Source organism: Arachis stenosperma, chromosome 6 (assembly GCF_014773155.1).
Source record: "Arachis stenosperma cultivar V10309 chromosome 6, arast.V10309.gnm1.PFL2, whole genome shotgun sequence".
Lineage (NCBI taxonomy): Eukaryota > Viridiplantae > Streptophyta > Magnoliopsida > Fabales > Fabaceae > Arachis > Arachis stenosperma.
Genome location: NC_080382.1, coordinates 91,968,518 through 92,040,606, shown reverse-complemented (window position 1 = coordinate 92,040,606; position 72,089 = coordinate 91,968,518). Strand labels below are relative to the sequence as shown.

Here is a 72,089-nt window from a genome sequence, read left to right as displayed (position 1 = left end):
AAGCAGCGATGAAGTGGTTCGATAGCCTCCCCCCGAGGTCGGTTACTAGTTTTGAAGACCTCTCAAGGAAGTTTTTGATGAGGTTCTCTATCCAGAAAGACAAAGTGAAACATGCACCGAGCCTCCTGGGAATAAAACAGGAGGTCGGAGAATCCTTACGAGCCTATGTGGAAAGGTTCAATAAAGCATGTTTAGAGATTCAAGACCTGCCCACAGAGGCAGTCATAATAGGGTTAGTCAATGGACTCAGAGAAGGTCCCTTATCACAATCCATATCTAAAAGACACCCCGTTTCTCTAAGTGATGTACAGGAAAGAGCTGAAAAGTACATCAATATGGAGGAAAACGCTAAGTTGAGAGACCTGAGTTGGCGACCTGGGCTCCCTCCCTCAACAAAAGAGAGGGAAAGGGAAACCAAGAAAAAGGAAGAACTCGGTCTCGAGAGACCAAGAAAATACCACTCTTATACTCCCTTGAAAGTTTCTATAATGGATGTATACAGAGAGGTTTGTAACACTGCCCACCGACCCATTAAAAATAAAAAGGGGGAGCCGCAGCGATTACTGTGAGTACCATAAAATATATGGTCACTCCACAAACGACTGTTACGACCTTAGAAAATGTGGCTAGAAATCGGCTTGATAGAAGGTCGGCGGTTGGGAAGAGAAAGCGAGATGATATGGATAAAAGAGACCCACCGCCGCAGACTCCGGAGAGACATATCCATATGATCTCAGGAGGGTTCGCGGGAGGAGGACTCACCAAATCCTCTCGCAAAAGACATCTCAAAAGAGTCTACCAGGTCGGAGAGGAGTCATCCGACCTCCCTACCATTTCATTCACAAAAGAAGATGGGCAAGGAATAATTCCTGGACACGATGATCCAGTAGTAATAACTATGATCCTGGCAAATGCCCATCTCCACAGAACCCTAGTAGACCAAGGAAGCTCAGCGGACATCCTTTTTAAGCCCGCTTTTGACAAGCTAGGGTTGGATGAGAAAGAATTAAGAGCCTACCCCGACACCCTATACGGATTATGGGACAGCCCAATAAAACCACTGGGATTTTTGCCCCTCCACACCACTTTTGGAAAAAGGGGAAAATCAAAGACTCTGAGTATAGACTTCATAGTCATTGATGTGGGGTCAGCATACAACGCTTTAATCGGCAGAGCTACCTTTAATCGACTTGGAGCCGTGGTATCCACTCCCCACCTTTGCATGAAATTCCCAACCTCAGCAGAGAATAGCAACGGTAAGAGGAGATCAAAAGTTGGCAAGAAAATGCTATAATGAAAGCCTAAATCTGAGGGGAAAGGGCAGAGAAGTCCACACAATAGAGCTGGGCGGTGCAAGGGCCAGAGAAGAGCTGCGACCACAACCGGGAGAAAAAACCGAGGAGATACAGGTCGGTAAAGAGGAAGGGAAAAATACTCATATAGGAGCCAACCTAGGGGAAACTCTAAAACAAGGATTGACTAAGCTCCTAAGAGATAACTCCGACCTCTTCGCCTGGAAGGCCTCTGACATGCCTGGGATAGACCCCGAGCTCATGTCCCACAAACTCTCGGTTTATCCGGGATCCCGACCTGTACAGCAAAGAAGACGCAAGCTCGGCCCAGAACGAGCCCTAATAGTAGAAGAACAAGTACAGGCGCTCCTGGAAGCTGGCTTCATCAGAGAAGTCAAGTACCCAACATGGCTAGCCAATGTAGTGCTAGTTAAAAAACAAAATGGCAAATGGAGAATGTGTGTCGACTATACCGACTTAAATAAGGCATGTCCCAAGGACCCTTATCCACTGCCAAGTATTGATACCCTAGTGGACTCCAGCTCGGGGTATCAATACTTATCATTTATGGATGCCTACTCGGGATATAATCAAATCCCAATGTATGAGCCAGACCAGGAGAAGACATAATTCATCACACCCAGAGCTAATTTCTGCTACGTGGTCATGCCATTCGGATTGAAGAATGCAGGAGCCACATATCAAAGGTTGATGAATAAAGTGTTTTCCTCTCACCTTGGGAGTCTAATGGAAGTATACATCGACGACATGCTGGTAAAGACCAAGAAAGAAGTCGACCTCTTGTTAGACCTCTCACAAGTCTTTGACACCATAAGACTGCACGGGATGAGACTAAATCCCACAAAGTGCGCCTTCTCGGTGGAGGCAGGGAAATTTCTAGGATTTATGCTAACACAAAGAGGGATCGAAGCCAATCCCGATAAGTGTAGAGCCATCCTAGAAATGAAAAGCCCGACTTGTTTGAGAGAAGTCCAGCAGCTGAATGGCCGACTTGCAGCCCTCTCCAGATTTTTGGCAGGATCGGCACTAAAATCCCTTCCACTGTTCTCCTTATTGAGAAAGGGATGACAGTTTGAATGGACTCCTGAATGCGAGGAGGCGTTCTAGGAGTTCAAAAAGTTTTTAAGCCAACCTCCTATTCTGACCCGACCAGTATCTGGAAAAGACCTCGTCCTGTACTTATCCGTAGCGGACAAGGCTGTCTCATCAGCCCTGATAAGAGAAGATGAGGTTGGACAACATCCAGTTTATTTCATCAGTAAAGTTCTACAAGGCCCTGAGCTAAGATACCACAAACTAGAGAAGTTTGCCTACTCCTTAGTAATAGCCTCACGAAGGCTACGACCTTACTTTCAGGCTCACACAATAAGAGTCCGTACGAACCAACCCATGAAGCAAATCCTCCAAAAGACGGATGTTGCAGGGAGAATGGTTCAATGGGCAATAGAGCTCTCCGAGTTCGACTTAAGATATGAAACTCGGACGGCGATCAAAGCCCAATGCCTCGCCGACTTCGTTGCAGAATACGCAGGGGATCAGGAGGAAAAACCAACTATATGGGAACTCTATGTAGACGGATCCTCCAACAAAACAGGAAGCGACGAGGTTTCCCTAAAATTTGAATTTCCAGCTTCAAATAATCAGGCAGAGTATGAAGCCTTGATTGCTGGATTAAAGCTGGCAGAAGAAGTCGGTGCTACAAAGGTGATGATATACAGCAACTCACAAGTGGTGACCTCCCAGATAAGCGGAGAGTATCAGGCAAAGGACCCAAATATGAAGAGGTACTTGGAGAAAACTTTGGAGCACCTTGGGCGCTTTGCAGAAACCGAGGTTAAACACATAACTCGGGATCTAAACAGCAGAGCGGACACCCTATCCAAGTTAGCAAGTACCAAACCGGGAGGGAACAACAGAAGCCTGATCCAAGAAACCCTCCAGGAACCCTCAGTAGTAAAAATAGAAGACAAACAAGAAGTACTTGAGGTAGTCGGTTTAAACCTCGGATGGATGAACCCCTTGGTCGAATACATGAAATTCGACATCCTCCCTAAAGAGGAGAAAGAGGCTAAAAAGATCCGAAGGGAAGCACAACACTATACCTTGGTGAGAAATATTCTCTACAGAAGGGGAATATCAACACCCATTATTAAAGTGTGTACCGACCTCAAGAACTGCCGAGGTATTAGAGGAAGTACATAGTGGGATCTGCGGAAACCATCTCGGAGCAAGGTCACTAGCCAGGAAAGTAATCCGAGCTGGATTCTACTGGCCGACCTTGCAGAAAGATGCCACAGAATTTGTGAAAAAATGTCAACCATGTCAGATGCATGCAAATTTCCACGTGGCTCCACCAGAAGAGCTCATCAGTATCACTTCTCCATGGCCCTTTGCAAAATGGGGAATGGATTTGTTAGGTCCTTTTCCCCAAGCGCCAGGACAAGTCAAATATCTGATCGTGGGAATAGATTACTTCACAAAGTGGATAGAAGCAGAACCATTGGCCACCATCACCGCTCAAAGAAGTCGGAGGTTCCTCTACAAAAATATCATCACAAGATATGGGATACCTTATTCCATTACTACAGATAATGGAACCCAATTCACCGATTCTACCTTCAGAAGGTTAATAGCCAGTATGAAAATCAAACACCAGTTCACCTAGGTGGAGCACCCGCAAGCCATGGGCAAGCCGAGGCAGCCAACAAAGTCATACTGGCAGGGCTAAAGAAAAGATTACAAGAAGCAAAAGGAGCCTGGGCTGAAGAGCTCCCCCAAGTGCTTTGGGCTTACAGGACAACGCCCCAATCCGCCACTGGAGAAACGCCCTTCCGACTATTCTATGGCGTAGAAGCAATGATACCAATAGAAATCAATGAACAAAGCCCAAGGATAATTCTCCATGACGAGATCGGAAACATACAAGGGCACAAAGAGGAGCTCGACTTGCTCCCCGAAATCCGAGAAGATGCCCAGATAAGAGAAGCAGCATTGAAGCAAAGGTTGACTACAAGATACAACAAAAAAGTCATTCGAAGAACATTTGCCCCGAATGACTTGGTCTTAATCAGAAACGACATTGGAGTCAGCAAATCAGGGGAAGGAAAACTCACTGCTAATTGGAAGGGACCTTACAAAGTCAAGGAAGTCTTAGGAAAAGGTTATTACAAAGTGACCGACCTGAACGGCACTGAGTTCCCAAGGTCGTGGCATGCTTGTAATATGAAAAGGTACTACAGTTAAAAAGCGAACTCTACTCTCTGATGTACTCTTTTCCCAACTTCATGATTTTTTCCCAAAATCAAAGGGTTTTTTCTGGAGAAGAGTTTTTAACGAGGCATCATAGTAGAGGCTAAGGGAAAAAAGGGCTAAGGGAAAAAAGGCTATTAAAAACCCTTAGTAGCAAGAAGGTACCTCCCCAATCAATAAAGATCTTTTTTCATTTACAATATCTCTTATAAACTCCTTTCTATTTTCTAAGTCTTTCTACGAAACGCGCCGACTTAAGCTCGACAAAACGTGAAAATCCTATGAACCGACCTAGATGGTCGTCAGGATAAAACGACGAGGTACAAGTCGGTGTAATGAGGTTATAAAAGTTGATCGTAAAAAACTCGGAAACATCCCGACTCATAAGACGAAAGGAAAAAATCGAGTAGAAAAGAAAACGAATCGCAAAAATAACCTAAGTCATAAGAACTCAATAAAACAAAGTTGAGTATAAGGAATAACAAAAAAGAGATTGAAAAAACCTAGGAAAAAGTTTAAAGACTGTCAAAAAATCCTTAAACAAAAGGGCTCAGAAAAACAGACAAGCCAAAGGGAAAGGTTTTCAGAAAAAGATCAAGGGGACTTCGAAAAATCAAAATCAGAAAAGCATACACGCATAAGGTAACTTAAACCCTTATCCAAAAAAGGGTATTTATTTTGTTAATTTAAAACCCTTATTAAAAAGGGTACTTTTTAAATATTTTGTTTACGGCCTTAAAAGGCCAAAAGAAATTGTCCAAACACCACCAACAAACAACATATAAAGAGTTTAAAAAAGGGGGGACTCACAGGCCGAGCCCCCATATAGCCATAAAAAAGTTATTTCTGCAGAGAAGTAGACGAATCACCACCACCAGAGTCAGGAAGAGCGCCACCAGGATCAGGAAGAGAGGCAACCATGGGAGATGAAGAGGAAGTCGGAGGAACAACAGAAGAACTCGAAGCGTCCTTGGAACGAGGAGGGGACTCAATAATCCTCTGCCCCCGAGTCTTCAATTCTGACTCGGAAACGATTACGGGGGCAGGAGGATCCACAATAGCACCATCAATGACGACTTTGTCTGGATCTAAAGGAGAAAGATCCAAGTCAGGAGCAATAACTCCGACCTGCTCCTTGAAAATCCTCCAAGCCTCCTCGGCACCATCAGCGACAGAGTCCTCCAACTCGGCATACGCATTTCGAAGAGTTCAGCAACTCCTTCTTCACAGACACAAGATCTTGAAATAAACTCTGATAACTCTCCTGTGCTGCTTTCCTCAAACCCGCCTCCATATTGCATTGGGCTTGCAGCTTACTCTCCTTCTCCCGAAGGCTATCCCTCTCCGCCCTCAGCTTGGCGACCTCCTCCTTCAACTCCCTCTCATGCTCTTGATAAGAAAGAAGCCTTCCCTCCAGCTCCTCAACCTTCGAGGTTAACCCCAAAGAGCTGAGAGGAGTCTTCTCAAAAATATCCAAGAGCTTGCCACAAACACCCGCCGCCCTAAAACTCTCCTCAGCCAGAGTGGTAAGGTGGTTCCGAACAGAGACATCATCCATACTTATATGAGGATAAATGTTCTTTCGGACGAATGCAAGAGCATCCGCCTTAACCCCACCATCAAAAGAAGAGCCAGACTCTAAAGTCTTGCGCTTCTTTTTCTCTGGCTCAGAAAGAAGTCGGGCGGAGGGGAGCGGCCGAGACAAAGCTGAAGAAGAAATTACAATGGGCTGAGAAGGAGTCCCCATAGTCTGAGGAGGAGGAGGAGGAGGAGGAGGAGGAGGAGGAGAGATGATCGCCCTGGTACCACCAGTCCTAGCCCGGGATCTCGCCTTAGCCTCCTGAACTCTTTGGTAAGATTCCTGAGCATTCTTCCTTGCCATATGTGCAAAAGAAACAATTAGCAAAAATTACAAGTCGGCAAACCTCAAGTCGGCAGATACAAGTCGAAAATAAGAAATGTATATACATATATAAAAAACTACCTAGTTGCGACCGAACAAAAGTCGGCGATCCCTGGAGGAATTTCCTAGTATCCAAGTATGGGGCCCTCCCCCACACTTCTCGGAAAAACCCCACAATGGCCGCCTCCACCTCATCCAGGTCGTCCAGACCGTACTTCTCACAGGGGGAGGCCTCCAACCAATAGAGGGGAAAGCGAGGGAAAGAATTCTCATCCAAGAAAAAGGGGTGGTGACCCTCTACAGCTTGCACTTTGAAAAAATAATTTTTGAAGTCGTGGAAGGATTCGTCAAAAAGGGTGAAAATTCTCCGACCTTGTATGGCTCGGAAAGACACCCATTGCTGCTTGTTATTTAGCCTACTGAAGGGCTTAGTCATGTGGAAAAGATAAAAGAAAATCCTCAAAGAGGTTGGAAAGTCCAAAGTGTGACTTATAAATTGGTAAATTTTCAGAAAACCCCAAGAATTGGGGTGAAGCTGGGTAGGGGCAACTCGACAGTGGCGTAAAACAGCTATTTCAAATTCAGAAAACGGAAGAAAAACACCCAAACGGGTGATCATACATTCATACATAAAGAAAAAATGAGGGGCCGCCTCATTGGCCCTCCCAAAACAAACCCGGTCTTTTGGACCCGGGACTACCAACTCATACTTTGGCTCGTCCTCCTCAGAAGTACAAATTCTGTGGTGAGTACGAAGATGGGTGATAAACTCGGCATCAACCAGGGGTTCCTCCCCTAGGACCGTGACATCAACCCATTGAGAAAGAACATCTACGGAAGCCATTTCTTTTTCTTATAAAGGGTGACAAAAATCTACAAAAGAAAAAGAAAAGGAAAATAAAAAACACGGTCTCTAAAGGGAGGGGACCAAAGTCTACAAACCAACCTATCTATCTACAAAATAAAAGCATGCAAACACAAAGCATGTTACGAAAGAAGAAAAGCTAACCTTTATCCAAAAATGAAGGTTGGAAGAAGCAGAAGTCTCCGAAACACAAGAATGCAGCACGAACGAAGAAAGAAGAAATTTGAAAAATTGCAGAAACGAAAAAATGAAAAAGAGCGAAAGTATTCATAAACGTGCTAAGGGACATAATGGTAAAAGCGGGGCAGTCATTAATGAGAATGCACCGTTATCAAGACCTACGCACATCCCTAACGGACACGACGCTTGATTAGACGTAACTGTCAGAACCAAAAGGACACGGAAAGTCACGTCAGTTTCAGACCATCACGTCGGTCCTCCAACAAGTCGGCTACGACCCGAGCAGAATACTCGAACCCAAATCTTGAAAAAATTGGGCTCGAGTAGGGGCACTCTTCGTACCCTGGCCCAATAATAAAGGCCCAAGATCAAGCAAAAGACCTAATCCAAAGGGTTGGACCTCACCAGTACCAATCTTCATCCTATGAAGTCGGTACTCACCACGACCTATTCTGAAGAAGTCGGGCACGAGATTTGCTGGCGGATAAACACCCATTCAAATGAGTAACTGCCCCTAGAATCTCTCTAACCACTTCCACGAGCCATATCTTAACCTCCCTAAGATAATGGGACGGTTAACACCCTAAAAATATGGCACTACTCCAACGGTGGTTATTGGTTCACCACTATAAATACACTGGCACCCCTCAGGTATCTCTAAGTCCAATACTCTCTAGACCTGCTCACACTCTTGCTAACTTAGGCATCGGAGTGTCTTTGCAGGTACCACCCCCATCTCCTTGCACAAACAAGTCGGACGGAGCCTCCCGAGTTGCAGATCCATTCGAAATCCTCCTCCTTCACACATTTGGGCCAACCAACTCCATCCAACCCATCAATCTCCGGTTACCCATCGTAACAGTATCCAATCGGATTTAATCGGTTTGAATTGATTTTGGCCCACTTACAAAAAACATCTTATCTAATCTAACTCGAACTCATTAATTAAATTTTTATTGGTTCGATTCTTATTCTCTCCTAAACTCGAACCAATCCAACCAGGGAACACCCCTAACTCTTTGGGTGTTTAAATTTCTTAGTGAGCTTTCCATTTCTTCACCTATTCCTCCAATCATATTTTATGACAATCTAAGTGCTGTCATATTAGCTGCTAATTCAGTATTTCATAATAGAAATAAGCATTTTGAAATAGAACTCCATTTTGTCCAAGATCATGTATCCAAGAGACAACTCTTTGTAATTCATATACCATTGGATTCTCAATTTGCAAATGTCTTAACAAAAGCCTTGTCTGTAACGCCTTTCAAAAAGTTTAAGGTCAAACTTAGAGTGGTTGTTTGTGATGCTATGTTTGAGAGGGATGTAGAGAGTAATAGAGAAATTGTTATAACAAAAGTATAACTGAGTGTTAGTTAAGGCAGTTATGGTTTAGGTAGTAAAAGTAGTTAAGTTTCTTGTGTTCATTAGTGCAGGAGTAGAGAAAGATTTCATAACTCAAAACACAGCTTTACATTGTTTTCTAAATTCTTTATATATTTTTGGTAATTAGCCGGGGCCTAAGCCAAAAAAAAAAGGAAATCACATCTCAACAGCTGATTTAGCATCATATCTCCTCAGATGTTCTATATCAGAAGGGCATACATGTAAAAAGATGAACCCTTTTTTATTTCTAATTCCATCCTTAGCTAATTTATCCGCACATTGATTAGCTTCCCTATATGTATGGTGGAATCCGAACTCCCACGGTCTATTCTTGTACTCTGCAATTTGCTCCAATAATGCGTTTATGGACTGAGCTCCTGTGAATCTGTTAATGGCATTCTGGGAGTCTGCTTCAACAACCAATCTTCTTATGCCCTTCTCTGCATAATTCTGCTTCTTCAACCATTTCTTCATACCCCTAAGCCCAGTCCAATATAGTCAAATCCAACCTCTGTTTTGAACTATATGTCCTAGGACTTTGACGGTATCTCTGAGTAAGGCCAGATCAAAATGGGAAGAACGGCCGAAGACAAGAAAAACTCTAAAGGGTATCTAAATATTGAGAACTTTTAAATTACAAAAACAGTATAAATTCAAGACTTTGGTTGAATCAGTAGAGTCATGCAAAATATACTGCCATAGAGAGAAAACCAACTTCTGAATGGTATAGCTATTTAGGTAGTGTTCATACCCTGGGTCGAGCTGTCCGACCCGGAATGTTCTACTGATAAATCGATCGACCTCTTCAGGTCAGGACAATCCGACCTCTTCTCAGAGAATTCGGCCCAATCACCAGGAAGAGCCCAAAAAGGGCTCAACAGAGGAACACAACCCAAATCCTAAGGCAGTCTAAGCCTATAGAGATAAGGGCGGTTCCCTTGAAGATAAGATGACCTCACTCGAATATAAGATAAGATAAGATAAGATAACTATAGAAAGGTCACTCCACACCATTATAAATACACTGGAGCACCCAAGTATAACTCATACTCTGATTCTACAAAAAACCTGTTTAATACCCTTGCTAACTTAAACATCGGAGTCCCTTGCAGGTACCACCACCCTCCGATAACCAAGGATCAGCAGCATTGGCAGTCCAACAAGTCGGACGCGGCAGCTCCGACCATCTCCTACACGCCGGATGCATCATCTCCGACCGGCACAGAAGATCTCGACTGTGATCGACCTACAGTTTCAGGTAACCCTCGGAACAGGTAGCGTTTCCACAAAATCTTATATAAAAAAAAAAACAACTGCTATAAAAGGTATAGATTCAATCATATAAGGAAAAGAACTCTTAAGATAACCAATCTTCAGTGCCAAACAGAAAAAGGCTAACCAATCTTTCACCAGCTCATTCTTGTATGTAGCTGTTATCACTTATCAGCAATGAGCTACTTGAAGATATGCATATAGCCATTTAGGTTTGTTAACGCCAAATTACCATTCATGACCATTACTTCACCTAACAGAAATTTACCTAAAGAAATTACTCATATAGACAATTTGAGTTTAGCTGTGTCTATAGACATAGCTTCTGATAAATCATACACCACGAAAACGAGTTTATAATTATTAAATAACTATTGGATTCTTCCTGAAGTTGCTATGCCTTCTAGAAAACATGCTACAAAATTAATCATACATGTCACTAATAATCAACATACATGATTTAAAGCAACAAATAGTAACTATGTTGATCTAGGATAGCCAATGACATCAAATGTAGTAATTTACTTCCCTTGTAAGAGTGACTTAACAATAGTGTCGCTCATACCGTCAGCATGAGGGAACAAGTGACCGGCACCTTGAAGCTCATGATAGTGAATCCATGGAAGGTTTTGTGCTATGTAACGTTGCACTTGAACAGGCACTATCAAATCGTCATCTCCTTGCCAAATATGGACTGAACCTTCATTAGTTGGAAATGGATTTTGCAAATCCAAAGGACTGAATTCCCACTTCCCAAATGCAACATTTAAGTCACGGTGGACGCTTTCATGTTCTCCTAGCTGTCTTACCTGTGCCTGTTTAAGACCCAAAATAAAAACATTTAATATGGCAGGAGCTGGGAAACTAATTATTTCTTTAGAGGCTGGAAGGCATAAAGTATTCACGTCAAATAATCGAACAGAAAAAGAATATCAAGTTAAAAACAACTACAAGGCAAGCTCAATTAAAATGAGTTTAACCAGAAAGTAGATGGTACTCAAATCCACTACATCTCAAACAAAAACGTGTCTGACTATAAGTATATACTAGTTTACTAGTAGACGAGACATACAAGAATGCTTAATTAGCTTCTTATATGTGATAAGTTGCTTTTGCATTTGTCAAATAAATGTAAAACCAACTACAAAATGACAAACTAGCCAAGCATGATACAGTTCAACAATGTGTAAAATATAATTCTCTGTGATTCAACAAGAATATAACATCTAAATTTGCAGTCATCACACGTATAATTTCAATAGAACCTTTAAAATTTCAAATTTCAATATTACCAACAGAACCATACGAAGTAGAAAAACAAAGGATAAAAATATCAGGAGACATCAGGTAGTTTACTTATTTATTCATTTTGGTGCAACTGAATTTATTAAAGAGGCAAAATTGAAAAAATAAGAAAACAATTAGCTCCTACAATATCCATCTCCCAATGTGATTTTCTAGGAAACATCTGGCAGCTTGCCCTATGACAGGAAAGAGAATCCATAATATACAAGTGAGCAACAGTGACAAAAGATTGCCTTTAATCCGAATAACAATTTTCTAATACTATTTAAATAAGTTGCTTAAGTAATTTGAAAGAAGATAAGAAGAGTCTTGCCCCACTAGGTGAGGTCAGCTATATGGATCTAACAACGCACTTGTGCCTGTCATGAATGATGTTTGAACCCAATCCATTTAAAAGTAAATAACCAAATAAAAAAGAAAAACAAGAGAATTAAGATCTGTCATGAGCAGTGCACCAACGCCCAAGAGCAGAAACAAAACATGTTCTCCCGACAAAATATAAAATATTTATAACATTAAGTGCTTCTCTTGAAATCTATTCATTCTGCTAACAAAGTGACACTCCATGCTCCTCATGAATGCAGGCTATCTGTTGCTTGCATATACCACATTGATTACAAAAGTGCACTAAAATCTTGGTCTGGATGCTCACTATGGTTTAACTGAGAAATAAATAAATAAACAAAATAGCTCCTGATAGAGCCTAATGACATTGATTTTTCCACATTGCACACTGATATAGTAAGATAAGACTTAGTTGTAATGGTTGTTGAATTTTGTGCATGAGATATCTTTGAAAGGCCATTGGTAAACTACATACACACTGTTGTTTTTGTCAGCTTCTAAAGTTATGACTGGAGTTGTTTCTACCAGTCTTACAAAAGAATGGGGAAAACCGGTAAAGAGATTAACAGTAATCAGAAACTTAAGCACGTTTATTAATAATTTCCTAAGTCTATACTATTATTGTTACTTCTGATCCTATGCACCACAATCACCAAGAAACATTTAGTTCAATCTGAATTAGTTTAACAGAAAATATGAATTGTCAGTTATTCGACTTTCACTCAATCGCATGCAGGGGAAGAAAAATAATGATTCTTTCAATCACCTATAGACCAGATACATACCACATGGTTGTTTCTATCAGCCCTCTTAGGCATCAGTTCTTTGTCTTGAACGGAGAGAAGATCTGTACTTTGAAGAATTAAACTTGATGCTGGAAACCATCTTTGACTGTTCCACCAGTAAGTTAGCCATGGTATATAGTGAGCAACACGAGTTGTCCATTGGTCTTGTAGCTTTTGTTGGTAAAAGACTTCACTACTTAAGTTTGCAGGAAGACCCGACCACCAGTAGTTAACAGCTGGGGCTATGAGCACTGCACCAGCCAGTCTGCCAATTAAAAAATTTTATTACCGTAAGGATAATCCAGTAAAGAACAAGTATACTCCGTCTCCACTGAAGCAAATATTTTGCCAGGATTACTTGGGAAATACAAAAGAAAGAGGGTAAGTACAAAGTCAAATGCCAATATCATTAACAGGATGGTATTCTTGAGCTCACCTAAACTGAAGTATTCACCAGATTATAATAATTTTCTCATCCAGTCCCTTAATTTTGCATTGCTTTAGTTTATCAGTTTATGCTAGTAGGTGGTTAATTTTTGGATCAGTGACTGGCTAGTATAAACTTGGGCAACAAAGTATTGATTAGTCCTATATACATGATATTATCCTCCTCTGCAATAGAATAATAATGTGTGCATCTATAAGAAACAATGTCCATCAAGATATGAATGCAAGCTTGCCAAAAACGGGGAAGTTTTCTTTTCTTTAACAGAAATTACATGTAACCTGAAAAAATCACAAGTCCTACCTGTCAGGGATATACTTAAGGCAATTCCAAACAATCTGCCCACCCAAGGAGTAACCAATTATGTAGAATTTAGGCCCTAATCCCAATTTAGCAGCAAATTCTTCAATATCTAGGGCCAGGCTCCTTCCTGTTTGATTTGGATCAGGATCACTTTCCCCATAACCAGGTCTATCAAAAGACACAATGTAGATCCCCAAGTCCTCAACAACATCCTGCAGAAATGCCAATTCAAATAGTACAAAGTGTGAAGATATCAGATAATACCATGATATATTGAAAGAAATTAGATAAAAAAATGTAGCTTAGTAAATAGTTACTGGTGATAAGGTTTTGGCAATATAGGCATCATGCCTGCAAGAATCAAAACCATGGACAAAGATGATTTTATTCTTTGCAGCATCTTTTGGAACACCGTGTTCTTTGTATGCTAAATTCCTTCCATCCCTTAGTTTGATTCTTGGCGCTGTTATAGGCGGTGCACCAGGAGTGCCACATATCTTGGGAGGAGGAGGTTGAATAGCCTGATAGGCCCCAAAAAGAAACCCAATGAACAACACTATAATCGCTGTTCCAAGAAGTCCTGAGAGAATGCAAAGCTAAATTAAAACAGTAAATACAGAAAGTAACATTTCAAAGAGAGATAACAAGTATATCAATATTCAATACTCTTCATTGTTATTATCCTATTCCACAATATATGCAAGGCATGATGTACAAATACTTCGTTTCTATTCAAATATCTGTACCATAGGCGTATCTGCATCATATACTATTAAATTAAACTTCCTAATTGTGACTATAGTTTTGATAAAATGGCCGTATTTACATATTCTTATTTGTGCAAAAGGGAAGGCAAGACTAGCTAGCTTTAATTTTCTTACAAGAAACTAGTATAACTTGGAAAACAACAATGATAAAGCCATGAAGAGATTCTATTAGTTCCTACTAAACAAAACAATTAGATCAAAACTAAGGGTGAATTTTCAGTATTATGAAATCAATATGTGTCTCTTGAATCTCAAATTCAATTATGCCAGTAATCCAAAGAGTTGACTTACTATACAATGAAAGAGTGCAGAAATAGAAGGAAAGAGGCAGAGGTACCAGAGGGGAGGTTGGAGGAGTTAGTTTTCTTGTTCCTGCGAGTGTGAGCACGCGCTGACGCTGCGGAAATCCTTTTGCTGGTTCCGATTGCCATTTTCCTTCTCAGTTCTGATAAAGAACATTGACAATTGAGAAAGATGATCAACACAACGCAAGTGAAGAGTGAAAATGTAACAGAATTGTGATGGTTTCTGGTTTCAAGTTCAAAATTTCAGAAAGCATAGAGAGAGAGAGAGAGAGAGAGATCCAACGACGCCTTACATGCCCTTTTCGCTCGGACCAGATCCACAGTGTGTCTGTCACCCCGATGAGGCGATGCCCCTCTCTCGACAAAATAACACTATTTCATTAAAAAAAAAAAGGTTAAATTATATGTATATTTTTCAAAAAAAAAAAACTAAACCTAAAAACAGAAAAATTATTATTTTTGATCATGAATCCTAAATTTTGTTTTTATTTTTTATTATATGTTGCTGTATCTAAAGATTTTTTTTTAATCAAAAAATGTCGCAAGTTTTTAAATTATTTACTCAAGTGTTATTATTTTGTCAAAGTGACATTGTTCGAAAAAATTTAAGATTATTTCATGAAATATAAATTTGTAAGATTGGAGTATAAGGATTTGATAGATCTTATTCCGAGTTGTTATCTTCATAGGCGTAAGTAGGCGTGAGAACCAGTATTTGAAACAGCAAGTAGTTTTTTTATTTATATTGTTTGTTTATAAAAGAGATGATGAATTTAAATATTTAATTAATCTTTCTCATATTTTTATGAAGGTTTAGATAAGATAATATATCTATTTGAATCTGAAGATATGATTCAAATATAAAGATATAATTTCATATGATTCAAATTATAAAACTCCATTATTAACTTATTGGAAGAATTTTAAGGGTACTAAAATATCAGTGTTTTAGTTGTTGTTTTAATTGTTGATCTGAATTATAAAAAAATTATATAATATATATTAATTCAGATTAACAATTAAAATAATTGAAACACTAGTATTTTTGATACACTTAAATTTTTTCTTAACTTATTATTCAAGGTTTTCAAAATCATATTTGGTTTGCGCTGGAAGTCAATGATTTTTATACCATTATGGGGTTTAACAGAAAATATCTAAAACAGACATTTTGTATTTTTCTTTTTGCGTTAGTTAGAATTGCTTATGCATAAGACTTTCTTTTATACTAGTGTACATACTCTTGTCATGAAATTATAGAGTTTAACAGAAAATATTCAAAACATACATCTTGTATTTTTCTTTTTGCATTAGTTAGAATTGTTTATACAGAAGGCTTTTTTTTTATTTATACTAATGTACATACTCTTGTCATGAAAAAAATATTTTTTAATATATTTAATTTTAAATTAAATTAAATTAATTTTTTTATTCATGCGAATAATAAATAATAGTATATAATAAAAAAATCACAAAATAATTAAATTAAATAAAAAAATATGTTAATTTTTGTAAAAAATATGCGCACACATTTTTTTTGTCTGTAACATTAATCATTGTATATTTATAGATTGTATCTCTGTTTTTGTATCAAATAAAATTTAAATATTATTTTTATAAAAATTTTTATTCAACTAAAAAAAATATAAAAAAACATAAATAATAACAAAGAGATATCAATTGATTAAACAGTTCCTAATTATATTTATCAAAAACTTTTCTATAGGTGAGAATTGATACTAAACGTAACCCAAGATAAGATGAAAGATAAAAGAAGGGACTCTTCTACCTCAATTTGATTTCCTGATGCAACAGCTAAGGGAATCACTCTACCTCACCTGTTCACACTCAAGTTTTTTAAAAAAACTCAAAGAAATTTTCATTCATAAAAAATTAAGGAAAAAGTGGCTATCAGGTTTTAGAGGGTTTTTATACCTTTTAAGTTTAAAACCCTAACTCATAAGTTCACTAGAATAAAAAAATGAGCCAAATCATAATTGGGCCTAAAACAAACAAAACAACAAAAATAAAATAAACATAAATTAAATTCTAAGAAAGCGATATCTTTTTAATTTATCTTGACTAATGAGAGTCTTCAATGCATCTTGTAAATAGTAAGATGTTTAACTTTTGATAATTGTTAATTATTGTCTTGCCAAATTCTTGATGCATCTCATGAACATATGATTTAGCCATGTTTGCAAAACATTCTTTTATTCTTTTAGTTGTTGCTCTTGTAATTGGACCAATTGGCATATGATAGTTCTCATATTTTCCCATAGGGTTCGTATCATTCCTTCCCTCATGAAAAAATATTTGTCCTCGAATCTGCATCCAAATCAAAAGGAGATAGGTCAGAGACATTAAAAGTAGATGATACATTATACTCAACTGGAAGGTCAATGTTGTAAGCATTATTATTGATCCTTTCGAGCACATGGAATGGACCATCACCCTTAGGGTCTAATGGTGGACGAAATTGTGATCCTTAAAGTTGTACTCCTTGTACTTGTATGGAATTTAAAATTGGCACGTGTGATCACAACTCTGTTCAACTAACCAGCAAGTGTACTGGGTCGTCCAAGTAATACCTTACGTGAGTAAGGGTCGATCCCACAGAGATTGTTGGTATGAAGCAAGCTATGGTCATTTTGTAAATCCCAGTCAGGAGGATAAAATTATGGAATTTAGAAAATCAAATATGATTAATAAAAATAAACAGAAAATAAAATGGATAGAGATACTTATGTAAATCAACAGTGGAAATTTCAGATAGGCGTATGGAGATGTTGTGCTCATCTTGAATCTCTACTTTCTTATTACATTCATCCAATCCTTCTTACTCTTTTCCATGGCAAGCTGTATGTAGGGCATCACCGTTGTCAATGGCTACATCCCATCCTCTCAGTGAAAACGTTCCTATGCTCTGTCATAGCACGGCTAATCATCTGTCGGTTCTCAATCAGGTTGGAATAGAATCCCTTGATTCTTTTGCGTTTGTCATCACGCCCAGCCTTCAGGAGTTTGAAGCTCGTCACAGTCATTCAATCCCAGAATCCTACTCGGAATACCATAGACAAGGTTTAGACTTTCCGGATCCTCATGAATGCCGCCATCTATCTAGCTTATACCACGAAGATTCTGTTGGGGAATCTAAGAGATATGCGCCCGGCCTAGAGTAGAACGGAAGTGGTTGTCAGTCACGCGCGTTCATAGGTGAGAATGATGATGAGTGTCACGGATCATCACATTCATCAAAGTTAAGTGCAACGTATATCTTGGAATAAGAATAAAAGAGGATTGAATAGAAAGTAATAGTAATTGTATTGAAACTTGAGGTACAGCAGAGCTCCACACCCTTAATCTATGGTGTGCAGAAACTCCACTGTTGAAAATACATAAGTGAAAGGTTCAGGCATGGCCGAATGGCCAGCCCCCAAAACGTGATCACAGGATCCAAAATACAATCCAGGATGAGATTATGATAGTAAAAAGTTCTATTTATAATAAACTAGCTCCTAGGGTTTACATGAGTAAGTAATTGATACATAAATCCACTTTCGGGGCCCACTTGGTGTATGTTTGGGCTGAGCTTGATCTATTCACGAGCTGAGACTTTTATTGGAGTTGAACTCCAAGTTATAACGTGTTTTGGGCGTTCAACTCCGGATCATGACGTGTTTCTGGCGTTTAACTCCAGACAGCAGCATGTACTTGGCGTTCAACGCCAAGTTACGTCATCAATTTCCGAATAAAATATGAACTATTATATATTGCTGGAAAGCTCTGGATGTCTACTTTCCAACGCCATTGAGAGCGCGCCATTTGGAGTTCTGTAGCTCCAGAAAATTCATTTTGAGTGCAGGGAGGTCAGATTCCAACAGCATCAGCAGTCCTTTTGTCAGCCTTTTTCAGAGTTTTGCTCAAGTCCCTCAATTTCAGCCAGAAATTATCTGAAATCACAGAAAAACACACAAACTCATAGTAAAGTCCAGAAATGTGAATTTAACATAGAAACTAATGAAAACATCCCTAAAAGTAGCTTGAACTTACTAAAAACTACCTAAAAACAATGCCAAAAAGCGTATAAATTATCCGCTCATCACAACACCAAACTTAAATTGTTGCTTGTCCCCAAGCAACTGAAAATCAAATAGGATAAAAAGAAGAGAATATACTGTGAATTCCAAAATATCAATGAATATTAATTCTAATTAGATGAGCGGGACTTGTTGCTTTTTGCTTCTGAACAGTTTTGGCATCTCACTTTTTCCTTTGAAGTTTTGAATGATTGGCTTCTCTAGGAACTTAGAATTTCGGATAGTGTTATTGACTTTCCTAGTTAAGCATGTTGATTCTTGAACACAGCTACTTATGAGTCTTGGCCGTGGCCCTAAGCACTTTGTTTTCCAGTATTACCACCAGATACATAAATGCCACAGACACATAACTGGGTGAACCTTTTCAGATTGTGACTCAGCTTTGCTAGAGTCCCTAGTTAGAGGTGTCCGGAGCTCTTAAGCACACTCTTTTTGCTTTGGATCACGACTTTAACCACTCAGTCTCAAGCTTTTCACTTGGACCTTCATGACACAAGCACATGGTTAGGGACAGCTTGATTTAGCCGCTTAGGCCTGGATTTAATTTCCTTGGGCCCTCCTATCCATTGATGCTCAAAGCCTTGGATCCTTTTTACCCTTGCCTTTTGTTTTTAAGGGCTATTGGCTTTTTCTGCTTGCTTTTTCTTTTTCTTTCTATTTTTTTCGCCACTTTTTTTCTTCTTTTTTTTTTCCGCAAGCTTCTTCTTTTTCATTGCTTTTTTTTTGCTTCAAGAATCAATTTCATGATTTTTCAGATCATCAATAACATTTCTCTTTGTTCATCATTCTTTCAAGAGCCAACAATTTTAACATTCATAAACAACAAGATCAAAAATATGCACTGTTCAAGCATTCATTCAGAAAACAAAAGTATTGTCACCACATCAATATAATTAAACTAAATTCAAGGATAAATTCGAAATTCATGTACTTCTTGTTCTTTTGAATTAAAACATTTTTCTTTTAAGAGAGGTGAAGGATTAATGGAATTTATTCATAGCTTTAAGACATGGTTACTACATACTAATGATCATGAAATAAAGACACAAAACATAGATAAACACAACATAAAAACCGAAAAGCAGAAAGAAATAAGAACAAGGAATGAGTCCACCTTAGTGGCATCTTCTTCTTGAAGGACCAATGATGTTCTTAAGCTCTTCTATGTCCCTTCCTTGCCTTTGTTGCTCCTCCCTCATTGCTTTTTGATCTTCTCTTATTTCATGGAGAATGATGGAGTGCTTTTGTCCTTATTCCTGCTCATATGAAAGAGAAGAAAACAAGAAAAGAAAGAGGAATCCTCTATGTCACAGTAAAGAGGTTCCTTATTGTTAGTAGAAGAAGAAAGGAATAAAAGTGGAGAATCCAATCACAATGGTGAGGATAGAGGCAGTGATTGGAGATGAAGAGAGGTGAAGAGAAGTGTTAGTAAATAAATAAAATAAATAGAAAGAGATGAGGGGGAGAGAAATTCGAAAATAATTTTGAAAAATGGGTTAGTGATTTTCGAAAATTAAAGATAAGATATAATTAAAATTAAAATTTAAAACAATTAATTAATTAAAAAGAATTTTTGAAAAAGAGGGAGGTATTTTCGAAAATTAGAGAGGGAAAAGTAGTTAGGTGGTTTTGAAAAAGATAAGAAACAATCAAAAAATTAATTAGTTAGTTGAAAAAGATATTAAAATCAAATTTGAAAAGATAAGAGGATAAGAAGTTAGAAAAGATATTTTAAAATCAAATTTTTGAAAAAGATATGATATAAAAGATATGATAAAAAGATATGATTTTTGAAAAGATAAGATTGAAAAGGTATTTTTGAAAAGACATTATTGAAGTTAGTTTTGAAAAAGATTTGAATTTTAAAATCACAATTAATGACTTGACTCACAAGAAATCACAAGATATGATTCTAGAACTTAAAATTTGAATCTTTCTTAACAAGAAAGTAACAAACTTGAAATTTTTGAATCAAAACATTAATTTTTGATGCAATTTTCAAAAATATGATGTAAAGATAAGAAAAAGATTTTGAAAATATTTTGAAAAAGATTTTTTTGAAATTTTCGAAAATGATGAAAAAATGGAAAAGATATTATTTTTGAAAAAGATTTTAAAAAGATAAGATTTAAAAAGATAAGATATTTTTTTGATTTTTGAATTTTTTTTGATGAGAGAGAAAAACACTAAAAATACTCAATGCATGAAAATTTTGGATCAAAACACATGATGCATGCAAGAACACTATGAATGTCAAGATGAACACCAAGAACACTTTGAAGATCATGATGAACATCAAAAACATATTTTTGAAAATTTTTCAAGAAAAGAAAACATGCAAGACACCAAACTTAGAAATTTTTCATGTTTAGACTCTATGAATGCAAGAATGCATATGAAAAACACCATACAACACAAAACAAGAAAATATGAAGATCAAACAAGAAAGTTCATCAAGAACAACTTGAAGATCATGATGAACACTATGAATGCATGAATTTTTCGAAAATTTTATGCAAGAAAAAGATGAACATGCAATTGACACCAAACTTAAAAATTGACACTAGACTCAAACAAGAAACATAAAATATTTTTGGTTTTTATGATTTTATAATTTTTTTTTGTATTTTATTTGATTTTTTTTTCGTAAAATATATAGGAAAAATAAAATAAGAAATTCAAAATTTTTAATATGAATTCCAGGAATCTTCGCAATGTTAGTTTAAAGCTCCAGTCCAGGAATTAGACATGGCTTAATAGCCAGCCAAGCTTTTGTGAAAGCCCCGGTCCAAAACACTAGACATGGCCAATGGCCAGCCAAGCTTTAGCATACAGCTAATAATCAAATTAGCTTGCCTCTATGAAGATGGTTTTGAAGCCTCAGTCCAAAAGAATTTAGACATGGCTTTACAGCCAGCCAGGCTTCAACATGCTTCATGAAACTCTAGAATGCATATTAAAAAATTTTTTGAATAATTTTCGAAAATAGGGAGAAGATTTTGAAAAGATTTTCGAAATTTTTTTTAATAAAATAAAAATTACCTAATCTGAGCAACAAGATGAACCGTCAGTTGTCCATACTCGAATAATCCCCGGCAACGGCGCTAAAAACTTGGTGGACGAAATTGTGATCCTTAAAGTTGTACTCCTTGTACTTGTATGGAATTTAAAATTGGCACGTGTGATCACAACTCCGTTCAACTAACCAGCAAGTGCACTGGGTCGTCCAAGTAATACCTTACGTGAGTAAGGGTCGATCCCACAGAGATTGTTGGTATGAAGCAAGCTATGGTCATTTTGTAAATCCCAGTCAGGAGGATAAAATTATGGAATTTAGAAAATCAAATATGATTAATAAAAATAAACAGAAAATAAAATGGATAGAGATACTTATGTAAATCAATAGTGGAAATTTCAGATAGGCGTATGGAGATGTTGTGCTCCTCTTGAATCTCTACTTTCTTATTACATTCATCCAATCCTTCTTACTCTTTTCCATGGCATGATGTATGTAGGGCATCACCGTTGTCAATGGCTACATCCCATCCTCTCAGTGAAAACGTTCCTATGCTCTGTCACAGCACGGCTAATCATCTGTCGGTTCTCAATCAGGTTGGAATAGAATCCCTTGATTCTTTTGCGTTTGTCATCACGCCCAGCCTTCAGGAGTTTGAAGCTCGTCACAGTCATTCAATCCTAGAATCCTACTCGGAATACCATAGACAAGGTTTAGACTTTCCGGATCCTCATGAATGCCGCCATCTATCTAGCTTATACCACGAAGATTCTGTTGGGGAATCTAAGAGATATGCGCCCGGCCTAGAGTAGAACGGAAGTGGTTGTCAGTCACGCGCGTTCATAGGTGAGAATGATGATGAGTGTCACGGATAATCACATTCATCAAAGTTAAGTGCAACGTATATCTTGGAATAAGAATAAAAGAGAATTGAATAGAAAGTAATAGTAATTGTATTGAAACTTGAGGTACAGCAGAGCTCCACACCCTTAATCTATGGTGTGCAGAAACTCCACTGTTGAAAATACATAAGTGAAAGGTTCAGGCATGGCCGAATGGCCAGCCCCAAAACGTGATCACAGGATTCAAAATACAATCCAGGATGAGATTATGATAGTAAAAAGTTCTATTTATAATAAACTAGCTCCTAGGGTTTACATGAGTAAGTAATTGATGCATAAATCCACTTCCGGGGCCCACTTGGTGTATGTTTGGGCTGAGCTTGATCTATTCACGAGCTGAGGCTTTTATTGGAGTTGAACTCCAAGTTATAACGTATTTTGGGCGTTCAACTCCGGATCATGACGTGTTTCTGGCGTTTAACTCCAGATAGCAGCATGTACTTGGCGTTCAACGCCAAGTTACGTCGTCAATTTCCGAATAAAATATGAACTATTATATATTGCTGGAAAGCTCTGGATGTCTACTTTCCAACGCCATTGAGAGCGCGCCATTTGGAGTTCTGTAGCTCCAGAAAATTCATTTTGAGTGCAGGGAGGTCAGATTCCAACAGCATCAGCAGTCCTTTTGTCAGCCTTTTTCAGAGTTTTGCTCAAGTCCCTCAATTTCAGCCAGAAATTACCTGAAATCACAGAAAAACACACAAACTCATAGTAAAGTCCAGAAATGTGAATTTAACATAAAAACTAATGAAAACATCCCTAAAAGTAGCTTGAACTTACTAAAAAATACCTAAAAACAATGCCAAAAAGCATATAAATTATCCGCTCATCATCTAACTTGGATTTTCTTTGAGTAGAAAACCTCTCCTTTCTCAAATGAACCCATACCCAATCACCAGGTTCAAAGACAAGTTGTCTTCGACCTTTATTCACTCGTTGAGCTGTCAACTTATTTTTCTTTTCAAGCAACTCACGTGCTTTCAAGTGCATTACTTTAACTTTTAAAGCTTTACCTTCTACATCCAAGCTAACAACATCACTCAAAGACAAAGGTAATAATTCCAAACTAGTTAAAAGATTAAAGCCATACACAAGTTCAAAAGGAGAAAAATTAGTAGAAAAATGAATGGTTCTATTATAAGCAAACTCAATAAAAGGTAAACAATCTTCCCAAGTTTTCAAATTCTTACCAACAACAGCACGTAATAAGGTCCCTAGTGTTCTATTTACTACTTTAGTTTGACCATCATTTTGAGGATGACAAGTAGTAGAGTATAATAATTTTGTGCCTAATTTACCCCATAAAACTTTTCAAAAATGACTCAAAAATTTTACGTTACGATAAGAAACAATATTTTGGGAAATACCATGCAAACGCACAACCTCTCTAAAGAACACATCACCAATATTTGTTGCATATCAATTTTATGGCATGCAATAAAATGAGCCATTTTACTAAATCTGTCTACCACAACAAAAATGCTATCTCTACCTTTTTTAGTTCGAGGCAAACCAAGAACAAAATCCATAGAAATATCAACCCACGGATGCATATGAACAGGTAAAGGGGGCATACAAACTATATGGTAAAGACTTAGATTTAGCCTGTTCACATGCAATACACTTAGCACAAAATTTTTTAACATCTCTACGCATGCGTGGCCAGTAAAAATGTTCAGATAACACATCTAATGTCTTATGCACACCAAAATGACCCATCAAACCCCATTATGTGATCCAAGAACAAGTAAGTCCCTTATAGAACAAGCAGGCACACAAATTCTATTACCACAAAACAGAAAATCTTCATGTCTATAAAATTTGTCAAATGCACTATGTTCACAAGAGGCAATAGCAGAAAAGTTAGAATCACTTGCATACAACTCCTTTAAAAACTCAAATCCTAACAACTTAAAAGTAAGTGTAGTAATCAAAGCATACCTCCGAGATAAAGTATGAACAACGACATTCTCTTTAACTTGTTTAAAGGCAATCACATATGGAAATATTTCAATAAATTCCACCCATTTAGCACATCTCTTATCAAGCTAACCTTGTCCTTTTAAGTGCTTCAGAGATTCATGATCCGTGTAAATCACAAACTCCTTAGGTAAGAGGTTGTGTTGCTGATAAACCTCATTTTTAGGGTTTATCTTGTGCTCAATTTAGAGGATTTTATCACCTTTTACCTGCATTTATTCAATGAAATAGCATGGTGATACGTGGTCAGGAGGGCATTTTCGTCATCTTAGAGCTAAAGGACGGAATGGTAATCTTGTCATATTCAAGGATCTGAATACTAGAAGAATTATACCATGCCAGTCTTGGACATCAAGAAGACCAAGAGTCCGTCTCAAAAACAGTGGTTTTGAAAGGGCGACAACTCATAAAGCCCATTGGGCTAAGTCAGGACAGCAAGAAGCCCAATAATGCTTTTCAAATTCAATGAGAGGCATAATTTATTATTAATTTTCGAATTTTAGGCATTTATGTTAGTTTGTTTTGTTGTTAGAGTTTGTTGAAAGATTTGAATTACTCCTGATTTGCTTAGTAGTATTTTTAGGGATTTTAAATTTAAATCAAATCTGATCTAATCTAATAAGATCAAATATGATTTAAATTAGTTATCATCTCTTTAGGATTTTAAAATTTAAATCAAATTTGATCTAATCTAATAAGATCAAATCTGATTTAAATTAGTTATCATATCTTTAGGATTTTAAAATTTAAATCAAATCTGATCTAATCCAATAAGATCAAATTTGATTAAATTAGTTATCTTATCTTTTAGTTAGTTTGTTAGGGGTCTATTTAAACACCTTTGGTGAGACAATTTGGAATAACTTTTGATGAATAAAATTTCTTTAGTGCTTTATGCACATTTTTTTGTGTGATTAAGTGAGGTGAGTGATTTGCTTCGCTTGTTGCATGAGGAAGATTGGAGGATCCAACACTAAGGTGATCTGCGTGGTGGCTTCTTTCAGTTTTCGCCCCTCTGATCTAGGTTGTCAAGGACAAGTTCTTTGAAGGTCTAGTAGGGAATCCTTTCCGGTGACCTAGGTTGCTAAGAACAGGTATCTTAGAGGTCTAGTAGGAAAACCCCCTTATCTATCCTTTTATTTTGTTATTTTTTCTTATCATATGGTATCAGTTACAGGTCGTAGGTAAATTCTTATTTATCTACACGTTCTATGGGTCTTGTTTAGTCTCTTTATTTTTTTAAATTTCTGCAAATTCACGTTAGAGTAAAAAAACGAAAAAAAAATTCTTTTTTAATTTTGTTTTTGCATTTATCCTATTTTTAAGTCAGTGTCTGAAAAAAAATATAAAAAAATAATAAAAAAATGATTGAGTATTACGATAGTGATGATGAAGGAAGCTCATATGTGAAAATGAGTTCTCAGTTTCAAATCCCTGCATTCAAAGGGAGGAATGATCCTGAAGCATATTTCAGATGGGAAAGAAAGGTAGAATCGATTTTTGCAAATTGCATCCTTTCATAAGAAAAGAAGGTTCAACTGGTACAAGCCAATTTTTCCAATGCTGCCCGTATATGGTGGACTGAATTAGAAAGATCTAGAAGACGGTACGAAAAGCGCCCAATTAGCAGCTGGGAGAAGATGAAGAAACTCATGAAGAGGCAGTTTGTGCCATCATCATATCACGATACATTTTTTGGAAAATTTTTTACGTTACAACAAGGCTCACAATCAGTGATGGAGTACCACAAGAAGTTTCTATATTTGATGGACATGGCTAATATTAAAAGGAGTCCTGAGGTTCTTAAGGATCAATTTTTGTTTGGATTACGTGAAGAACTTGCAGATGAAGTCCAATGTTACCGTTACACAACCATGGACAATTTGGTCAAATTGGCCATTGACTGGGAGCAGGTGCAACAAATGATAGCTCGCCATAACAAGAGGAATTCTTCTACGCCTATCTTTCATTCTTCTTCAAAGCCAGAGATGGAAGAATTTGTTGAGTATGCTGTAGAGAGTGATGTGTCCTTGGAAGATTCAACAGTGCAGAATTTCTCAACTGGGTCTTTGGGATGTGAGCAATTTGAAGAATATGAGAGAAAAGAAATTGAGAAAGAGATTGAGTGTTTGAGTGAAAAGAATCCATGTTTGATTGAAAGCGAGGGATTTGAGAGAAAAGATGAGAATCGTGAGCGAGAGGAGTCAATGAGTGAAAAAGAAACTGAGTTCAATAAACACACTTGTGAGAGAGATCTAGAAAGTTCTAGCTTAGACAAGAGTGCATTAGTCTCATTGAAATCCACAGAGTCCTTAGTTTCTCATACATCTAACCACGAAATTTCTAGTGTTTTTATATCAATTTTTACAGGCATTGTAGATTCACTGGTCAATTATGGAGGCATTACTATGGATAAAAAGGAAGAAAAACAAATTGCACACTTTGGACAAGATGGTGAAACCATGGTTGGAAAGATTGAACTTGCACACATGAGGGACATAGCTACAATTCAGTGGATAGAGAAGAGCCATTAAACAATGGTATTTAAACCTGGAGATTGGGTTTGGATTCCTTGGAGGGACGAAGATCATCTCATGCAAGATTCAAGGGCGAATCTTTTTGAAGAGCGAGATAATGATACGTGGTCAGGAGGGCATTTTTGTCATCTTCGAGCTAAGGGACGGAATGGTAATCTTGTCATATTCAAGGATCTGAATACTAGAAGAATTATATCATGCTAGTCTTGGATATCAAGAAGACCAAGAGTCCGTCTCAAAAACAATGGTGCTGAAAGGGCGACAACTCATAAAGCCTATTGGGCTAAGTCAGGACAGCAAGAAGCCCAATAATGCTTTTCAAATTCAATGAGAGCCATAATTTATTATTAATTTTCAAATTTTTAGGCATTTATGTTAGTTTGTTTTGTTGTTAGAGTTTGTTGAAAGATTTGAATTACTTCTGATTTGCTTAGTAGTATTTTTAGGGATTTTAAATTTAAATCAAATCTGATCTAATCTAATAAGATCAAATCTGATTTAAATTAGTTATCATATCTTTAGGATTTTAAAATTTAAATCAAATCTGATCTAATCCAATAAGATCAAATCTGATTAAATTAGTTATCTTATCTTTTAGTTAGTTTGTTAGGGGTCTATTTAAACACCTTTGGTGAGACAATTTGGAATAACTTTTGATGAATAAAATTTCTTTAGTGCTTTATGCACATTTTTTTGTGTGATTAAGTGAGGTGAGTGATTTGCTTCGCTTGTTGCATGGAGAAAATTGAGTGATTCAATTTTCATCCTTCTAATCTAGGTTGTCAAGGACAAGTTCTTTGAAGGTCTAGTAGGGAGCCCCTTCCGGTGTCCTAGGTTGCTAAGAACAGGTTTCTTAGAGGTCTAGTAGGAAACCCCCCTTATCTATTTGTTTTGTTTTTTTTTCCTTATCACATGGTTTCATGATTGTCTCCTAATTTGTGCTTAAGTGTGAAAACATGCTTTTTAGACCTTTAATGTGTCAATATTAATTCACCTTTGATTTCACTAGATGCCTTTATATGTTTGTTAGTGAATTCAGGATGGAAAGGCTAGAAATGGATCAAAGGGATGGAGAGAAAAAGCATGCAAGTGGAGAACTCATGAAGAAACAAGGATTTGGGATGCGCCCATGAACGCGCACGTGCACTAAACACATATGCATGGATCGCGAAACTCCAGGGATGCGTACGCGTACATACCGCATACGCGTCGATGCTCGCACGTGACCCAATTAAAGTAAATCCGCTGGGGGCGATTTCTGGGCTTCCCAGGCCTAAATCCAACTCACTTTCTGAGCCTATTTACATGCAGAAGTCAAAGGGGATCACACATTAGACACCATTAGATAGTTTTAGTTAGAGTTAGTTTCTAGAGAGAGAAGCTCTATCTTCTCTCTAGAATTAGGTTAGAGGTAGATTAGGAATTCTTAGATCTAGGTTAATTTCATACTTTGATTTACTTTTCCTTTTGTAATTCTTATTCTTCTACATCTCCTCTCTCTAGTTTAGCATTTAATTCTTGTAATGCTCTACTTTTATGTTGATGCACTTTTGTCTCTCCTATTTTCCTTCTAATGCAATTCATGTTTTGATTTCCTTTATTGCTTAATTGAATTGTTGTTATTAATTTCCTTGCAATTGAGTAGTGTAGATTTACTTTTATTGCAATCTTATTATACTTTCCTTTTATGCCTTCCAAGTGTTTGATAAAATGCTTGGAAGGATGTTAGAGTAGATTTTTATGCTCTTGGCTTGGAATGGTAACTTAGGAACTCTTGAGTCACTAATGTCCAAGTAATTGATGATTGGGAGCCGTTGACTCTAGCCATCACTAATTGATTTAGTGGATAGCTAGGACTTATGGACTTGGATTGATATAGCTCATTTGACTTTTTTTTACTAGTTAGAGGATAATTTAATCGGATTGATCCTTGTCGATTCTCATGTTGTGGTTAGTGATAAGGATAGAGATCCTTGACCACCAAACCTTGCCAAGATCTCTTTTTGTCATTTGATTTCCTTTGCCATTTGTATTTCTTGTCTATTATCTCAAAACCCCAAAACATACCTCATAGCCAATAACAAGAACTTTATTGCAATTCCTTGGAAGAACGACTCGAGGTTTAAATACTTTGGTTATTAGATTTATTAGGGGTTTGTACTTGTGACAAACAAATTTTTGTATGAAAGGATTATTGTTGGTTTAGAGACTATACTTGCAACGAGATTTCACTAGTGAAATTCTACACCATCAAAATTCATTCATCAAAATGGTGCCGTTTCTGGTGAATTGCAATGGTGTTATGTTATTGTTTATTGTATATATGTGAATATTGTGAATAGCTTGCTTGTTTGATTTAGTAGTTAGATTTTATCTCCTTATTTTTGTGCTTTTTATTTTTGTCTTTGCTATCATAAATTCTCACTTTGGCTATGAGTTTGGTTCTAACTATGTTGTAGGAAGTGGAGATTACAATGAAGAGATGCATCAAGGATGGGATAATCAAAAGTGGGAGGAGCCATATGTATATGATCAATCTTCATGGAAACAACCTCCGCCAATACACTATGAACAAGAACCATTCTATGATGCACACCAATCCAATAGCTATGGTGAATCCCCTTGTGACTTTCAAGAACCGCCACCATACGCCTATGAGCCATACCCTCAACATAGCCATCTACCATACTTACAAGCCTCCTTTTCACCAATCACCTTCATATGACCCTAATCCTTACCCACCATACCAACAACCATATGAGCCATATGAACCATACATAGAGCCACTACTATTCCAACCTCAATACTTTCAAGAACCACCCCTTCCATACTATTACCAAGATGAACCACCTCCAATGTATGCAAATTTTCAATCACAAGATGACTTCTACTTTCCACCACCACCTTCCATGGAAGAATATTCATATCCATCGATCCAAGAGCCATATGATCCTAATCATGTTATCCAAGTGAAACAAGAGTCAAGGGATCGTCTCAAAGAAGCATTGGATCAACTTCAAGCAACCATAGAGTGTGTTGTGCAACAAGTGGAAAAAGTGGAGAGTGTTGAACCGCCACAACCATACCAAGAAGAACCACTTTCCTACTATGAACCCTTCCTCCAAAATAATGAACCCTTCCATCCACCCTAACCTCCAATGGATGACATCCTTGATGTCCTTGTTCAAGAACAAGAGGAGATGAAAAAGGAGGTACTAGAATTCACGGCCGTCTTGGGCAAGGTAGTAAACCGATTAGCCTCCCAATGCTTGGACACTCAAGGAACTCCCATGGAAACATGTGGAGAATCAAATGAAGAGCATAGCATGAAGGAGAGATTGAAAATACTGGTGGAAAATGAGGGAAGTTGCTTTGTGTTAGAACAATTGGAGGAAGCTATAATTGTTGAAGAAAAGGAAGAAGTGGTTAAAGACTTAGGAGATGCGGAACCTCCATGGGAACCTAGAGTTGAAGAAAATCCCTCCAAGATGATTGAATTTGATGCTAAGGAGGAATGTGCACAACCTCCAAAACAATTTTTGAATGAAGACTTGGAGGGAATGGAGGAAGAATTGAGTTCCCTTGGTGATGAAGATCATGCATCCAACCTTCTTGGTGGTGAATCCTTTGAGTTTGAAGAACCTTCTCCCAATGAGATAGAAAGAAATGTGGAGGTAGATTGGTGCACGAAATTGCAATCACACTTTTGCAATTCCGCACAACTAACCAGCAAGTGCACTGGGTCGTCCATGTAATACCTTACGTGAGTAAGGGTCGATCCTATGGAGATTGTTGGCTTGAAGCACGCTATGGTTATCTTATAACTCTTAGTCAGGATATCAATAATTCTCAGGTTTAATTGTGAAAAGTAGAAGAACATGAAATAAATACTTGTTTTGTAGTAATAGAAAACAGGTTGAGGTTTTGGAGATGCTCTATCTTCTAAATCTTTGCTTTCCTACTGTCTTCTTCTTCATACACGCAAGGCTCCTTCCATGGCAAGCTATATGTAGGGTTTCATCGTTGTCAATGGCTACCTCCCATCCTTTCAGTGAAAATGTTCAATTCGCTCTGTCACAGCACAGCTATTTATCTGTCAGTTCTCGATCATGTCAGAATAGAATCCAGTGATTCTTTTGCGTCTGTCATTAACGGCTCACAATCACGAGTTTGAAGCTCGTCACAGTCATTCAATCCCTGAATCCTACTCAGAATACCACAGACAAGGTTTAGACCTTTCGGATCCTCAAGAATGGCCGCCAATATATTCTAACTTATACCACGAAGAGATATCCACTCAATCTAAAGTAGAACGGAGGTGGTTGTCAGGCACACGTTCATAGGTGAGAATGACGATGAGTGTCACGGATCATCACATTCATCAAGTTGAGGAGCAAGTGATATCTTAGAATGGAAACAAGCGTGTTTGAATGAAAAATAGTAGTAATTGCATTAATCCATCAAGACACAGCAGAGCTCCTCACCCCTAACCATGGGGTTTAGAGACTCATGCCATAGAAGGTACAATATGAAATGTGTAAAGTGTCATGAGGTAAAGATACAATGTCAAAAGGTCCTATTAATAGTGAACTAGTAACCTAGGATATACAAAAATGAGTAAATGACGTAAAAATCCACTTCCGGGGTCTACTTGGTGTGTGCTTGGGCTGAGCATTGAAGCTTTCATGTGTAGAGAATTTTTTTGGAGTTAAACGCCAGCTTTTGTGCCAGTTTGGGCGTTTAACTCCAATTTTTGTGCCAGTTCTGGCGTTAAACGCCAGGAATTCTCAAGCTGATTTGCAACGCCGGTTTGGGCCATCAAATCTCAAGAAAAGTATGGACTATTATCCATTGCTGGAAAGCCCAGGATGTCTACTTTCCAACGCAATTGAGAGCGCGCCAATTGGGCTTTTGTAGCTCCAGAAAATCCACTTTGAGTGCAGGGAGGTCAGAATCCAATAGCATCTGCAGTCCTTTTTCAGCCTCTGAATCAGATTTTTGCTCAGGTCCCTCAATTTCAGCCAGAAATTACTTGAATTCACAAAAAAACACACAGACTCATAGTAAAGCCCAGAAAAGTGAATTTTAAATAAAAACTAATAAAAACATACTAAAAACTAACTAAAATGTACTAAAAACATACTAAAAACAGTGCCAAAAAGCGTATAAATTATCCGCTCATCACAACACCAAACTTAAATTGTTGCTTGTCCCCAAGCAACTGAAAATCAAATAGGATAAAAAGAAGAGAACATACTATAGACTCCAAAATATCAATGAAACTTAGCTCCAATTAGATGAGCGGGACTAGTAGCTTTTTGCTTCTGAACAGTTTTGGCATCTCACTTTATCCTTTGAAGTTTAGAATGATTGGCATCTATAGGAACTCAGAATTCAGATAGTGTTATTGATTCTCCTAGTTAAGTATGATGATTCTTGAACATAGCTACTTTATGAGTCTTGGCTGTGGCCCAAAGCACTCTGTCTTCCAGTATTACCACCGGATACATACATGCCACAGAAACATAACTGGGTGAACCTTTTTAGATTGTGACTCAGCTTTGCTAGAGTCCCCAATTAGAGGTGTCCAGGGTTCTTAAGCACACTTTTTTTTTCCTTGGATCACTTTATATTTATTTATTTATTTTTGAATTCACTGCTTTTTCTTGCTTCAAGAATCAATTTGATGATTTTTCAGATCCTCAATAACATTTCTCCTTTTCCATCATTCTTTCAAGAGCCAACAAGTTTAACATTCTTTAATCAACAAATTCAAAAGACATATGCACTGTTCAAGCATTCATTCAGAAAACAAAAAGTATTGTCACCACATCAAACTAATTCAACTAGTTTCAGAGATAAATTTAAAATCCTGTACTTCTTGTTCTTTTGTGATTAAAGCATTTTTCATTTAAGAGAGGTGATGGATTCATAGGACATTCATAGCTTTAAGACATGAACCATAAATTTTATTAATCATGAATTAAGAACAAGACTAAAAAATAAATATAAGATAAGACTAATAGTAATAGAAAACAAAAATTTAAATGACTCTAAAATAGACTCCTAATGATAGAGGTTATCACAGAGTTAGGACTCAACAACCTTGATTTTGAGAAGTGGATGCTCCCTCAACTTGTGGCGTATTTGACCCTTCAAGGGAGAGCTTCTGGCGCTTCAGCTCCTGTAGCTCATGCCCTTGCTTCTCTTGTTCCTTCAGCAATTTGCAGAGCATGCAGTTTTGATTCTTCTGTTCTTCCTTAATTTGTTCCATAGTTTCTTGCAGCTTGGCAACAGATGCTTCTAGGTTGGCCCAGTAGTCAATTTCAGGAAGTTCAGGGAGGAATTCATGCGCCCTCCTTTTGATAGAGTTATCTTGAATTTGTCCTTCCATTGACTTCTTGGTGATTGGATGTTCAATTGGGATGAATTCATCTACTCCCATCCTCACCCCAGCATCTTTACATAGCAAAGAGATTAAGCTTGGGTAAGCCAGTTTGGCTTCAGTGGAGTTCTTGTTTGCAATTGTGTAAATCTCACAAGCAATCAGATGATGAATCTCCACTTCTTTTCCCAACATAATACAATGAATCATCACTGCTCTCTTGACTGTGACCTCAGAACGGTTGCTAGTGGGCAATATAGAACACCCAATGAAGTCTAGCCAACATCTTACAATTGGTTTGAGATCTCCCCTCTTGAGTTGGTTTGGGACACCTTTTGAATTGGTTGTCCACTTAGTTCCAGGGAGGCATATGTCATCTAGAACTTGATCCAACCCCTTATCTGCTCTCACCATTCTCCTATTAAAGGATTCAGGATCATCTTATAATTGAGGCAATTTGAAGACCTCTCTTATTTTGTCCAGATGGAAGTAAATAATTCTCCCTCTGACCATGGTTTTGTAGGTATGAAAAGCAGTTCCAGTCATTCTCTGCTTATCTGTCAGTCACAGATTTGAGTAGAATTCCTGAACCATGTTTCTTCCAACCTTTGTCTCAGGGTTGGTTAGAACATCCCATCCTCTGTTTCGAATTTGCTCTTGGATCTCCGGATATTCGTCTTCTTTCAGATCAAATTTAACTTTCGGAATCATTGACCTTAGACCCATTATTTTGTGGTAATGGTCTGCATGTTCTTTGGTTAAGAACTTCTTTTGACTCCAAAGATTCTTTGGAGTATTCTCTTTCTTGCCTCTTGAATTAGTTTGTTTTCCCTTGGGAGCCGTGGTCTTGATGAGCCTTAGCTTAGTGATCACAGAAAATCACACCAAACTTAGAGGTTTGCTTGCCCTCAAGCAAAAGAAAGGAAAGAGGAGAGAGAGGGGGAGAGCAAATTTGAATGGTGGGGAGAGGGGGATGGCCAAACGTGTATTTATAAGGGAGGGGGAGAGATTTTGAAAATTTTGAGGGAGATTTGAGAAGATATGGAAAGAATTTGAGAAGATATTTGAGTTTTTGAAGAAGATTCGGAAGGGATTTGAAAGAGATTTGAAGAATGATTTAGAAAATTGTTTAATTTTTGAAATTTGAAAATGAATGATGAAAGTTTGTAATGTGTTTATTCAGAAAATTATGGTTCAAAATAAGAAAGTTTGAAAAAATTTGAAGTGGAAAACAAAATCTCTGTCCCCTACCTTTCTGGCGTTAAACGCCTAGAATGGTATCCATTCTGGCGTTTAATGCCCAAATAGTGGCCATTATGGGCGTTTAACACCCAGCCAGGTACCCTGGCTGGCGTTAAACGCCAGAAACCCCTTCATCATTTGGTGTTTTGCTAATCACCTAGAATGCTGTAATCCTGGCGTTAAACGCCCAGAATGGTGCCCATTCTGGCGTTTAACGCCCAAAATGGTACCTTTACTGGCGTTAAACGCCCAGAATGGTATCCATTCTGGCGTTTAACGCCCAGAGTACCCTTTACTGGCATTTTCTTGCCAGCAAGCTCCTTTTTTCTGCTTTTTTCACTGAATCCTTCTGTAACTCTGTGAATTCCTTCAATTTCGATGATCAACCTTGAAGAATATGTATCAAACTTAAACAAAACAGATAACCTGCTAATGACTGGGTTGCCTCCCAGCAAGCGCTTCTTTATTGTCTTTAGCTGGACCTTTACTGAGACTCATTCAAGCCTCAGTTTTGAGCATTCCTGCTCAAAATTGCTTTCAAGATAATGTTTGATTCTCTGTCCATTAACAATGAACTTTATGTCAGAATTAATATCCTGAAGCTCAATATATCCATATGGTGAGACTCCTGTAATCACATATGGGCCCCTCGACCGGGATTTAAGTTTTCATGGGAATAGTCTGAGCCTTGAAGAGTAGAACTTTTTGTCCTGGCTCAAAGACTCTGGATGACAACTTCTTGTCATGCCACTTCTTTGCCTTTTCCTTATAAATTTTTGCATTTTCAAAGGCACTGAGTCTGAACTCCTCTAGCTCATTTAGCTGGAGCAATCTTTTTTCACCAGCTAACTTAGCATCCATGTTTAGGAATCTGGTTGCCCAGTAGGCTTTATGTTCCAATTCCACGGGCAGATGACAGGCTTTCCCATACACAAGTTGGTATGGAGAGGTTCCTATAGGAGTCTTGAATGCTGTTCTGTATGCCCACAGAGCATCATCCAAGCTCTTTGCCCAATCCTTTCTACGGGCAATAACAGTCCGTTCCAGGATTCTTTTTAGCTCTCTATTAGAGACTTCAGCTTGCCCATTTGTCTGTGGATGATACGGAGTTGCTACTTTGTGGCTAATTCCATAAGCTAACATCCGGGGCTTCGATTTGATATATAATTTGCCATAGTGTCCGTACAGTTAGGCGACGCGAACGCGTGCTCTACGCGGACGCATCGCAGTGACAAAAATCAGCGTGGCAGATTTCGCAACCAGCGAATCCTGGGGTATTTCCGGCCCAGTTTCAAGCCCAGAAAACACAGACTATAGGCTGCAAAGTGGAGGAATGAAGAGAGACGACTCATAATTCACTTTTCATAATTTAGATGTAGTTTTTAGAAAGAGAGATTCTCTCATCTCTCTTAGGATTAGGATTACGATTTATCTTATTGGGATTATTTCTTCATCACATGTTGAAATGTTCCTTTTATTTATTTTCTGAATCTGAGTTATGAATTTCTCCCATGTTGGATGTGATTTCTTTTATTAATAATTGAGGTATTTCAGACATATGATTTTTATTTAGTTTCTTATATTCTTGGCTTTAGTTGATTAATTGGTGACCCTTGAGTTGTCAAACTTATCGTGATTGATAATTGTATTGATGAGCGGATAATTTATACGCTTTTGGCATTGTTTTTAGTATGTTTTAGTTAGTTTTTATTATATTTTTATTAGTTTTTAGTTAAAATTTACTTTTCTGGACTTTACTATGAGTTTGTGTATTTTTCTGTGATTTCAGGTATTTTTTGGCTGAAATTGAGGGACCTGAGCAAAAATCTGATTCAGAGGCTAAAAAGGACTGTAGATGCTGTTGGATTCTGACCTCCCTGCACTCGAAGTGGATTTTCTAGAGCTACAGAAGCCCAATTGGCGCGCTCTCAACGGCGTTGAAAAGTAGACATCCTGGGCTTTCTAGCAATGGATAATAGTCCATACTTTGCCCGAGATTTGATGGCCCAAACTGGCATTCCAAATCAGCTCAAAACAGCCCGGCGTTAAACGCTGGAACTGGCACAAGAATGGGAGTTAAACGCCCAAACTGGCACAAAAGCTGGCGTTTAACTCCAAGAAAAGTCTCTACACATGAAAGCTTCAATGCTCAGCCCAAGCACACACCAAGTGGGCCCGGAAGTGGATTTTTACGTCATTTACTCATTTCTATAAACCCTAGGCTACTAGTTCTCTACATATAGGACCTTTTGCTATTGTATTTACAGATATTTTGATCACTTTAGATCTCTAGATCATCTTTGGACGTCTAGTTCTTAGATCATTGGGAGGCTGGCCATTCGGCCATGCCTAGACCTTGTTCTTATGTATTTTCAACGGTGGAGTTTCTACACACCATAGATTAAGGTGTGGAGCTCTGCTGTACCTCGAGTATTAATGCAATTACTATTGTTCTTCTATTCAATTCAGCTTGTTCTTGTTCTAAGATATCACTTGTTCCTCAACTGGATGAATGTGATGATCCGTGACACTCATCATCATTCTCACCTATGAACGTGTGCCTGACAACCACCTCCGTTCTACCTTAGATTGAGTGGATATCTCTTGGATCCCTTAATCGGAATCTTCGTGGTATAAGCTAAAATTGATGGCGGCATTCAAGAGAATCCGGAAGGTCTAAACCTTGTCTGTGGTATTCTGAGTAGGATTCAATGATTGAATGACTGTGACGAGCTTCAAACTCCTGAAGGCCGGGCGTTAGTGACAGACGCAAAAGAATCACTGGATTCTATTCCAACCTGATTGAGAACCGACAGATGATTAGCCGTGCCGTGACAGGGTGCGTTGAACATTTTCACTGAGAGGACGGGACTGTAGCCACTGACAACAGTGATGCCCAACATACAGCTTGCCATGGAAATGAGTAAGAAGGATTGGATGAAGACAGTAGGAAAGCAGAGAGACTGAAGGGACAAAGCATCTCCATACACTTATCTAAAATTCTCACCAATGAATTACATAAGTATCTCTATCTTTATCTTTATGTTTTATTCATATATCATTCATAACCATTTGAATCTGCCTGACTGAGATTTACAAGATGACCATAGCTTGCTTCATACCAACAATCTCCGTGGGATCGACCCTTACTCGCGTAAGGTTTATTACTTGGACGACCCAGTGCACTTGCTGGTTAGTTGTGCGAAGTTGTGAAATTATGTTTAGACCATGGTATTGCACACCAAGTTTTTGGAGCCATTACTAGGGACTATTTGAGTTGTGAAAAGTAGAGATCACAATTTCGTGCACCAAGTTTTTGGCGCCGTTGCCGGGGATTGTTGAGTTTGGACAACTGACGGTTCATCTTGTTGCTTAGATTAGGTATTTTTCAGAGTTCTTAAGAATGAATTCTAGTGTTTCAAGGTGATGTTCTTATCATCACCAAAGCTGATTGATTCTCATCAATTTAGCTCTTGAATGCAATGTCCTGCTGAAGCTTGGCTAGCCATGTCTAATTCTTTTAGACTAAAGCTTTAGACTAACATTGCATGATTCCTGGAATTTTCACTAAGAATTTTGATATCTTCATTTTCTTTTTCACTTAATTTTCGAAAAATCCAAAAAAAATTACAAAATCATAAAAACCAAAAATATTGTATGTTTCTTGTTGAGTCTAGTGTCTCATTTTAAGTTTGGTGTCAATTGTATGTTTCTGTTCTTCTTGCATTTTTCGAATTCATGCATGTGTCTTCATTAATCTTCAAGTTGTTCTTGATGATCTCCTTGCTCTGATCTTTGAATTCTCTTGACTTGAGTGTTTTGTTGTTTCTCATATGCATTCTCATTTTGTTAGTGTCAGTAGTATACAAACTGCTAAGTTTAGTGTCCTGCATGCATTGTTATTTGATTTTAGTTACATTTTGATTATTAAAAATCCAAAAAAATTTTATTTGTGTCTTTTCAAGTCAATAATACAGAGAATTGAAGATTCAGAACATTCAGCAGAGGAATTACACAGAAAAAGCTGGGCGTTCAAAACGCCCAGTGAAGAAGGCAAACTGGCGTTTAAACGCCAGCCAAGGTGCCTGGTTGGGCGTTTAACGCCCAAAAGGGTAGTGTTTTGGGCGTTAAACGCCAGAATGGATACCATTCTGGGCGTTTAACGCCAGAATGGCACAAGAGGGAAGATTCTGTTTTTAATTCAAATTTTTTTTCAGGTTCTCAAAATTTTCAAAATCAAATCTTTTTCAAATCATATATTTTCATATGAGCAGGAGCAAAGACAAAAGCATTCTTGTTGAGGCGAACCTGAACCTGAAAGGACCTTGAAGCGAAAGCTAAGAGAAGCTAAGGCACAACTCTCTGTAGAGGACCTAACAGAAATCTTCAAAGAAAAAGAACCCATGGCAGCCGAAAACAACAACAATGCCAACAATGCAAGGAAGGTGCTGGGTGACTTTACTGCACCTACTCCCGACTTCTATGGGAGAAGCATCTCTATCCATGCCATTAAAGCAAACAATTTTGAGCTTAAGCCTCAATTAGTTTCTCTAATGCAACAGAATTGCAAGTTCCATGGACTTCCATTGGAAGATCCTCATCAATTTTTAGCTGAATTCTTGCAAATCTGTGACACTGTCAAGACTAATGGGGTTGACCCTGAGGTCTACAGACTTATGCTATTCCCTTTGGCTGTAAGAGATAGAGCTAGGATATGGTTGGACTCACAACCTAAAGAAAGCCTGAACTCTCGGGAAAAGTTCTTTCCACCTCAAAAATTGAGTAAGCTTAGAATGGAAGTCCAAACCTTCAGACAGAAGGAAGGAGAATCCCTCTATGAAGCTTGGGAAAGATACAAATAATTGATCAGAAAGTGTCCCTCTGACATGCTTTCTGAATGGAGCATCATAGGTATTTTCTATGATGGTCTGTCTGAACTGTCCAAGATGTCATTGGATAGCTCTGCTGGAGGATCTCTTCATCTGAAGAAGACACCTGCAGAAGCTCAAGAACTAATTGAAATGGTTACAAATAACCAATTCATGTACACTTCTGAAAGGAATCCTGTGAACAATGTGACAAATCAGAAGAAAGGAGTTCTTGAGATTGATACTCTGAATGCCATATTGGCTCAGAACAAAATATTGACTCAGCAAGTCAATATGATTTCTCAAAATCTGTCTGGAATGCAAGCTGCACCAGGCAGTACTAAGGATGCTTCATCTGAAGAAGAAGCCTATGATCCTGAGAACCCTTCAATGGAAGAGGTGAATTACATGGGAGAACCCTATGGAAACACCTATAATTCTTCATGGAGAAATCATCCAAATCTCTCATGGAAGGATCAACAGAGACCTCAACAAGGTTTCAACAACAATAATGGTGGAAGAAACAGGTTTAGTAATGGCAAGCCTTTTCCATCATCTTCTCAGCAACAGACGGAGAATTCTAAGCAGAACCACTCTGACTTAGCAACCATGGTCTCTGATCTAATCAAAATCACTCAAAGTTTCATGACTGAAATAAGGTCCTCCATTAGGAATTTGGAGGCACAAGTGGGACAGCTGAGTAAGAAAGTTACTGAACTCCCTCCTAGTACTCTTCCAAACAATACAGAAGAGAATCCAAAAGGAGAATGCAATGCCATTAACATGATTCACATGGCCGAACTTGGAGAGGAGGAAGAGGCAGTGAACGCCACTGAGGAAGACCTTAATGGACGTCCATTGGCCTCCAATGAGTTCCCTAATGAGGAACCATGGGAATCTGAGGCTCACACTGAGACCATAAAGATTCCATTGGATTTACTTCTGCCATTCATGAGCTCTGATGAGTATTTTTCCTCTGAAGAGGATGAGTATGTCACTGAAGAACAAGTTGCTAAATACCTTGGAGCAATCATGAAGCTAAATGACAAGTTATTTGGTAATGAGACTTGGGAGGATGAACCCCCTTTGCTCACCAAAGAACTGGATGACTTGTCTAGGCAGAAATTACCTCAAAAGAGACAAGACCCTGGGAAGTTCTCAATACCTTGTACCATAGGGACCATGACCTTTGAGAAGGCTCTGTGTGACCTAGGGTCAAGTATAAACCTTACGCCTCTCTCTATAATGGAGAAGCTAGGGATCTTTGAGGTACAAGCTGCAAGAATCTCACTAGAGATGGCAGACAATTCAAGAAAACAAGCTTATGGACTTGTAGAGGATGTTTTGGTAAAAATTGAAGACCATTACATCCCTGCTGATTTCATAGTCCTAGAGACTGGGAAGTGCATGGATGAATCTGTCATCCTCGGCAGACCCTTCCTAGCCACAGCAAAGGCTGTGATTGATGTTGACAGAGGAGAATTGAACATTCAAGTGAATGAAGAATCCCTTGTGTTTAAGGCTCAAGGATATCCCTCTGTTACCATGGAGAGAAAGCATGAAGAGCTTCTCTCAAAACAGAGTCAAACAGAGCCCCCACAGTCAAACTCTAAGTTTGGTGTTGGGAGGCCACAACCAACTTCTAAGTTTGGTGTTGAACCGCCACATTCAAACTCTAAGTTTGGTGTTGGGAGGTTCCAACATTGCTTTGAGTATCTGTGAGGCTCCATGAGAGCCCACTGTCAAGCTATTGACATTAAAGAAGCGCTTGTTGGGAGGCAACCCAATGTTATATTTATCTATTTTCCTTTGTTATTTTATGTTTTCTGTAGGTTGATGATCATGGGAAGTCACAAAATCAATTGAAAAAGCAAAAACAGAATGAAAAATAGAAAGAAAATAGCACACCTTGGAGGAAGACCTTGCTGGCGTTTAAACGCCAGTAAGGGCAGCAAATGGGCGTTTAACGCCCAGTCTGGCACTATTCTGGGCGTTTAACGCCAGAAAGGGGCACCAGACTGGTGTTAAATTCCAGGAAAGGGCAAGAAGCTGGCGTTAAATGCCAGAAAGGGGCACCAGCCCGGCGTTTAACGCCAGAATTGGCATAGAGAGCATTTTCGCTCGCCACTTGGTGCAGGGATGACTTTTCCTTGACACCTCAGGATCTGTAGACCCCACAGGATCCCTACCTACGCCACCACTCTCTCTCTTCTTCACCAATCACCTCAACCACTCTTCCCAAAAAACCCCTCACCTATCAAATCCCACTATTCTCTTCACCACTCACATCCATCCTTCATAAAACCCACACCTACCTTACCATTCAAATTCAAACCACAAAGCCTCCTCCATCTCCTCTATTTCTTCTTCTTCTACTATCTTCTTTCTTCTTTTGCTCGAGGACGAGCAAACCTTCTAAGTTTAGTGTGGTAAAAGCATTGCTTTTTGTTTTTCCATAACCATTCATGGCACCTAAGGCCGGAGAAACCTCTAGAAAGAGGAAAGGGAAGGCAAAAGCTTCCACCTCCGAGTCATGGGAGATGGAGAGATTCATCTCAAGGGTGCATCAAGACCACTTCTATGAAGTTGTGGCCAAGAAGAAGGTGATCCCCGAGGTCCCTTTTCAAACTCAAAAAAGGGTCAACTTTAATCAAAGGTTGGACCAAGTCCTCATGGATATCTGTGTGGAAGAAGCTTAATGCAAACAAGAGATCCCATTCATGGACATGAGGAAATTCCTCATCATGAAATCCCTGAGATACCTCAAGAGATGCACTTTCCTCTACAAAACTATTGGGAGCAAATCAACACCTCCCTAGGAGAAATGAGTTCCAACATGGGACAACTAAGGGTGGAGCACCAAGAACATTCCATCCTCCTCCATGAAATTAGAGAAGATCAAAGAATCATGAGAGAGGAGCAACAAAGGCAAGGAAGAGACATTGAGGAGCTTAAACACTCCATAACATCTTCAAGAGGAAGAACAAGCCGCCATCACTAAGGTGGACCCGTTCTTTAACTTCCTTGTTCTTTATTTTCCTGTTTTTCGAAAATTATGCTTTATGTTCTATCTATGTTTGTGTCTTATGATCATTAGTGTCTTAGTATCTATGCCTTAAAGTTATGAATGTCCTATGAATCCATCACCTTTCTTAAATAAAAAAAATGTTCTTAATTGAAAAAGAGAAGAATTGCATGAATTCTGAATTTTATAACAGATTAATTATTTTGATGTGGTGGCAATACTTTTGTTTTCTGAATGTATGCTTAAATAGTGCATATGTCTTTTGAATTTGTTGTTCATGAATGTTGGCTCTTGAAAGAATGATGAAAAAGGAGACATGTTACTGAGGATCTGAAAAATCATAAAAATGATTCTTGAAGCAAGAAAAAGCAGTGAATACAAAAAAAAAAAGAGAAAAAGAAAAAGAAAAAAATAAAGTTGTGATCCAAGGCAAAAAGAGTGTGCTTAAGAACCCTGGACACCTCTAATTGGGGACTCTAGCAAAGCTGAGTCATAATCTGAAAAGGTTCACCCAATTATGTGTCTGTGGCATGTATGTATCCGGTGGTAATACTGGAAGACAGAGTGCTTTGGGCCACGGCCAAGACTCATAAAGTAGCTGTGTTCAAAAATCATCATACTTAACTAGGAGAATCAATAACACTATCTGGATTCTGAGTTCCTATAGAACCCAATCTTTCTGAATTTCAAAGGATAGAGTGAGATGCCAAAACTGTTCAGAGGCAAAAAGCTAAAAGCCCCGCTCATCTAATTAATACTGATCTTCATAGATGTTTTTGGAATTCATTGCATATTCTCTTCTCTTTATCTTATTTGATTTTCAGTTGCTTGGGGACAAGCAACAATTTAAGTTTGGTGTTGTGATGAGCGGATAATTTATATGCTTTTTGGCATTATTTTTAGTATGTTTTTAGTATGTTTTAGTTAGTTTTTATTATATTTTTATTAGTTTTTAGTTAAAATTCACTTTTCTGGACTTTACTATGAGTTTGTGTGTTTTTCTGTGATTTCAGGTATTTTCTGGCTGAAATTGAGGGACCTGAGCAAAAATCTGATTCAGAGGCTGAAAAGGACTGTAGATGTTGTTGGATTCTGACCTCCCTGCACTCGAAGTGGATTTTCTGGAGCTACAAAAGCCTAATTGGTGGGCTCTCAACGGCGTTGGAAAATAGACATGCTTGGCTTTCCAGCAATGTATAATAGTTTATACTTTTCCCGAGATTTGATGGCCCAAACTGGCGTTCCAAATCAGCTCAAAACTGCCTGGCATTAAACGCCGGAACTGGCACAAGAATGGGAGTTAAACACCCAAACTGGCACAAAAGCTGGCGTTTAACTCCAAGAAAAGTCTCTACACATGAAAGTTTCAATGCTCAGCCCAAGCACACACCAAGTGGGCCCGGAAGTGGATTTTTACGTCATTTACTCATTTCTGTAAACCCTAGGCTACTAGTTCTCTACATATAGGACCTTTTGCTATTGTATTTAAAGATCTTTTGATCACTTTAAATCTCTAGATCATCTTTGGACGTCTAGTTCTTAGATCATTGGGAGGCTGGCCATTCGGCCATGCCTAGACCTTGTTCTTATGTATTTTCAACGGTGGAGTTTCTACACACCATAGATTAAGGTGTGGAGCTCTGCTGTACCTCGAGTATTAATGCAATTACTATTGTTCTTCTATTCAATTCAGCTTGTTCTTGTTCTAAGATATCACTTGTTCTTCAACTGGATGAATGTGATGATCCGTGACACTCATCATCATTCTCACCTATGAACGTGTGCCTGACAACCACCTCCGTTCTACCTTAGATTGAGTGGATATCTCTTGGATCCCTTAATCAGAATCTTCGTGGTATAAGCTAGAATTGATGGCGGCATTCAAGAGAATCCGGAAGGCCTAAACCTTGTCTGTGGTATTCTGAGTAGGATTCAATGATTGAATGACTGTGATGAGCTTCAAACTCCTGAAGGCTGGGCGTTAGTGACAGACGCAAAAGAATAACTGGATTCTATTCCAACTTGATTGAGAACCGACAGATGATTAGCCGAGCCATGACAGGGTGCGTTGAACATTTTCACTGAGAGGACGGGACTGTAGCCACCAACAACGGTGATGCCCAACATATAGCTTGCCATGGAAAGGAGTAAGAAGGATTGGATGAAGACAGTAGGAAAGCAGAGAGACGGAAGGGACAAAGCGTCTCCAAACACTTATCTAAAATTCTCACCAATGAATTACATAAGTATCTCTATCTTTATCTTTATGTTTTATTCATATATCATTCATAACCATTTGAATCTACCTGATTGAGATTTACAAGATGACCATAGCTTGCTTCATACCAACAATCTCCGTGGGATCGACCCTTACTCGCGTAAGGTTTATTACTTGGACGACCCAGTGCACTTGCTGGTTAGTTGTGCGAAGTTGTGAAATTATGTTTAGACCATGGTATTGCGCACCAAGTTTTTGGAGCCATTACTAGGGACTGTTTGAGTTGTGAAAAGTAGAGATCACAATTTCGTGCACCATGTACCTTTGCTGATTGATTTAGATTCCTATAACTCTAATCTTTCCTCAGGAGTTGACTAGGACTTTAGGTGTTAGATTGATTAGTCCACTTGACTTACCTTCATAGTTAGAGGTTGACTTAGTGGGAGCAAAAATATAATTCTCATCACCATTGATAAGGATAACTAGGATAGGACTACCAGTTTTCATACTTTACCAAGAGTTTTTCTTTGCTATTGATTTAATTCCCTGCAATCTATTTTTCTTGTTCAAAACCTTTTTAAAACCCAAAAATACTATTTTCCATAATCAATAATAAAACACACCTCCCTGCAATTCCTTGAGAAGACGACCCGAGGTTTGAATACTTCAGTTTATAATTTTTATTGGATTTGTTACTTGTGACAACCAAACGTTTATACGAAAGGATTTTCTGTTGGTTTAGAAGCTATACTTACAACGCGATTACATTTGTGAATTTCTTTACCGATAGGAAATCCGTTCGTCAAAATAGCGCCGTTGTCGGGGAATTGGAAACGTGTGCCTTATTATTGGTTATTGTAAATATTTTTATAAAAAAATTTCAGATTTTAATTTTAAAATTTTTATCTTATCTTATCTTAGTTTTAAAATTTCAAAAATCAAATTTTTTTTCAAAAATCATATCTTTTTCAAAATCTTATCTTATCTTTTTCAAAATCTTATCTTATCTTTTTTTCAAAAAAAAAAATCATATCTTTTTAAAATCTTATCTTATCTTTTTTTCAAAAATCATATCTTTTTCAAAATATTTTCTTTTTATTAGTTTTTGTTTTTATTTTTTCCTACTACTATGAACTCTCACCCCTTTGGCTATGAGTCTAGTTACAATTATGTTACAAGAAGAGGAGATTACAATGAGAACAGGCATCAAGGTTGGAACAATCAAAGATTAAAGGAGCCACAAGGATTTGATCAACCCTCATGGCAACAACCACCTCCAATAGACTATCAACAACCATTCTGTGATGCATACCAAGATAACGGCTATGGTGAGCACTCTTTTGATTATCAACAACCACCACCATACGCCTATGAACCCCCTCATCAACATAGCCTTGGACCACCATACTCACAAGCCCCCTACAACCATTCACCTCTATATGACCCTAACCCATATCCACCATACCAACCACCCTATGAACCGTATGAACCATATATAGAACCACCCCAATTCCACCCTAATTACTCCCAAGAACCACCACCTTAATATACACCATCTCCATATCCATCAATCCAAGAGCACTGTGATCCTACTTATGATAGCCGAGCGCAACAAGAATCAAGGGATCGTCTCAAGAAAACTGTGGAAAAATTTCATGCAACCCTTCGCCAACTGGATCAAGCGATAAATGAATTACCTTCCCGATGTTCAGACATTCAAGGAACCCCCATGGCTTCATGTTGAGAATCTACTAAAGAACATGGCATGAAGGAGAAGTTAGAAACTCCGGTGGACAGTGAGCAGCACGATTTGGTATTGGAACAATTGGAAAAAGCTACGCCTGCCATTGAAGAGGAAGAAGTGGTTGAAAACTTAGGAGATGCGGAACCTCCTTGGGAAACTCAAGTCACAGAGCCCCCTTATAAGGAGTTTGAATTTGATATTGAGGAGGGTGTACAACCTCTAAGGCATATCATGGTTGAAGACTTTGAAGGGGACGATCAAGAGATGGATTCAATCATTAATGAATTCTTATCTACATTTGAATCCTCTCCCATTGGACTTGACATGGAGATTAAAGAAGAAGAAGCACAACCTCCCATGCCCTTGGTGAACAATGAAGAAGATCTTGAATCAGAAGAAAGCTACCAAGAGAAAGAGGTTGAAATTGAGGAAGCTTACAAAGAGATGGAAGAATTCAAGGAAGAGCACAAGGGAGTAGAGCTTGCAAGTTCATTAGAAACACCTCTCCCAAGGCCATCATCCTTCACAACATTTGAGTGGGTAAAATTCATATCCCTTAGCTTTCTAATCCCACTTGAATATTGGCTACTGGAGACGGATGGTCAACTTAGAGCTCTTTGTGGTCAGTGGTAAGAATTGTCCTGCAAGGTTTATTATGGTTGGAAGCTTTAAGTTTAAACGCAAAGGTTGGTGTAGAGCTCAATTGAATGGGTCTAGGAAGTTGTTTGGACACTTCAGTGAGAATTCTAAAGCTGAACCACTCGGATGGAATCATGATAATCAACTTGAAGACGGGTGTAGAAACAAGATTTGGGATCCGGGAATATATGAGGATCAAATTTGGGAGCTCAAAGCTTGAGAAATTTACTTGGTACTGATAGAGCTTATTGGAAGTCCAAGCATTGGTGGAAGTTTCAGGATGAGTTCAAGCACAAGCCACCATGACAGAGAGCTCACCAAATGTACAACTTAAGGACTTTAACTAAAAGTGCTAAGTTGGAGACAACCCACCATGGTATGATCATTCCTTTTTCAGTTTTAATTCTAGTCTGCTTTGTTTGTTTTTGAGTTTTGAATGGACCTAGAATCATGTATAACATTCATATTGGCATTGCATTCTGCATACTGCATTATAAAAAAAATGGCACGCGATGCGACAGCGTCGCTGACGCGTCCGCGTCATAGGTGCCTTAGGAAGAAAAGAAATTTTATAGGAAGTCACGCGAAAGCGTGGCTGGAGGCATGCTGTTAGTACGATTTGACCCACCCGACCGCGTCGCTGACGCATCCGCGTCATGTGAGAAAAATCCCTCCCACGCGTCCGCATCACCCACGCAAATGCGTGGCCCTGTAAAATCGACGTAAACGGGTGTATGGCAGCAAATTGTGATGGAGTGGGGCTGGAATGGTGCAGGAAGCACAAACCCCATCATGCGTACGCGTCGCCCACGCGTCTACGTCACTTACAAATCGCGCCAACCGCGCGAACGCTTGCTCCACGCGTTCGCGTCACCTGCACCGCACAGCTTATCCAAATCACCGCCAACTATCTTATCTTTTCTTCCCCAAATCTAAATGTTTTCTTTCCCTTCTTTTTCTTTTTCTTTCTTTTTCTTTTAATTGGTGTTGAAAATTTATTTGGATCATTATTTTGCTTATGGATTATTAAGGAATTGTTTAACAATTATATATTATTTTTATAGGGTTACTTGCATGTTCAATTTAATACTTTCTATACCTTATTTACCATGCATGCTATGTGTTTGTGAAAACGCCTGTATGGCATTGTGCACTATTTTTAGATTTCTTTTATTCTACTACTCTAAATGCTTGATTTTCACAAAACCCTTTTTATATTTTATTAATTAAATATAAATGTTATTACAAATATATTGTTAGTTTGAAAGACTTGGTAATCTAACTTGGACATTGAATGCTTGATCTATACTACTCATGCCTTTGCTAGCATGCCAATAAATACCTTGCATTTAACTGTCATCACATGCACTTACTATATTTCCATTGATGACTTTTCACATGTAGTCATGACCATGTGTTAACGTCATTCTTCTTTACTGTGCATTGATTACCACCTTTTCCGTTCTCTTCCTTGCTCTAACCCTTAAAGTTTTAACGTCCTTACTCTTTCCCTTTCAGGATGGCCACCAAGAAAGGAAAGGGGAAAGCTACTCCCAAACCACCGGCAAGGAAAGGAACAAAAAGAGCACCAGCTAAGGAACCACAACCCCCATCCACTTGCACATCTTAGCATGCACCGAGGACGGTGCAATCTTTAAGTGTGGGGAGGTCGATATCGACTTCCATGGGTTAGTTACCTTCTTTTCAACACCAATATTCTATTTTTTTTGTTTGTTCATTGTTGCATTTGCATATTTGATTGCATGTTTGTTTGATTTTATGCATTTAGTTACTACTTGGTTGAAGTAATATTTTCTTTTTCAAGAAATTTTTATAGTATTTCACTAATTTAAATTGAAAATTTTTTGTTAAACTTATTTGGAAGTTGTATCTGGAACATAGTTAAAAGCTAGAACACACAACCTGTGAGATTTTGAGCCTAATTACATGGTTACATTATTTAACCATAAATTTTTATTCTTGTGTGTTTTCTTCTCTATAATTACAATCTTTACTTTGTTCCATTCTATATATCCATTATTTAGTGTATTTACGTGCTTGCATATGATTGAGGCCATTACTTGTTTTTGCTCACTTATCCCAAATAGCCTACCCTTTCAATCACCTTTGTTAGCCCCCTTGAGCCTTTTTACCCCTTCTTCTGTTTTATAACCACATTACTAGCCTTAAGAAGAAAAACAAAATAAAAATCCCAAGTTGAATCATTGATTAGCTTAAGATAGATATTGTGTATAAATTAAGTATGGGGAATTTTATGGGAACATGGGATGAAAAAAAAGGGAACTAAATTGAATAAGTTATCTCAAAAAATTGGGAAGCATGCTGGTGTGCGAAATTGTGATCACTACTTTTCACAACTCAAATAATCCCTAGTAATGGCCCCAAGAACTTGGTGCTCAATACCATGGCATAAACACAACTTTGCACAACTAACCAGCAAGTGCACTGGGTCGTCCAAGTAATAAACCTTACGCGAGTAAGGGTCGATCCCACGGAGATTGTTGGTATGAAGCAAGCTATGGTCACCTTGTAAATCTTAGTCAGGCAGACTCAAATGGGTATAGTGATATACGAATAAAGCATAAAGATAAAGATAGAGGTACTTATGTAATTCATTGGTAGGAACTTCAGATAAGCGTATGAAGATGCCTTCCCTTCCGTCTCTCTGCTTTCCTACTGTCTTCATCCAATCCTTCTTACTCCTTTCCATGGCAAGCTTATGCAAGGGTTTCACCGTTGTCAGTGGCTACCTCCCATCCTCTCAGTGAAAACGTTCCTATGCTCTGTCACAGCATAGGCTAATCATCTGTCAGTTCTCGGTCAGGCCGGAATAGAATCCAGTGATTCTTTTGCGTCTATCACTAACGCCCCGCCTGCTAGGAGTTTGAAGCACATCACAGTCATTCAATCATTGAATCCTACTCAGAATACCACAGACAAGGTTAGACCTTCCGGATTCTCTTGAATGCCGCCATCAGTTCTAGCCTATACCACAAAGACTCTGATCTCACGGAATGGCTGGCTCGTTTGTCAGGCGAGCACTCGGTTGTCAGGCGATCAACCATGCATCGTGTATCAGGAATCCAAGAGATATTCACCCAATCTAAGGTAGAACGGAGGTGGTTGTCAGTCACACGTTCATAGGTGAGAATGATGATGAGTGTCACGGATCATCACATTCATCAAGTTGAAGAACAAGTGATATCTTGGACAAAGAACAAGCGGAATTGAATAGAAGAACAATAGTAATTGCATTAATACTCGAGGTACAGCAGAGCTCCACACCTTAATCTATGGTGTGTAGAAACTCCACCGTTGAAAATACATAAGAACAAGGTCTAGGCATGGCCGTGAGGCCAGCCTCCCAATGATCTAAGAACTAGATGTCCAAAGATAGCTAGATACCCCCCCTTTTCAAATACAATAGTAAAAGGTCCTACTTATAGAAAACCAGTAGCCTAGGGTGTACAGAGATGAGTAAATGACATAAAAATCCACTTCCGGGCCCACTTGGTGTGTGCTTGGGCTGAGCAATGAAGCAATTTCGTGTAGAGACTCTTCTTGGAGTTAAACGCCAGCTTTTATGCCAGTTTGGGCGTTTAACTCCCATTTAGGTGCCAGTTTCGGCGTTTAACGCTGGAATTTCTGAGGGTGACTTTGAACGCCGGTTTGGGCCATCAAATCTTGGGCAAAGTATGGACTATCATATATTGCTGGAAAGCCCAGGATGTCTACTTTCCAACGCCGTTGAGAGCGCGCCAATTGGGTTTCTGTAGCTCTAGAAAATCCACTTCGAGTGCAGGGAGGTCAGAATCCAACAGCATCTGCAGTCCTTTTCAGTCTCTGGATCAGATTTTTGCTCAGGTCCCTCAATTTCAGCCAGAAAATACCTGAAATCACAGAAAAACACACAAACTCATAGTAAAGTCCAGAAAAGTGAATTTTAACTAAAAACTAATAAAAATATACTAAAAACTAACTAGATCATACTAAAAACATACTAAAAACAATGCCAAAAAGCATACAAATTATCCGCTCATCACAACACCAAACTTAAATTGTTGCTTGTCCCCAAGCAACTAAAAATCAAATAAGATAAAAAGAAGAGAATATGCAATGAATTCCAAAAACATCTATGAAGATCAGTATTAATTAGATGAGCGGGGCTTTTAGCTTTTTGCCTCTGAATAGTTTTGGCATCTCACTCTATCCTTTGCAACTCAGAATGATTGGCTTCTTTAGGAACTCAGAATCCAGATAGTGTTATTGATTCTCCTAGTTAAGTATGATGATTCTTGAACACAGCTACTTTATGAGTCTTGGCCGTGGCCCAAAGCACTCTGTCTTCCAGTATTACCACCGGATACATACATGCCACAGACACATAATTGGGTGAACCTTTTCAGATTGTGACTCAGCTTTGCTAGAGTCCCCAATTAGAGGTGTCCAGGTTTCTTAAGCACACTCTTTTTGCCTTGGATCACAACTTTATTCTTTCTTTTTCTTTCTTTTTCTCTTTCTCTTTTTTTTCGATTTTTTTTGTTTTTTTTTGTATTCACTGCTTTTTCTTGCTTCAAGAATCATTTTTAATGATTTTTCAGATCCTCAGTAACATGTCTCCTTTTTCATCATTCTTTCAAGAGCCAACATTCATGAACCACAAATTCAAAAGACATATGCACTGTTTAAGCATACATTCAGAAGACAAAAGTAATGCCACCACGTCAAAATAATTAAACTGCTATAAAATTCAAAATTCATGCAATTCTTTTTCTTTTTCAATTTAAGAACATTTGTTTATTTAAGAAAGGTGATGGATTCATAGGACATTCATAACTTTAAGGCATAGACACTAAGACACTAATGATCACAAGACACAAACATGGACAAACATAAGCATTAATTTTCGAAAAACAAGAAAATAAAGAACAAGGAGATTAAAGAACGGGTCCACCTTAGTGATGGCGGCTCTTTCTTCCTCTTGAAGATCCTATGGAGTGCTTGAGCTCCTCAATGTCTCTTCCTTGTCTTTGTTGCTTCTCTCTCATGATCCTTTGATCTTCTCTAATTTCATGGAGGATGATGGAGTGTTCTTGATGCTCCACCCTTAGTTGTCCCATGTTGGAACTCAGTTCTCCTAGGGAGGTGTTCAGTTGCTCCCAATAGTTTTGTGGAGGAAAGTACATCCCTTGAGGCATCTCAGGGATCTCATGATGAGTGGGGTCTCTTGTGTGCTCCATCCTTTTCTTAGTGATGGGCTTATCCTCATCAATGGGGATGTCTCCCTCTATGTCAACACTCCAACTGAATAACAGAGGTGACAAATGAGATGCGGAAAGGCTAACCTTGCTAAGGTAGAGGACTTGTCCGCCACCTTATAGAGTTCTTGGGCTATAACCTCATGAACTTCCACTTCTTCTCCAATCATGATGCTATGAATCATGATGGCCCGGTCTAGAGTAACTTTGGACCGGTTGCTAGTGGGAATGATTGAGCGTTGGATAAACTCCAACCATCCTCTAGCCACGGGTTTGAGGTCATGCCTTCTCAATTGAACCGGCTTCCCTCTTGAATCTCTCTTCCATTGGGCGCCCTCTTCACAAATGTCAGTGAAGACTTGGTCCAACCTTTGATCAAAGTTGACCCTTCTAGTGTAAGGATGTTCATCTCCTTGCATCATAGGCAAGTTGAATGCCAACCTTACATTTTCCGGACTAAAATCCAAGTATTTCCCCCGAACCATAGTAAGATAATTCTTTGGATCTGGGTTCACACTTTGATCATGGTTCTTGGTGATCTATGCATTGGCATAGAACTCTTGAACCATTAAGATTCCGACTTGTTAAATGGGGTTGGTAAGAATTTCCCAACCTCTTCTTCGGATCTCATGTCGGATCTCCGGATATTCACCTTTTTTGAGTGAAAAAGGGACCTCGGGGATCACCTTCTTCAAGGCCACAACTTCATAGAAGTGGTCTTGATGCACCCTTGAGATGAATCTTTCCATCTCCCATAACTCGGAGGTGGAAGCTTTTGCCTTTCCTTTCCTCTTTCTAGAGGTTTCTCCGGCCTTGGATGCCATAAATGGTTATGGAAAAACGAAAAAGCAACGCTTTTACCACACCAAACTTAAAAGGTTTGCTCGTCCTCGAGCAAAAGAAGAAAGAAGAGAGTAGAAGAAGAAGAAATGAGGAAGAAGGCAATGGCTTTTGTGTTCGGCCAAAGAGGGGGAGAAGTGGTGTTTAGGTTGTGTGAAAATGAAGGGGTGAAGAAAGGTATATATATAGGGGAGGGGGAAGGGTAAGGTTCGGTCAAGTGAGGGTGGGTTTGGGAGGGAAAGTGGTTTGAATTTGAATGGTGAGGTAGGTGGGGTTTTATGAAGGATGGATGTGAGTGGTGAAGAGAAAGAAGGGATTTGATAGGTGAAGGGTTTTTGGGGAAGAGGTATGGAGGTGATTGGTGAAGAAGAGAGAGGGTGGTGGGGTTGGTGGGGATCCTGTGGGGTCCACAGATCCTGTGGTGTCAAGGAAAAGTCATCCCTGCACCAAATGGCATGCAAAATCACGTTTTGAGCCAATTCTGGCGTTAAACGCCGGGCTGGTGCCCATTTCTGGCGTTTAACGCCAGGTTCTTGCCCTTTTCTGGCGTTTAATGCCAGTCTGGTGCCCCTTTCTGGCGTTAAACGCCCAGAATGGTGCTAGACTGGGCGTTAAACGCCCAACTGCTACTCTTACTGGCGTTTAAACGCCAGTAAGTTCTTCCTCCAGGGTGTGCTGTTTTTCTTCCTGTTTTTCATTCTGTTTTTGCTTTTTCAATTGATTTTGTGACTTCTCATGATCATCAACCTACAAAATAAAATAGAATAACAAAAGAAAATAGATAACATATAACATTGGGTTGCCTCCCAACAAGCGCTTCTTTAATGTCAGTAGCTTGACAGATGGCTCTCATGGAGCCTCACAAATGATCAGAGCAATGCTGGAACCTCCCAACACCAAACTTAGAGTTTGAATGTGGGGGTTCAACACCAAACTTAGAGTTTGGTTGTGGCCTCCCAACACCAAACTTAAAGTTTGACTGTGGGGGCTCTGTTTGACTCTGATTTGAGAGAAGCTCTTCATGCTTCCTCTCCATGGTGACAGAGGGATATCCTTGAGCCTTAAACACAAAGGATTCTTCATTCACTTGAATGATCAGTTCGCCTCTATCATCATCAATCACAGCCTTTGCTGTGGCTAGGAAGGGTCTGCCAAGGATGATGGTTTCATCCATGCACTTCCCAGTCTCTAGGACTATGAAATCAGCAGGGATGTAATGGTCTTCAATCTTTACCAAAACATCCTCTACAAGTCCATGAGCTTGTTTTCTTGAGTTGTCTGCCATCTCTAATGAGATTCTTGCAGCTTGCACCTCAAAGATCCCTAGCTTCTCCATTACAGAGAGAGGCATGAGGTTTACACTTGACCCTAAGTCACACAGAGCCTTCTTGAAGGTCATGGTGCCTATGGTACAAGGTATTGAAAACTTCCCAGGATCTTGTCTCTTTTGAGGTAATTTCTGCCTAGACAAGTCATCCAGTTCTTTGGTGAGCAAAGGAGGTTCATTCTCCCAAGTCTCATTTCCAAATAACTTGTCATTTAGCTTCATGATTGCTCCAAGGTATTTAGCAACTTGCTCTTCAGTGACGTACTCATCCTCTTCAGAGGAAGAATACTCATCAGAGCTCATGAATGGCAGAAGTAAGTCCAGTGGAATCTCTATGGTCTCATTTTGAGCCTCAGATTCCCATGGTTCCTCATTGGGGAACTCAGTGGAGGTCAGTGCACGCCCATTGAGGTCTTCCTCAGTGGCGTTCACTCCCTCTCCTTCCTCTCCAAATTCGGCCATGTTGATGGCCTTGCACTCTCCTTTTGGATTTTCTTCTGTGTTGCTTGGGAGAGTACTAGGAGGGAGTTCAGTAACTTTCTTGCTCAGCTGTCCCACTTGTGCCTCCAAATTCCTAATGGAGGACCTTGTTTCAGTCATGAAACTTTGAGTGGTTTTGATTAGATCAGAGACCATGGTTGCTAAGTCAGAGGTGTTCTGCTTAGAATTCTCTGTCTGTTGCTGAGAAGATGATGGAAAAGGCTTGCCATGGCTAAACCTGTTTCTTCCACCATTATTGTTGTTGAATCCTTGTTGAGGTCTCTCTTGATTCTTCCATGAGAAATTTGGGTGATTTCTCCATAAAGAATTATAGGTGTTTCCATAGGGTTCTCCTAGGTAATTCACCTCTTCCATTGAAGGGTTCTCAGGATCATAGGCTTCTTCTTCAGATGAAGCATCCTTAGTACTGCTTGGTGCATTTTGCATTCCAGACAGACTTTGAGAAATCAAATTGACTTGTTGAGTCAATATCTTGTTCTGAGCCAATATGGCATTCAGAGTATCAATCTCAAGAACTCCTTTCTTCTGATTAGTCCTATTGTTCACAGGATTCCTTTCAGAAGTGTACATGAATTGGTTATTTGCAACCATTTCAATCAGCTCTTGAGCTTTTGTAGGCGTCTTCTTCAAATGAAGAGATCCTCCAGCAGAGCTATCCAAAGACATCTTGGATAGTTCAGAGAGACCATCATAGAAAATACCTATGATGCTCCATTCAGAAAGCATGTCAGAAGGACATTTTCTGATCAATTGTTTGTATCTTTCCCAAGCATCATAGAGGGATTCTCCATCCTTCTGTCTGAAGGTTTGGACTTCCACTCTAAGCTTACTCAATTTTTGAGGTGGAAAGAACTTTGCCAAGAAGGCATTGACTAGCTTTTCCCATGAGTCCAGGCTTTCTTTAGGTTGTGAGTCCAACCATGTCCTAGCTCTGTCTCTTACAGCAAAAGGGAATAGCATAAGTCTGTAGACTTCAGGGTCAACCCCATTAGTCTTGACAGTGTCACAGATTTGCAAGAACTCAGCCAAAAACTGATGAGGATCTTCCAATGGAAGTCCATGGAACTTGCAATTCTGTTGCATTAGAGAAACTAATTGAGGCTTAAGCTCAAAGTTGTTTGCTCCAATGGCAGGGATAGAGATGCTTCTCCCATAAAAGTCGGGAGTAGGTGCAGTAAAGTCACCCAGCACCTTCCTTGCATTGTTTGCATTGTTGTTGTTTTCGGCTGCCATGTGTTCTTCTTCATTGAAGATTTCTGTTAGGTCCTCTACAGAGAGTTGTGCTTTAGCTTCTCTTAGCTTTCGCTTCAAGGTCCTTTCAGGTTCAGGGTCAGCTTCAACAAGAATGCCTTTGTCTCTGCTCCTGCTCATATGAAAGAGAAGAGAACAAGAAAATGTGGAATCCTCTATGTCACAGTATAGAGATTCCTTGAGGTGTCAGAAGAACAGAAAAATAGAAGAAAGAGGTAGAAGAATTCGAACTAAATCAGAGAGAGTTCGAATTGTGCATTTGAGAAGGAGTAGTACTCCATAAATAAAAGGATGTGGGAGGAGGGAAGATAATTTTCAAAAATCAAGTAAAAGAATTTGAAAACATTTTGAAAAACATTAATTAATTTTCGAAAATAAGAGTGGGCAAGAAATCAAGTATTTTTTGAAAAAGATTTTGAAATTAGAAGTCAAAAAGATTTGATTGAGAATTTTTTTGAAAAAGATGAGGTTAAGAAGATATGATTGGAAAACAATTTTAAAAAGATTTGATTTTAAAAATTAATGACTTGGCTAACAAGAAAAGATATGATTCAAACATTAAACCTTTCTCAACAGAAAAGGCAACATACTTGAAATGTTGAATCAAATCATTAATTGATAGCAAGTATCTTTGAAAAAGGAAAGAAATTGATTTTGAAAACATTTGATTGAAAGGATATGATTTGAAAAAGATTTGATTTAGAAAAACTTTGAAAACTTGAAAAAAATTGATTTGAAAACAAAATTCTCCCCCTTGTGCCATCCTGGCGTTTAACGCCCAATGCACTACCTTTTTGGGCGTTAAACGCCCAACCAGGCACCCTGGCTGGCGTTTAAACGCCAGTCTGTCCTTCTTCACTGGGCGTTTTGAACGCCCAGCTTTTTCTGTGTAATTCCTCTGCTGCATGTTCTGAATCTTCAGTTCCCTGTACTATTGACTTGAAAATAGAACCAAGATCAAATAAACAATGCAGTGCAAGACACCAAACTTAAAATTAGACACTAGACTCAAACAAGAAACATAAAATATTTTTGGTTTTTATGATTTTGAAATTTTTTTTTTGTGCTTTTTCGAAAATTATATGGAAATAGAAAATAAAGGTTTCAGAATTCTTAATTTGGATTCTAGGAATCATTGCAATGCTAGTCTAAGACTCCGGTCCAGGAATTAGACATGGCTTCACAGCCAGCCAAGCTTTCAAAGAAAGCTTCGGTCCAAAACACTAGACATGGCCAATGGCCAGCCAAGCCTTAGCAGATCATTGCTCCAATAGCAAGATTGATAGAGATCAACAAGCTCTTGTGATGATCAGTTGAAACCTCGGTCCAATAAGATTAGACATGGCTTCTCAGCCAGCCAGATTTTAACAGATTATCATGAAACACTAGAATTCATTCTTAAGAACTCTGAAAAAAAAAATACCTAATCTAAGCAACAAGATGAACCGTCAGTTGTCCATACACAAAACAATCCCCGGCAACGGCGCCAAAAACTTGGTGTGCGAAATTGTGATCACTACTTTTCACAACTCAAATAATCCCTAGTAATGGCCCCAAGAACTTGGTGCTCAATACCATGGCATAAACACAACTTTGCACAACTAACCAGCAAGTGCACTGGGTCGTCCAAGTAATAAACCTTACGCGAGTAAGGGTCGATCCCACGGAGATTGTTGGTATGAAGCAAGCTATGGTCACCTTGTAAATCTTAGTCAGGCAGACTCAAATGGGTATAGTGATATACGAATAAAGCATAAAGATAAAGATAGAGGTACTTATGTAATTCATTGGTAGGAACTTCAGATAAGCGTATGAAGATGCCTTCCCTTCCGTCTCTCTGCTTTCCTACTGTCTTCATCCAATCCTTCTTACTCCTTTCCATGGCAAGCTTATGCAAGGGTTTCACCGTTGTCAGTGGCTACCTCCCATCCTCTCAGTGAAAATGTTCCTATGCTCTATCACAGCATAGGCTAATCATCTGTCGGTTTTCGGTCAGGCCGGAATAGAATCCAGTGATTCTTTTGCGTCTATCACTAATGCCCCGCCTGCTAGGAGTTTGAAGCACGTCACAGTCATTCAATCATTGAATCCTACTCAGAATACCACAGACAAGGTTAGACCTTCCAGATTCTCTTGAATGCCGCCATCAGTTCTAGCCTATACCACGAAGACTCTGATCTCACGGAATGGCTGGCTCGTTTGTCAGGCGAGCACTCGGTTGTCAGGCGATCAACCATGCATCGTGTATCAGGAATCCAAGAGATATTCACCCAATCTAAGGTAGAACGGAGGTGGTTGTCAGTCACACGTTCATAGGTGAGAATGATGATGAGTGTCACGGATCATCACATTCATCAAGTTGAAGAACAAGTGATATCTTGGACAAAGAACAAGCGGAATTGAATAGAAGAACAATAGTAATTGCATTAATACTCGAGGTACAGCAGAGCTCCACACCTTAATCTATGGTGTGTAGAAACTCCACCGTTGAAAATACATAAGAACAAGGTCTAGGCATGGCCGTGAGGCCAGCCTCCCAATGATCTAAGAACTAGATGTCCAAAGATAGCTAGATACCCCCCCTTTTCAAATACAATAGTAAAAGGTCCTACTTATAGAAAACTAGTAGCCTAGGGTGTACAGAGATGAGTAAATGACATAAAAATCCACTTCCGGGCCCACTTGGTGTGTGCTTGGGCTGAGCAATGAAGCAATTTCGTGTAGAGACTCTTCTTGGAGTTAAACGCCAGCTTTTATGCCAGTTTGGGCGTTTAACTCCCATTTAGGTGCCAGTTCCGGCGTTTAACGCTGGAATTTCTGAGGGTGACTTTGAACGCCGGTTTGGGCCATCAAATCTTGGGAAAAGTATGGACTATCATATATTGCTGGAAAGCCCAGGATGTCTACTTTCAAACGCCGTTGAGAGCGCGCCAATTGGGCTTCTGTAGCTCCAGAAAATCCACTTCGAGTGCAGGGAGGTCAGAATCCAACAGCATCTGCAGTCCTTTTCAGTCTCTGGATCAGATTTTTGCTCAGGTCCCTCAATTTTAGCCAGAAAATACCTGAAATCACAGAAAAACACACAAACTCATAGTAAAGTCCAGAAAAGTGAATTTTAACTAAAAACTAATAAAAATATACTAAAAACTATCTAGATCATACTAAAAACATACTAAAAACAATGCCAAAAAGCGTACAAATTATCCGCTCATCACATGCTCATGTGAAATCAAAATAAATTAAGTTACCATGTGCAAAGAAAAAAAAAGAAAAAAAATTGAGTAATTAAATAAGGGGATACAAAAATTTTCCCAATGCAAAATAAAAAGAACCAATGCACATGGGACAAAATTCAAAAATAAGCTTGATACATGAGCATGTAATACAAAAGTGGAAAAATTTTGGTAGCTAGGTAAAGAACTTTGAAATTATATAAAGTGTGTATGTTAGGTGAGATCTTAGACTAATCAAGGATTCACTTTGTTAGCTCACTTAGCCTTATATATACACCCTTACCCTTACCTTAGCCCCATTACAACCTTGAAAAAGACCTCATGATGTTTGCATTGGTATACTAAATATTTGTTGATTGGTTAGATGAAGAACAAAATTTAGAAAGCATGATTAGAGAAGAGTAGAGTGAATTACTGATGAGCGGATAATTTATACGCTTTTTGGTATTGTTTTTAGGTAGTTTTTAGTAAGTTCAAGCTACTTTTAGGGATGTTTTCATTAGTTTTTATGTTAAATTCACATTTCTGGACTTTACTATGAGTTTGTGTGTTTTTCTGTGATTTCAGGTAATTTCTGGCTGAAATTGAGGGACTTGAGCAAAACTTTGAAAAAGGCTAACAAAAGGACTGCTGATGCTGTTGGAATCTAACCTCCCTGCACTCAAAATAGATTTTCTGGAGCTACAGAAATCAAAATGGCGCGCTCTCAACGGTGTTGGAAAGTAGACATCCAGAGCTTTCCAGCAATATATAATAGTCCATACTTTATTCGGAAATTGATGACGTAACTTGGCATTGAACGCCAAGTACATGCTGCTGTCTGGAGTTAAACGCCAGAAACACGTCATGATTCGGAGTTGAACGTCCAAAACACGTTATAACTTGGAGTTCAAACTCCAAGAAAAGTCTCAGCTCGTGGATAGATCAAGCTCAGCCCAAGCATAGACCAAGTGGGCCTCGGAAGTGGATTTATGCATCAATTACTTACTCATGTAAACCCTAGTAGCTAGTCTAGTATATATAGGACATTTAACTATTGTATTAGACGTCTTTTGACCACGTTTCATCTTTGGTCTCAATTTTGTTTTATTCTTCATCTTAGGAGGCCATTGAGCACATTTTAGGGGGCTGGCCATTCGGCCATGCCTGAACCTATCACTTATGTATTTTCAACGGTGGAGTTTCTGCACACCATAGATTAAGGGTGTGGAGCTCTGCTGTACCTCAAGTTTCAATACAATTACTATTACTTTTTATTCAATTCTCTTTTATTCTTATTCCAAGATATACATTGCACAACACTTTGATGAATGTGATGATCTGTGACACTCATCATCATTCTCACCTATGAACGCGCGTGATTGACAACCACTTCCGTTCTACTCTAGGCCGGGCGCATATCTCTTAGATTCCCCAACAGAATCTTCGTGGTATAAGCTAGATAGATGGCGGCATTCATGGGGATCTGGAAAGTCTAACCTTGTCTGTGGTATTCCGAGTAGGATTCTGGTATTGAATGACTGTGACGAGCTTCAAACTCCTGAAGGCTGGGCGTTAGTGACAAACGCAAAAGAATCAAGAGATTCTACTCCAACCTGATTGAGAACCGACAGATGATTAGCCGTGCTGTGACAGAGCATTTGGACCATTTTCACTGAGAGGATGGGATGTAGCTATCAACAAGGGTGATGCCTCCAGACGATTAGCTGTGCAGTGACAGCGCATAGGACCATTTTCCCGAGAGGATTAAAAGTAGCCATTGATGATGGTGATGCCCTACATACAGCTTGCCATGGAAAGGAGTAAGAAGGATTGGATGAATGTAATAAGAAAGTAGAGATTCAAGAGTAGCACAGCATCTCCATACGCCTATCTGAATTCCCCACTATTAATTTACATAAGTATTTCTATCCCTTTTTATTTTATTTATCTTTTAAATATCTAATCCAATTACATTTGACTCTATGAATCCACTTAACTGAGATTTACAAGGTGGCCATAGCTTGCTTCATACCAACAATCTCTGTGGGATCGACCCTTACTCACGTAAGGTATTACTTGGATGACCCAGTACACTTGCTGGTTAAGTTGAACGGAGTTGTGTCCACACAGAGCCAAGAGCCATAATAATGATTCCATACAATAACAAAGAGTACTACATTGATGTGATCACAATTTCGTCCACCAAGTTTTTGGCGCCGTTGCCGGGGATTGTTCGAGTTTGGACAACTAACGGTTCATCTTGTTGCTCAGATTAGGTAATTTTCTTTTTATTTTCTTTTCAAAAATCTTTTTCAAAATTTTTCTTTTCTTTTTCGTTTTTCCAAACTTTATTTTCGAAAAAAATTAATAAAAATCCAAAAAAAAATTAGAAAATCATAAAAACCAAAAATATTTTGTGTTTCTTGTTTGAGTCTTGAGTCAATTTTTAAGTTTGGTGTCAATTGCATGCTTTTAAAATTTTTTCTTGCATTTTTCGAAAATTCATACATTCATAGTGTTTTTCATGATCTTCAAGTTGTTCTTGGTAAGCCTCTTGTTTGATCTTGATGTTTTCTTGTTTTGTGTCTTTTCTTGTTTTTCATGTGCATCTTGGCATTCATATTTTCCATGCATTAAAGATTTCTAAGTTTGGTGTCTTGCATGTTTTCTTTGCATGAAAAAGGTAGAAACATTTTGCATGTAGTTGCATTCATAGAGATAGGTTGCATTGCATACTCTCTATCATTCTTCTTCACTCCTTTATAGTTTCTCTTGAGTTTAGCATGAAGACATGCTAATGTTTAAGTATGGGGAGGTTGATAAGCCACTATTTTATGGTTTATCTTATGCTCAATTGAGTGGTTTTTATCAAGCCTTTTCACACTTATTCATACTATTTGCATGGTTTTACAATTCCTTCCCAGAATTTGTTCTACGATTGAAAACTTGCTTCCTAGAGTCTTTAATTTTTGTATTTTAATCATCTCTTATTACCATTCGATGCCTTGATAAGTGATTTCAGAGATTACAGGGCAAGAATGGCTTAGAGGATGGAAAGGAAGCATGCAAAAGTAGAAGGAATACAAGAAACTGAAGAAACTGCTAAAGCTATTAGCCTGACCTCTTCGCACTAAAATGGTCATAACTTTAGCTACAGAGATCCAAATGATGTGGTTTCAGTTGTGTTGGAAAGATAACGTTCGGGGCTTCGATTTGATATATAATTTGTCATAGTGGCCATAAAGCTAGGCAATGCGAACGCGTGCTCCACGCGGACGCATCGCAGTGACAAAAATCAGCGTGGCAGATTTCGCAACCAGCGAATCCAAGGCTATTTCTGACCCAGTTTCGAGGCTAGAAAATACAGATTAAAGGCTGCAAAGTGAAGGAATGAAGAGAGATGACTCATAATTCATTTTTCATAATTTAGATGTAGTTTTTAGAAAGAGAGGTTCTCTCATCTCTCTTAGGATTAGGATTAGGATTTATCTTATTGGGATTATTTCTTCATCACAAGTTCAAATGTTCCTTTTATTTATTTTCTCAATCTGACTTATGAATTTCTCCAATGTTGGATATGATTTCTTTTATTAATAATTGAGGTATTTCAGACATATGATTTTTATTTAGTTTCTTATATTCTTGGCTTTAGTTGATTAATTGGTGACTCTTGAGTTGTCAAACTCATCGTGATTGATAATTATACCTTTGCTGATTGATTTAGATTCCTATAATTCTAGTCTTTCCTCATGAGTTGACTAGGACTTTAGGTGTTAGATTGATTAGTCCACTTGACTTAACTTCATAGTTAGAAGTTGACTTAGCGAGAGCAAAAATATAATTCTCATCACCATTGATAAGGATAACTAGGATAGGACTACTAGTTTTCATACTTTGCCAAGAGTTTTTCTTTGCTATTGATTTAATTCCCTGCAATCTATTTTTCTTGTTCAAAACCTTTTTAAAACCCAAAAATACTGTTTTCCATAATCAATAATAAAACATACCTCCCTGCAATTTCTTGAGAAGACAATCCGAGGTTTGAATACTTCAGTTTATAAATTTTATTGGGTTTGTTACTTGTGACAACCAAACGTTTGTACGAAAGGATTTTCTGTTGGTTTAGAAGCTATACTTACAACACGATTACATTTGTGAATTTCTTTACCGATAGGAAATCCATTCGTCAGAGTTCTCCCAAGATCAATTGATAATTGAAGGTTGTTCTACTTAGTTATCATTTACTAGGTAAAGGAAAGTCAACTAAGTTGGAAGTCTACTTCTATTTACAAGTTCTAATCCTCTCCCTTGGGAAGGATTAATGTCAGTGACTAGAGAGTCATCCAACAATAAACCCAATTACAATTTTACTCTTAAGCATTCCAACTCAAGGTTCTCCTTTCAATCACCTCACAATCAAGTTAGAGAACTACTCGCTCATCATGAATGTAAATTTCACAAAATAAAAATAAGAAATAAAGAAAGTCATGATAGACAATAATCCAAAAGATCAATTAAAAATAAAAATGGTTCTTGTATTAATAAATTCTAAAAATAATCCAATTGTAACTCTGAACAAATTAAGGATATAAAAGAGTAAGGAAAAAGTAAAGAAAACAAACTAGAGTGATGAAGTCTTGCAGAGGTAATAACTCTTCTCAATATCCCAATCCAAAAAGCAATAAAAACAAAAATCCTAAGAACTATGAATGTGTAGAGAGAAAACGTAGAGGAGGAGTAAAATCAGATCTAAAAACTAAGAATTATGCGGAATGAATGTTGTTCTTGGTCTCTGCATGTTCTCTGGCTCTAACCTGTGTTTCTGGGCCAAAAACTGGGTTGAAACATGGCCCAGAATCCATGCCAGTGTTTCTGTAAATTCTGCAGATTGCGCACGTCACGCGTAGGCGTCGTCCACGCGTGCGCGTCATTCAGCATTTTTTCGTGCCACGCGTGCGCGTCGTCTACGCATTCATGTCACTCGTGCAGCTTCCAATCCATGCGTTCGCGTCAGGCACGTGAGTGCGTCACTGCGATTTCCTCCATTTCGCACGGTCGCGTGAGCCATGCGTCCGCGTCGCTTCTTGCTGGTCATCTCCTCAATTTCTTGTGTTCCTTCTATTTTTACAAGCTTCCTCTCCATTCTCTAAGCCATTCCTGCCCTATGAAGCCTGAAACACTTAACACACAAATCACGGCATCGAATGGTATAAAGGAGAATAAAAATATACAATTAAAAGATCTTTAGGAAGCAAGTTTTCAATCATAGAACAATTTTAGGAAGGAATTGTAAATACATGCAAATCATATGAATAAGTGGGTGAAGACTTGATAAAACCACTTAATTAAACACAATATAAATCATAAAATAATGGTTTATCAACCTCCCCACACTTAAACATTAGCATGTCCTCATGCTTAGTTGAAGGAGATAAATATGAATGAATAGGGACATGTAAGACTCATGCAGTGCAATGCAACCTATATACATAAATGCAACTATATGATTTTGTCTATCTGATTAAAAATAAATAAGTTCTCTATGATAAAACATGGAGCAGATTCCACTAGTTCAAATCATACAGTAAAAGCAGGTAAATTTGTAAGAAGACAGCTCGTGAAAGCAGGGGACATAGAATCAAGCATTGAACCCTCACTGATGGTGTGTGTACACTCTAATCTCTCTAGTGTATAGGGTAATCACTCTATCCTTCTCTAATCATGCTCTCTAATTTTTGTTCTTCACCTAACCAATCAACAACATTTAATGTACCAATGCAAACATCATGATGTCTTTTCAAGGTTGTAATGGGGCTAAGGTAAGGGTAAGGGTATATATGGCTAAGTGAGCTTATAAATAGAATCTTTAATTAACCCAAGCTTTCACCTAATCATATATGTATATTCTATATAACTTCAAATTTCATACCTAGCTACCCAGAATTTCCTTTTCACATTCCATACTCATGCATCAACCTTTATTTTAATTTTATCACATGTGCATTGATTGTTTAATTTAGCATTGGGGTAATTTTGTCCCCTTATCTAAATTTTTTTTTGAACATGAAAATAAACATAGCTTATCAATGCACATAGATTTTTAATTTTTCTTTTATAGTTTCACATGAGTAGGTACCCAAATTCCCATTATTTTATCATGACACATTCCTTTATTAACCCTTGTTCCCATAATCTTCCCATACTCAATTAACACACAATTTCTATCTTAAGCTAACCAAAGATTCAATTGGGATATTTAATTATTTTTCTGCTTAAGGCTAGTAATGTGGTAAAATGTAGAACAAATGGGATTGAAACGGCTCAAAGTGGCTAACAAAGGTAATTTAAAGGGTAGGCTTATTTGGGATAAGTGAGGTAAACAAATAATGGCCTCAATCATATGCATGCATATAACACATTAACATTGGACATATAGGATAAAACGAAATTCAAATTACAATCATGGAGGAGTAAACACACAAGAATAAAATAGTTATGGTTAAATAATGTAACCATGTATTTAGGCTCAAAGTCTCACAGGTTGTGTGTTCTTTAACTCGAAAACCATGTTCCAATTACAACTTCAAACAAATCTAACATAAAGGTTTTGATTTAAATTAGTGAAATTTTTTCAAAAATAGGGTTTTAAAAGAAACTTACTATCTTTTTAATCAAGTAGAACATGCATGCAATTAACCTATTACTATGCAATCTATCCTATTCTAAAAAAAAGAAAATTGGTGTTAGGAAAGAGAAATTACCTCCGGAAGTCAGGTACTGACCGACCTCCCCACACTTAAGGCTTTGCACCGTCCTCGGTGCCTGATGAGCAGATAATTTATACGCTTTTTGGCATTGTTTTTAGTATGTTTTTAGTATGTTTTAGTTAGTTTTTATTATATTTTTATTAGTTTTTAGTTAAAATTCACTTTTCTGGACTTTACTATGAGTTTGTGTGTTTTTCTGTGATTTCAGGTATTTTCTGGCTGAAATTGAGGGACTTGAGCAAAAATCTGATTCAGAGACTGAAAAGGACTGCAGATGCTGTTGGATTCTGACCTCCCTTCACTTGAAGTGGATTTTCTGGAGCTACAAAAGCCCAATTGGCGCGCTCTCAACGGCGTTGGAAAGTAGACATCCTGGGCTTTCCAGCAATGTATAATAGTCTATACTTTGCCCGAGATTTGATGGCCCAAACTGGCGTTCCAAATCAGCTCAAGAATGCCCGGCGTTTAACGCCGGAACTGGCACAAGAATGGGAGTTAAACGCCCAAACTGGCACAAAAGCTGGCGTTTAACTCCAAGAAGAGTCTCTACACGAAAATGCTTCAATGCTCAGCCCAAGCACACACCAAGTGGGCCCAGAAGTGGATTTTTATGTCATTTACTCATCTTTGTAAACCCTAGGCTACTAGTTCCCTACAAATAGGACCTTTTACTATTGTATTTTCATCTTGAGATCTTTGAATCTTTTGATCACGTATTGGGAGGCTGGCCATTTGGCCATGCCTAGACCTTGTTCTTATGTATTTTCAACGGTGGAGTTTCTACACACCATGGATTAAGGTGTGGAGCTCTGCTGTACCTCGAGTATTAATGCAATTACTATTGTTCTTCTATTCAATCCAGCTTGTTCTTATTCCAAGATATTCATTCGCACTCAAGAACTTGATGAATGTGATGATTATGTGACGCTCATCATCATTCTCACTTATGAACGCGTGCCTGACAACCACCTCCGTTCTACAAGCAAACAAGGCTTGAATGTTTATCTCTTGGATTCCTTAATCGGAATCTTCGTGATATAAGCTAGAATTGATGGCGGTATTCAAGAGAATTCGGAAGGTCTAAACCTTGTCTGTGGTATTCTGAGTAGGATTCAATGATTGAATGACCGTGACGAGCTTCAAACTCCTGAAGGCTGGGCGTTAGTGACAGACGCAAAAGAATCATTGGATTCTATTCCAACCTGATTGAGAACCGACAGATGATTAGCCGTGCCGTGACAGGGTGCGTTGAACATTTTCACTGAGAGAACGGGATTGTAGCCACTGACAACGGTGATGCCCAATATACAGCTTGCCATGGAAAGGAGTAAGAAGGATTGGATGAAGACAGTAGGAAAGCAGAGAGACGGAAGGGACAAAGCATCTCCATACGCTTATCTGAAGTTCTCACCAATGAATTACATAAGTATCTCTATCTTTACTTTATGCTTTATTCATAAATCATCCATAACCATTTGAATCTGCCTGACTGAGATTTACAAGATGACCATAGCTTACTTCATACCAACAATCTCCGTGGGATCGACCCTTACTCGCGTAAGGTTTATTACTTGGACGACCCAGTGCACTTGCTGGTTAGTTGTGCGAAGTTGTGATAAAGAGTTGAGATTGCAATTGAGCGTACCATGTTGATGGCTGATGAGCGGATAATTTGTACGCTTTTTGGCATTGTTTTTAGTATGTTTTTGGTAGTTTTAGTTGAGTTTTTATTATATTTTTATTAGTTTTTAGTTAAAATTCACTTTTCTGGACTTTACTATGAGTTTGTGTGTTTTTCTGTGATTTCAGGTATTTTCTGGCTGAAATTGAGGGATCTGAGCAAAAATCTGATCCAGAGACTCAAAAGGACTGCAGATGCTGTTGGATTCTGACCTCCCTGCACTCGAAGTGGATTTTCTGGAGCTACAGAAGCCCAATTGGCGCGCTCTCAACGGCGTTGGAAAGTAGACATCCTGGGCTTTCCAGCAATATATGATAGTCCATACTTTGCCCAAGATTTGATGGCCCAAACCGGCGTTCAAAGTCACCTCAAGAAATTCCAGCGTTAAACGGCGGAACTGGCACCTAATTGGGAGTTAAACGCCCAAACTGGCATAAAAGCTGGCGTTTAACTCCAAGAAGAGTCTCTACACGAAAATTCTTCATTGCTCAGCCCAAGCACACACCAAGTGGGCCCGGAAGTGGATTTTTATGTCATTTACTCATCTCTGTAAACCTTAGGCTACTAGTTTTCTATAAGTAGGACCTTTTACTATTGTATTTTCATCTTGGTTCTTCTGGTTCCCTCTCTGGGGCCGAAACCAATGATCACTTTTGTTCTTATGTATTTTCAACGGTGGAGTTTCTACACACCATAGATTAAGGTGTGGAGCTCTGCTGTACCTCGAGTATTAATGCAATTACTATTGTTCTTCTATTCAATTCCGCTTGTTCTTTGTCCAAGATATCACTTGTTCTTCAACTTGATGAAGGTGATGATTGACACTCATCACCATTCTCACCCATGAACAAGGTGACTGACAACCATTCTTGTTCTACAAGCATACGAGGCTCTAGTGAATATCTCTTGGATTCTTTAACCGGAATCTTCGTGGTATAGGCGAGAACTGATGGCAGCATTCAAGAGAATCCGGAAGGTCTAACCTTGTCTGTGGTATTCTGAGTAGGATTCAATGATTGAATGACTGTGACGTGCCTCAAACTCCTAGCAGGCTAGGGCGTTAGTGACAGACGCAAAAGTATCAATGGATATTATTCCGGCCTGAACGAGAACCGACAGATGATTAGCCTATGCTGTGACAGAGCATCAGGGACGTATTTTCACTGAGAGGATGGGAGGTAGCTGCTGACAACAGTGAAACCCTACACAAGCTTGCCATGGAAAGGAGTAAGAAGGATTGGATGAAGACAGTAGGAAAGCAGAGAGATGGAAGGGAAGGCATCTTCATGCGCTTATCTGAAGTTCCTACCAATGAATTACATAAGTATCTCTATCTTTATCTTTTATGTTATTTTCGTTCATCACCATATCCATTTGAGTCTGCCTGACTAAGATTTACAAGATGACCATAGCTTGCTTCATACCAACAATCTCCGTGGGATCGACCCTTACTCACGTAAGGTATTACTTGGACGACCCAGTGCACTTGCTGGTTAGTTGTGTGAAGTTGTAGTGATCACAATTTCGCGCACCAAGTTTTTGGCGTCGTTGCCGGGGATTGTTCAAGTTTTGAGCAAGCTTTTTGTCCGGTAACATCAGTGCCAAAAATCCGGCAACAGCACCAAGTTTTTGGCGCCGTTGCTGGGGATTGTTCGTGTATGGACAACTGACGGTTCATCTTGTTGCTTAGATTAGGTATTTTTTTTCTTCAGAGTTCTTAAGAATGAATTCTAGTGTTTCAAAGGTGATGTTCTTATCATCACCAAAGCTGATTGATTCTCATCAATTTAGCTCTTGAATGCAATGTCCTGCTGAAGCTTGGCCGGCCATGTCTAATTCCTTTAGACTAAAGCTTTAGACTCACATTGCATGATTCCTGGAATTCTCATTAAGAATTTTGATACCTTTATTTTCTTTTTCTACATAATTTTCGAAAAAAAAAACACAAAAAAATTTTATAAAATCATAAAATCCAAAAATATGTCTTGTTTGAGTCTAGAGTCTCATCTTAAGTTTAGTATCAATTGCATGTTTCTGTTCTCATTGCATTCATGCATGTGTCCTCATTGATCTTCAAGTTGTTCTTGATGATTTCCTTGTTTTGATCTTTGAATTCTATTGACTTGAGTGATTTGTTGTTTCTCATGTGCATTCTCATCTTGTTAGTGTCAGTAGTATACAAACTACTAAGTTTGGTGTCTTGCATGCATTGTTATTTGATTTTAGTTGCATTTTGATTATTAAAAATCCAAAAATATTTTTAATTTGTGTCTTTTCAAGTCAATAATACAGAGAATTGAAGATTCAGAACATACAGCAGAGGAATTATACAGAAAAAGCTGGGCATTCAAAAATGCCCAGTGAAGAAGACAGACTGGCGTTTAAACGCCAGCCAGGGTGCCTGGTTGGGCGTTTAACGCCCAAAAGGGTAGTAGTTTGGGCGTTAAACGCCAGAATGGATACCATTCTGGGCGTTTAACGCCAGGATGGTGCTAAGGGGGAAGATTTTGTTTTTCAAATCAATTTTTTTTTAAGTTTTCAAAGTTTTTCAAAATCAAATCTTTTTCAAATCATATCTTTTCAATCAAATGTTTTCAAAATCAATTTCTTTCCTTTTTCAAAGATACTTACTAACAATTAGTGATTTGATTGAACATTTTTTGCCTTTTCTGTTGAGGAAGGTTTTATGTTTGAATCATATATTTTCTTGTTAGGCAAGTCATTAATTTTTAAAAATCATATCTTTTCAAATTGTTTTCAAATCATATCTTTTAAAATTGTTTTCAAATCATATCTTTTTAAACACATCTTTTTCAAAATAAGTTTTCAATCAAATCTTTTTAATTTCTAATTTCAAAATCTTTTTCAAAAATCACTTGATTTCTTTTCCACTCTTATTTTCGAAAATCAATTAAGTGTTTTTCAAAATGTTTTCAAAATCTTTTACTTAAATTTTCGAAAATTACTTCCCTTCTTCTCACATCCTTCAATTTTTGGACTAACTCTATTCCTTAATGCAAAATTCGAACTCCATCTTCTTTGATAAGTTCGAATTTTCTACTTCTGTCTTCTACTTTTCTTTTCCTCTGACACCTAAAGGAATCTCTATACTGTGACATAGAGGATTCCACATTTTCTTATTCTCTTCTCTTTCATATGAGCAGGAACAAAGACAAAGGCATTCTTGTTGAAGCTAACCCTGAACCTGAAAGGACCTTGAAGCGAAAGCTAAGAGAAGCTAAAGCACAACTCTCTGTAGAGGACCTAACCGAATTCTTCAAAGAAGAAGAAGACATGGCAGCCGAAAACAACAACAATGCCAACAATGCAAGGAAGGTGCTGGGTGACTTTACTGCACCTACTCCCGATTTCTATGGGAGAAGCATCTCTATCCCTGCCATTGGAGCAAACAACTTTGAGCTTAAACCTCAATTAGTTTCTCTAATGCAACAGAATTGCAAGTTCCATGGACTTCCATTGGAAGATCCTCATCAGTTTTTAGCTGAGTTCTTGCAAATCTGTAACACAGTCAAGACTAATGGGGTTGACCCTGAGGTCTACAGACTGATGCTATTCCCTTTTACTGTAAGAGGCAGAGCTAGGACATGGTTGGACTCACAACCTAAAGAAAGCCTGGACTCTTGGGAAAAGCTAGTCAATGCCTTCTTGGCAAAGTTCTTTCCACCTCAAAAATTGAGTAAGCTTAGAGTGGAAGTCCAAACCTTCAGACAGAAGGAAGGTGAATCCCTCTATGAAGCTTGGGAAAGATACAAACAATTGATCAGAAAATGTCCTTCTGACATGCTTTCTGAATGGAGCATCATAGGTATTTTCTATGATGGTCTCTCTGAACTATCCAAGATGTCTTTGGATAGCTCTGCTGGAGGATCTCTTCACTTGAAGAAGACGCCTACAGAGGCTCAAGAACTAATTGAAATGGTTGCAAGTAACCAATTCATGTACACTTCTGAAAGGAATCCTGTGAACAATGGGACAAGTCAGAAGAAAGGAGTTCTTGAGATTGACACTCTGAATGCCATATTGGCTCAGAATAAGATATTGACTCAACAAGTCAATTTGATTTCTCAAAGTCTGTCTGGAATGCAAAATGCACCTGGCAGTACTAAGGATGCTTCATCTGAGGAAGAAGCT

At 38.4% G+C, this 72,089-nt stretch overlaps 1 protein-coding gene and 3 non-coding genes across 4 annotated transcripts; 1 reads left to right on the top strand and 3 right to left on the bottom strand.

Annotated features, from left to right (window-relative positions):
- Window positions 1-10,501: 10,501 nt before the first annotated feature.
- LOC130936041 (uncharacterized) lies at window positions 10,502-14,967 on the bottom strand. The gene is made up of 6 exons (XM_057866010.1): window positions 14,714-14,967; window positions 14,453-14,560; window positions 13,666-13,928; window positions 13,349-13,560; window positions 12,601-12,865; window positions 10,502-10,980 (listed from the first exon to the last, which is right to left on the bottom strand). The coding sequence occupies exons 2-6, from the start codon at window positions 14,544-14,546 to the stop codon at window positions 10,687-10,689; spliced, it is 1,128 nt and encodes a 375-aa protein (XP_057721993.1). The 5' UTR covers window positions 14,547-14,560; window positions 14,714-14,967; the 3' UTR covers window positions 10,502-10,686.
- Window positions 14,968-39,366: 24,399 nt separating this feature from the next.
- LOC130938439 (small nucleolar RNA R71) lies at window positions 39,367-39,474 on the bottom strand. The gene has a single exon (XR_009069605.1). It is a non-coding gene; the product is annotated as a small nucleolar RNA R71 (small nucleolar RNA).
- A 16,269-nt stretch (window positions 39,475-55,743) lies between these two features.
- On the top strand, window positions 55,744-55,851 carry LOC130937800 (small nucleolar RNA R71). Its single transcript, XR_009068999.1, has one exon. It is a non-coding gene; the product is annotated as a small nucleolar RNA R71 (small nucleolar RNA).
- A 15,785-nt stretch (window positions 55,852-71,636) lies between these two features.
- LOC130937474 (small nucleolar RNA R71) lies at window positions 71,637-71,744 on the bottom strand. Its single transcript, XR_009068693.1, has one exon. It is a non-coding gene; the product is annotated as a small nucleolar RNA R71 (small nucleolar RNA).
- Window positions 71,745-72,089: the final 345 nt, after the last annotated feature.

Coding starts and splice junctions, on each gene's coding strand:
- LOC130936041 (XM_057866010.1), bottom strand. CDS start 14,546: ATGGCAATCGGAACCAGCAAAAGGATTTCCGCAGCGTCAGCGCGTGCT. Junction 13,561..13,665: donor TTGCCAAAACCTTATCACCA/GTAACTATTTAC, acceptor GCATTTCTGCAG/GATGTTGTTGAGGACTTGGG. Junction 10,981..12,600: donor CTGATAGAAACAACCATGTG/GTATGTATCTGG, acceptor GGTCTTAAACAG/GCACAGGTAAGACAGCTAGG.